Source organism: Arachis hypogaea, chromosome 4, assembly GCF_003086295.3.
Source record: "Arachis hypogaea cultivar Tifrunner chromosome 4, arahy.Tifrunner.gnm2.J5K5, whole genome shotgun sequence".
NCBI lineage: Eukaryota > Viridiplantae > Streptophyta > Magnoliopsida > Fabales > Fabaceae > Arachis > Arachis hypogaea.
In genome coordinates, this window is record NC_092039.1 from 98,046,937 (window position 1) to 98,119,025 (window position 72,089).

General features: G+C 34.6%; 2 protein-coding genes across 2 annotated transcripts; one reads left to right on the forward strand and one right to left on the reverse strand.

The window, feature by feature from the left end:
• Positions 1-14,237: 14,237 nt before the first annotated feature.
• Positions 14,238-34,949, forward strand: LOC112797019 (alcohol dehydrogenase-like 4). Its single transcript, XM_025839746.2, has 10 exons — positions 14,238-14,504; positions 14,592-14,728; positions 14,877-14,926; positions 15,923-16,257; positions 29,260-29,342; positions 32,542-32,617; positions 33,252-33,313; positions 33,580-33,675; positions 34,070-34,231; positions 34,581-34,949. The coding sequence occupies exons 1-10, from the start codon at positions 14,417-14,419 to the stop codon at positions 34,689-34,691; spliced, it is 1,200 nt and encodes a 399-aa protein (XP_025695531.1). The 5' UTR covers positions 14,238-14,416; the 3' UTR covers positions 34,692-34,949.
• Positions 34,950-35,080: 131 nt separating this feature from the next.
• Positions 35,081-39,135, reverse strand: LOC112797020 (probable envelope ADP,ATP carrier protein, chloroplastic). Its single transcript, XM_025839747.3, has 10 exons — positions 38,669-39,135; positions 38,406-38,462; positions 37,158-37,220; positions 36,983-37,039; positions 36,818-36,901; positions 36,578-36,646; positions 36,399-36,511; positions 36,144-36,313; positions 35,827-35,905; positions 35,081-35,683 (listed from the first exon to the last, which is right to left on the reverse strand). Exons 1-10 carry the CDS (start codon positions 39,002-39,004, stop codon positions 35,566-35,568), a joined length of 1,146 nt encoding a protein of 381 aa, XP_025695532.1. The 5' UTR covers positions 39,005-39,135; the 3' UTR covers positions 35,081-35,565.
• Between the last annotated feature and the right edge of the window lie 32,954 nt (positions 39,136-72,089).

Here is a 72,089-nt window from a genome sequence, read left to right on the forward strand (position 1 = left end):
CTAGGTTCATTATGGTCACATGTCCAAAGCTTGATAGCAAAGGTTGGTGTATAACTAGAATACATGGGTCTAGAAGGATGTTTGGTCACCTTGTTGAGAATTCACCTTGCTCACCACCCACATGGATTAATGATAATCAACTTGGAGATGGGTGTGAAGACAAAATATGGGATCCGGGAACACATGAGGATCAACATTGGGAGCCCATGGTTTGTGAAGAACTCCATCAAAGCTTGGAGATATTAATCTTGAATGATGGAGCTTATTGGAAGTCCAAGCATTGGTGGAAGTTCCAAGATGAGTACAAGCACAAGCCACCTTGAGAGAAGCTCCCCATAAGTCCAACTTAAGGACAATAAACAAAAGTGCTAGGTGGGAGACACCCCACCATGGTAAAATCTTTTCATTTTCTCTTTTGTATATATGGGTAGAATTAGTTTAATTTCATGTTTCGGTAGTTTGTTAAGTGTATTTGATAGTTTAGTATGTTAAATAAGGTTTTATGGTGTTTTGGTAGCTATTTGGAGGTTTGGAATGCTTGGATTGGTGTAAAAATATACCAAAAATTTTTGAAAAAACAGAGCACCATCCACGCGTACGCACACTGCACGCGTACGTGTACATTGAGCATTTTCGACCATCCACGCGAGCGCGCCATGCATGCGTATGCGTGGGTTGAGAAGTTCCACCTTCCATGCATTAACCCGAGAGTTAGGCCCGCACTGTGCGCGCGTTGTGCCTTTGGCACAACCCCACTTGCGCGCATGCGCACATGACACGTACGCGCCACTCTCGAAATACACCATCCGCGTGCGCACGCCATGCGTGCGTGCGCGTGGATGCCCTTTCTTCCATCCATTTCTTTTCTTCTCATTTTTCCATTTCTTTCCTTCTCCTTTCTTCTTCCCTCCTCCTACCCCTCATCCAACACTTCCAAACACCATTGATAACCATTTATTTTAGTTAGTTAATTAGTTAGATAGTTAGTTTATTAGATAGCTTTAGTTTGGTTCTCATTTTATTTTCTCCATTTTCTTCATAAGTGTTGGATTATTGACTTTGTTTACTACACATTGCTTCCCCCTTATTGCCTAAATGCTAATTTAGCATTAATGTTTTTAGATAATCTTTGTTGGATCCTATGATTGAGGTTATATTTTGCTACTTGGTCTTGAGTTTTTCATGCTTATCTTTTGAAAAATACCAAGTGATGAGAATGGCCTTCGAACTTGTAACTCTTCTTGAATTACATGATTTGGCCACCATGTGATTTGAGCCTTATTTTGTGATTAGGCAACTTCTTGATAGATGATGTTGTGCATTTACCTTAATGCATTGTGTTTCATGATCATATGCATCCATATGTGTTTGACTTGAATGCTTTCATGCTTCTTTAATGCTTGTTTTACCTTACAAGTTCACTTAAAGCATCTCAAGCACACTAGGATAAGTGAAGTGCATGCTTCTTTTGTGACATAGCATTTTGTGCTAATGTGTGTTCTAAACTGCGCAATTTAGAATTCACACACCTATTTGTCATTAATGTCATACTAATTCACTCACTCAATTCTAGTGATTTACCTCATTCCAACAAAGTATGCTTCCTTGATTTTGTATTGTCTCATCTTATGGTGTTATATTTTTGTTTTTCATGAACAATGCACCACAAGCAAACATGGAAGCAAGACCAAGAACACGTAGCAATCCGGAGAGTCGCCGTACCCCCTTGCTCATCTTTGAGTGTACCGAGGACGGTGCAAACTTTTAAGTGTGGGGAGGTCGTCTGACCGGTCGGTAATTTTAGGTGACAAGTTTCTAATTCCAACACTTTTGCATTTCATTTTAGGATTTTAGGATTTTTACTTGCATTTTCTTATTTTTGCATATATATACACAATAAGCTTAGTCAAAATAATGAATTTTCAAGATTTCTATCTATAGGGCACACCAATTGATTTGAGTGAAAACTTTTCATAGAACTTGCTTGAAATATATATATTGTGGATCATATTTTTGAGCTAAGAACACAAGCTTGTGAGTTTTGAGCCTAATGGTGTGGTTACACCTTATAACCACTTATTTTCCATTCTTGTGTGCATTATTCTCTTTATATGATTGTAATCTTTGATTTGTTTGATTCTTTATGTCCATTATTTTATGTATTCATGCATTTATATGATTGAGGCCATCATTTCATTAGCTCACCTACCCAAATAGCCTACCTTTTATCTTCCATTGTTAGCCAATTTGAGCCTACGCTTAACCCACTTGTTCTTTAATTTAGCACATTACAAGCCTTAAAGCGAAAAACAATAAATGTCCTTAATTTGGATCTTTGATTGGCTTAGACTAGTGTGTGTGAGTATCATTCAAGTGTGGGAATCTTGGGACATTGGGTGAATAAAAGGGTAGTTTTGTATTATTATTGGAAATATTGGGAATTGGGTACATACTCATGTATTGATCAAATGTAAAACCTTATGCATTGAGATTCTTGTATATAGAAAGAAAAAAAAATGAGAAAAACAAAAGAGAAAAAAAGAAAAAAAAAGAGAAAAATAATATGGAAAAGAAAAAGAAAAAAAATAGAAAAAGAAAGAAAATGAAGAAAAAGAAAGAAATAAAAAGGGGACAAAATGCCCCAAAGCAAAGTGTAGCTCAATAAAATCAATGCATGAGTGTTGCGAAATGAAAAGGGATACATGAGTATGTGAAAAAGTGAAAAATGGATAGTTAGGTTAGAACTTAATTGTATAGGATGTCATAGGTTAGGTGGGAAGTTTAAGCTTATCAAAGATTCAAATTTCAAACTCACTTAACCAAATATGCATCCTACCTTGACCCTAGCCTCATTACAACCTAAAGAAAAGACCTCATGATACTTGTATGCATGCATGAAATATATGTCGATTGTTAGAAGAAAAACAAATCTTAGAAAGCATGATTAGGAGAGAATTGAGTGAATCAACCCTAAACACTTGAGTGAATAGAGTGCAAATACATCCGGTGAGGGTTTGATGCTCAATTACATGTTTCCACCAATGATCATCTCCTTTCATGCAAGTTTGTAAAAATATTTAATAGCTCAATTCAATTGTGGTTTGGCATGGTTGTTAATACCTTTTGCCCTTGTGCTTATATATGCTTCTTGGGAATTAATTTATTTTGACTAAGCAAATTGCATTCATTTAGATAGTTGCATATAGGTAGATTGCATTTAGTTAGTTTCCATTGAATAAATGCCATACCTTTGCTTTCATTCTTGGTTTAGCATGAGGACATGCTAAGGTTTAAGTGTGGGGAGGTTGACAAACCCCAATTTGACGGTTTATCTTGTATTGATTTTTGGGAATTTTATCACCTTTTACCCACATTTATCCATTGAAATAGCATGGTTTTATAACTTCTCCTTTAATTGTGCTTAAGAGAGAAAACATGCTTTTTAGGTCTTAAAATAGTTAAATTTAATTCACCTTGATTCCATTAGATGCCTTGATATGTTTGGCAAGTGATTTAAGGTTTAGGAGGCAAAGATTGGATCAAGGGAATGAAGAAAGAAAGCATGAAAAGTTGGAGAACTCATGAAGAAATGAAAGAACCGGAAAGCTGTCAAGCTGACCTCTTCGCACTTAAATGACCATAACTTGAGCTACAGAGGTCCAAATGATGCGGTTCCAATTGGGTTAGAAAGCTAACATCCGGGGCTTCGAAACGATATAAGATTTGTCATAGTTGCTACACGTATGGTGGCGCGCACGCGCATAGTACGCGCACGCGCCGTTGCTGCCACCTAGTCCACTTGAAGTAAAACGTGGCCAGCGATTTTAGAAGCCTTGTGGGCCCAATCCAACTCATTTCTGATGCTATTTAAGCCAAGGATTGAAGGAGAAATGAAGATACTTTCATACTTTACCATAAGTTAGTTACCATTAGTTTAAGTTTAGTTTTAGAAGTAGTTTCTAGAGAGAGAAGCTCTCACTTCTCTCTAGGATTAGGATTAGGATTAGTTTTAGTTCTTAGATCTAGGTTTTAATCTTTGCTTTCTTCTACTTCTATCTTTCAATTCTTTGTTGTTACATTCATCTTCTTCCATTCTTTTATTGTAATTTCCTTCATGTTGTTCTTATACTTTGTTGTAGATCTACTATTGTTCCTTCCATTTTCTTCCAATTCAATAAGAGGTAATTCATAATAATTGTTCTTCTTTGCTTTTCTATTGTTGATCTCTTGCCTCTGTAGTTAGATCTCTTTTTAATTCTTGCAATTTATGTTGTTTACTTTTATTGCCTTTCATGTGTTTGTTGAAATGCCTCTTCTAGATATAGTATAGATTTTGTTCCTCTTGGCCTAGGTAGAGTAATTAGTGACACTTGAGTTATCTAATTCCTTTGTTGATTGGTAATTGGAGAGATTGCTAATTGGTTTGGAGTGCACTAAAGCTAGTCTTTCCTTGGGAGTTGGCTAGGACTTGTGGCTCAAGTCAATTCATCCACTTGACTTTCCTTTCTTTAGTAAGGGTTAACTAAGTGGTAGCAATGAACAATTCTCATCACAATTGAGAAGGATAACTAGGATAGGACTTCTAATTTTCATACCTTGCCAAGAGCCTTTTATAGTTGTTAGTTTATTTTCATTGCCATTTACTTTCATGTCTCTTATCCAAAACCCCAAAACACATTTCTAACCAATAACAAGGCACTTTATTGTAATTCCTAGGGAGAACGACCCGAGGTTTGAATACTTCGGTTTATAAATTTAGGGGTTTGTTACTTGTGACAAACAATCTTTTGTATGAAAGGATTAGTGATTGGTTTAGAGACTATACTTTACAACGAGATTTCATTAGTGAAATTCTAAACCGTCAAAAATCCAATCGTCACTAACCAAGAGTACTTTTCTATTTGTTTTGTTAGTTCATTATTCATTTACTTTTCTTGCCATTTTCTTGCAAAAAAAAAAAAATAAAATCAAACTCCCTTATATCCTCATAGCCAATAATTGAGCATTTCATTGCAATTCCTTGTGAGACGACCCAGAGTTGAAATACTTCGGTTAATTCTTATTTGGGGTTTGTACTTGTGACAACTCAAATTTTTTATGTGAGAATTGTTTGTTGGTTTAGAATTATGCTTACAATGAAGTCCTTATTTCTATGAGAGGAATTATAGACCATCGAGCAAATTCTCATTTATCAAAATGGCGTCGTTGCCGGGGATTGCAATGGTGTTATGTTATTGGCTATTGTGAATATGTGAATATGTTTGTCTTTTTCTTGTTTTTTGGTTTTTGTTAGGTTTAGGACTTTGTTTCTCATTTTTGTTAGTTTTTGTTTCTCTTTACTATTATGAATTCTCACCACTTTGGCTATGAGTTTGACTCAAATTATATTGTAGGAAATGGGAGCTACAATGACAATATGCATCAAGGATGAAACCATCAAAGGTGGGAGGAGCCTCAAAGGATTGATCACCCTTCTTGGCAACAACAACCTCCAGTTTCTTATGGGTATAATTCTAATCCTAATGCATATTAATCTAATAGATGTGGTGACCCTTATTGTGATTGTCAACAACCACTACCACATGCCTATGAAACACCTCCTCAATATGATTTTGAATCACCTTACTCACAAGCCTCATACCACCAAACACCTCATTATGACCCTAATCCTTACCCACCATACCAACCACCTTATGAGCCATATGAACCATATGTAGAACCACCCCAATTCCACCACCAATACCCTCAAGAACCACCACCTCCATACTATTACCAAGATGAATCATCTCCCATTTGTGATAACTTTCAACCAAAAAATGAATTTCCCTTTTCACCACAACCCTCCATGGAAGAACACCCATATCCATCTATCCAAGAGCAATATGATCCTACTTATACTAGCCAAGTGGAACAAGAGCCAATGGATCATCTTAAGGAAGCAATGGATCGGCTTCAAGCAATCATCCGTCAAAAGGAGCAAGAGGAAGCCCAAAAGAGACACGAAGCTATCAAGGCTAACCTTGCCAAAATTAAAGCCACCTTGGACTTATGGGACTCGTGCAACAAGCATAGCACCTCCATGGATGAATATGAGAAATTAACCGAAGAAAGGAGCATGAAGGAGATTTTAGAATCTCAACATGAGGACAAGGAGATGGGATATGTCTTGCAACAAGTGGAGGAGGAAAAGATTGTTAATGAAGAAGAAGTGGTTGAAGAGCTAGGCAAAGTTGAGCAAGAGGTGAATTCCAAGTTTGAGAACACTTCCACACCAAGTGATGTTGTTGATGATTTTGTGAAAGTTGTTGAACTTTCTTCCGTTGAACTTGAAGATGATGTTGAGGAGGGTAATGCGCAACCTCCTAAGCATATAATGAATGATGAAGAATTGGAAGAAGGTGAGCAAACAACAAATCTTCCTCTTAAAGATGATCCCACACCAACACATGATCCTTTGGTATTTAAAGAAACTTCTCCTATTGATATTGAGGTAAATGTTGAGATAAGTTCCACATTACCTCTATGTTGTGACATAAAGAGTGGGGAAGAGCTAGAAGAAATTGTTGAAGAAGTGGCTGAATGTGAAGAAATTTGTCAAGGGGAAGAGGTTGAAGTTAAAGAGGCTTGCCAAGAGGTAGAGGTATTCAAAGAAGAGCACAAAAGAATGGAACTTACAAGACCATTGGAGACGTCCCTTCCTAAGTCACCATCCAACATAACATTCAAGTGGATAAAATTCTTATCTCTAATCTTTACTTTCCCACTTGAATATGGTTTTCTTGAGATGGATGGGCAACTTAGAGCTCTTTCTAGAGTTAAGAATAAAAGAGAATTTATTAGTGGGTGGAATTGCCAATCAAGGTTCTTTATGGTTGGAAATTCAAAGTCTAAGTGCAATGGTTGGTATAGTTCTCAACTAAAGAGGTCTAGGAAGATGCTTTGGTGTTTACTTGAGAATTCGGATCACTTCTCACCCAATTGGAATTGTGATGATCAACTTAAAGATGGGTGTAGAAACAAGATTTGGGATCCAGGAATATATGAAGACTAACTTTGGAAGCCCTTAGCTTGTTTGGAACTTTATCAAAGCTTGGTGCATTTGATCTTGAATCTTGAAGCTTACTTGAAGTCCAAGCATTGGTGGAAGTTTCAAAATGAGTTCAAGCATAAGCCACCATGACAAGGAGCTTCCCAAATGTCCAACTTAAGGACTTAAACTAAAAGTACTAGGTGGGAGACACCCCACCATGGTAAACTCTTTCCATTCTCTTGTAATTATAATCAATGGATGAATTGGGTTGCCATTGTTAGGTAGTTTTCTTCTTTGCATACTCTTGTTTTAATATTTTGGTTATTGATTTGTTTGCTTAGATTTGTGCCTTAAGTTGTAACTTAGTTGTTGTTGAGTAGTGTTTTGCTTGTAGTATAATTTTTGTTTTTAGTGTATTTGAAAATTTTTCAAAAACCAAAAAAAAGATTTGTTGTTAAATTTGATTTTTGATTGTTTTAGAATGCTTGTAGATTAGGAAAGTGCCCTGTTTTTATTCTAAGCATCTTTTAAAAAAAAAGGGCATCTGCGCGCAAGCGTGCTGTACGTGCGCGCGTCGGTGGTGCTCCTGGTACAAAAACCAGAGTGTTGTGCTCAAGTTGTGCCTACTCTGTGCCCGCGACCTGACGCGCAAGCATACGTGACGCGTCTGCGTCAGTCGCCAACTTTATCAAGCACGCGTACATGTACTGTGCACATTCGCCTCGCTTGTCCCTTCTGCCAATCTACGGATCGGCGCATGGGCGTGCATGACGCGTCCGGGTCGCAAAAAAAAAGAGTTTTTTCCCATCTTCCATTTTCTTTGGTCCACTGCATTCGCATACTTTTATTCTTTGTATTTTCATTTTGTTTTTATAGCTTGTTTTTACCTTCTTTTTTTTTACCTTCGCATTTGAATAATGGTGTTGGATAAGTATATTCAATTGTTGAGAATTTCTTGGTTAATCTTGGTGCTTTGTGACTTGTTTGACATTAATTGTAATATTTGCTCTACACACAAGATTAGTGCTTTAGTCCTTCCTAACTCATGATCCTTTGTTTTTATACCTCATCATCATTGAGTTAGGATGGGACCAAATGCTCTCATGCTTATCACTAATATTGGGTGTGCCAATTGTTGATTAAACTTGATGTTCAACATGCTCTTCATGTCTTAACTTGTTCTTGCATCAAGGATTAGTTGATATGCCATTTGCCTATATTGCTTTCTCACTCACATGCATAGCTAATATGTAGTGAGGACCCTACTCTTATTTGGCATTAGCCCCGCCTATGTTCTAGTTGCTTCAATATCTTTGTTATAGGCTTAACTTTCTTTCTTTTTCTCTCCTTTGAGATTGGCCACCAAGAAGGAAAGAAATAGAAAGGCTTCTAAATGGAGCACCACACAAGTTCACTCGCACAACCTTTTGAAGGAGATCATCAATTGTAGTAACCCATCCACATTGCTCTTCTTTGCATGCACCGAGGAGGGTGCAAATTTCTAAGTGTGGGGAGGTCGTCCGACCGACCTCCATGGGTAACAACTTCCTTTTTCAACACCAATTTTTAATTTTTGTCTTTATTAGATTAGTTGTTACATTGCATAATAGGTTGCATGTTAATTATAATTTGTATATATTCTATCATTTCTTTTTATGTTAGGACTACTTGGTTAGGGTGATGATTTCTTTTCCAAGAAACTGTTTTTAGGGCACCCTACCAATTTGAAAAAAAAAATTGTTGAACTTGCTTGAAGAATTTATTTTGGAACATGGTTTTCGAGCTAAGAATACAAGCATGTGAGTTTTGAGCCTAATTGCGTGGTTACATCTTAAAACCACTTATTTCCCATTTTTGTGTGCATTGTTCTCTTTCTATGATTGTGATCTTTGATTTGTTTAATTCTTTATGTCCATTGTCCCATGTATACATGCATTTATATGATTGAGGTCATCATTTCATTTAGCTCACTTACCCAAATAGCCTAACTTTCATCAACCATTGTTAGCCAATTTTGAGCCTATTTAATCCCTTTTGTTCTTAATGTTCACTACCCCTAAGTGAAAAACAATAAATGTCCTTGATTTGGATCTTTGATTAGCTTAGGCTAGTGAGGGTGTGTATCATTTGGGTATGGGAAACTTGGGACATTGGTTAAGGTAAAAGTGTAATTTTTATTTTTGTTGAAAATATTGGAAATTGGGTACATATTCATGCACTATATGTAAAACAATATGCATTGATACGTTTGTATATACTTTAGAAAAAAATGAAAAAAAAACATATATATATATATATATATAAGAAAAAAAAGAGAAAAAAAATGCAATAAAAAGGGGACAAAAATGCCCCAAAGTAAAGTTCAATAAAAATCAATGCATATGGAATGTGAATTAAAGAGAATGCATGAGTATGTGAAAAAGTGGGAATCATGGGTATCTAGGTTGTGCATTAGAATTGTATAGGTTGTTATATGTGTTTGGTGAGAGCTTAGGTTAATCAAAGATTCAAATTCCAAGCTCACTTGACCATATGCATCCTACCTTGACTCTAGCCCCATTACAATCTATGAATAAGTCCTCATGATAAATGTATGCATACATTGAATAATTGTTGATTGTTAGATGAAAAACAAATCTTGGAAAGCATGATTAGAAGAGAATTGAGTGATCAACCCTATATACTAGAGCGGATACACTTCCGGTGAGGGTTCGATGCTCAATTCCTTGTTCCCGGCTTTCATGAGCTTTCTTCTTGCAAGTCTATTTGAACTTCATTTGATATTTGAATTGGTAGAGTTTGTGAGTCGTCATATGACATTTTCCCTACTTGCTTATATATGTTCTTGGAGATTGATTTGCTTTTAACCAAGTAGGTAGAAGCATTTTGCATTTAGTTGCATGCATGTAGATAGGTTTATATAGTTTCTTTACATTGAATAAATGTTCATACCCCTTTTCTTGTCCTTCTTTATTCTTAGCATGAGGACATGCTTGGTTTAAGTGTGGGGAGATTTGATAAACCCCAATTTTGTGGTTTATCTTGTGCTTAATTTGGGGAATTTTATTACCTTTTCCCACATTTATTCAATGAAATAGCATGGTTTTGTAATTCTCCCTTGAATTGTGCTTAAGTGTAAAAACATGTTTTTTGGGCCCTTAAATTGGTGATTTTAATTCACTTTAATTCCATTCGATGCCTTGATGTGTTTGTTGAGTGATTTCAGGTTCATAAGGCAAGTATTGGATGGAAGAAATGAGGAGAAAAGCATGCAAAACGGGAGAACTCATGAAGAAATGAAGGAACCGTAAAGCTGTCAAACCTGACCTCTTCGCACTCAATCGACCATAACTTGAGTTACAGAGTTCCAAATGAGGCGGTTCCAGTTGCGTTGGAAAGCTAACATCCGGTGCTTCAAAATTATATAAAATTTGCCATAGTTACCTGACGTCTAAGGACGCGCACACGCACTGTGCGTGCGCGTTGATGGAGCAGCGTGATTCACTAAAGTGAAATTGTGGCCAGCGATTTGTAGCTCATTTTGGGCACAATCCAACTCATTTTTGATGCTATTGAACCCAAGGATTGAAGGGGGAATGAACCAAGTAGTCATAGTTTAGTTTTTATGATGTTTTAGGAGTAGAATTCTAGAGAGAGAGGCTCTCTCTTCTCTCTAGATTTAGGATAGAAATTAGGGTAAAGTTAGGTTAATCACTCTCAAATTTCTCTTTCAATTCTTGTTTTGATTTCAATTCTCTTTATATTTTAGTGTTCTATTGTCTTAATCTTCATAGTTTCTCTTGTTAATTTCTTGTTTTGCTCTCTTTTATGTTTACGAACAATTTTGGATCTTATTTTTCTTTAATGCAATTTTATGTTTCCATGCTCTTCTATGTTTATCTTCATTGTTATTGTTGATTCCTTGCTTATGATAGTTATGGGTTTCACTAATTCTAGCATTTTGTGATGTTTACTTTTCTTGCACTCTAGATGTTTGTTAAAATGCTTTCACTAGTTTTTGAGTAGTTTTCTTTACTCTTGGCCTAGGCTAAGAGAATTGAGTGACCTTGAGTCATTGGGTCTCAAAGAATTGGTGATTTGAAAACCCTTGGTGATCAATTTGATAGCCATTGACACTAGCCTACTACTAGGTTAATTAGTAGTGAGGTTAGACCTTATAGGTTGATGTGATCAAGCCTATTTGATGTACTTCAAGCCTAGGAGTAGATATTACGTACTTAAGGCTTTTGAAAGTAGACTTAATAGGTTGGCCTCTCATGATTATCAATATTTGGTTTGTAAACAAGGATGGTGATCTCAATTACTCATGTCTAACCAAGAGTACTTTTCTATTTCTTTTGTTAGTTCATTGTTCATTTACTTTTCTTGCCATTTACTTTTTTTGCAAAAAAATATAAAATCAAACCCCATTGCATCCTCATAGCCAATAATTGAGCATTTCATTGCAATTCCTTGTGAGACGACTTGGAGTTAAAATACTTCGGTTAATTCTTATTTGGAGTTTGTACTTGTGACAACTCAAATTTTTTATGTGGGAATTGTTTGTTGGTTTACAACTATACTTACAACGAAGTCCTTATTTCTATGAGAAAAATTCTAGACCATCGAGCAAAATCTCATTTATCAGTAATGTAAATCTTTATCATAATACTTTTAAATTATTATTTTAGTAATATTTTAATTCACAAATTTTTTATCTGAATAATAAGTGTATTTTATATATATTTTGTTATAATATTAAAGATAAGAATAATTTATTATTTATAAAAAAAATCTTTTTTTTGTCATGAATTCTAGTTCGATCTGACTTACCAGTTTTTATTCAGTCTGGTAATTTATGAACAGTTCATAAATATGTGATTTTAACTTATCAATCGAATTGCATAGTCAAATGATTTTTAGTCTGACCAATTTGATTGACCAATTCGGTCCATTTTTTAAAACATTACTTCCAATCATTTTCTCTTACATTAATACCTAAAAAGTAAAAATATTTTTATATTTTTAACATACCAAATAATTTCAATTTCAATAAAATTCATTTAAAAAGAAAATTTGAGTTTAATTATAATATAAAATTATGATATTTAATCAAATAAACTTTTACTTTATATATAGTTCAAGCAAAAAAAAATTATTAAATTTTCAAATCCTCAAATCCAAATTCAAGGGGATTTAAACATTCTCTAATGGGTGTGTCACGATCCCAATTCCTAAATGAGAAATAAGATAAGTACATTTAAAAAAAAATTGCAATAAAGTTATAAATTTAAAAAAAATCAAGTCCCTAACAAAACTTTGTAATAAATAAGAGATATATTTGAAATGATGTCAAATAAGTCTCTAAAGAATAATTTTAACACGATACTTAAAAATTTATAACTTTACATACATTTTATTATTCAGTTGAGCTTTTATTCTATTTTATTAGAGGCTTAAGTTTAATTTGATAAAAATTTTACTTTTTGAACATAGTTTATAAAAATTGTTTTTTTTAAAAAATAACTTTTCAAAGTTGTAACATCTATATTTAATAAAATCAAATTACAAATAAATTTTAATAAATATAAGTATCACGATTATATTTGATAAAATAATTTTTAAAATTAAAAAATCATAATAGACATAAATAATAAAGTCAAATTTAAAAATTAATTAATATATAAAATTATATTAAATATTTTAAGTTTCATAAAGTCAAACTAACTTTAAAAAATTTTACTTTAAATATTTTTAAAAATATTTTTAGTTTAAAAATTATAAATATAAATACATATTTTTTTATTTATCAAATATAAAATAATTTTCTTTTAAAAATGCTTTACCAAATTAAAAACCAAACCTTAGTCCAATGTTACAATTACTCTGTGCTAAGCTTATCTAACACTTTTCTCATTAAAAATCTACGAGCCTATCTCAATGTTTTTTTTTCAAATTTATTTATTAAGTAAATAGTTAAATTATTTTTTAAAAAAATATTTATTTTTTAAATTGATCTTTAAAATTTTTTTAAATTAATTTTTTTTTTATTTTAAATTATTCATATTAGTCTTTTCTTCATTTTATTTGATAATATCATAATGGTATTAAAATTTACTAATATGATATATTAAATAATATTTCAACATATATTTAAAAGTCTTAATTGACTATTAATATAATAAATTATGAATTAGATCAAATAAAAATCAAATTGTAAAAAGAATTTGAAGTATTGAAATTCTTTAATTTAAAATTAATTTTATTTAATTTTATAAATTAATTATAGTAATAGTCAATTAAAATTTTTAGATATGTGTTGAAGTGTTATTTGATATATCATTAGTAAATTTTGACATTATCAACAAATAAAATAAAAAAAAACTAACATGATAAATTTAAAATTTTTAAAAGACGAATTTAATTAAAAAAAATTAAAAATTAATTTAAAAAACGTGATTTTTCAATGACTAATTTCATCATTTACTCCAATATATCCCTACTATAATCCGTGTTACATCGTCATAAGATAAACAAAGGTCGGTATTTCAAAACAGCCGCCTCTATTGGCCATTTAATACTTGACGGATTCAATCAGCCACCTTTGCAAGAAATCAATCATTTTCCTAATATTATTCATTCACCGCACAAAAGTTCAAAACTAAAACCCCATCGTCATCCACTCATCCTACACCTATATACCACCTGGAGGAAAATTTCTTACCATAACATCAGCGCAAATTAATTTTAATAGAAAGTTGTGATGGTGTAATACCTTAATATTATAATAGAATAGTATAATATATTATTATGAGACTAGATTTTATGTCAATCAATAAATATTAATTATATTTGTTGAATTTGTTCTTATCTAAAAAAATCATTAATAATATTTCTGTGGTTTAGAAATGAAGAGAATTTTGTTAATTTCGTTAATTTTTTGTCTTATATAAAATTATTATTTATGTATTTACACCAACAACCTTTTATATTCTATTACACAAAAACATGATAATATTAACATAAATCACAACTAATCTTCAAATATAGAAAAAAAAATCAGCCTAACATATCAGCAGGAAAAAAACTAAATAAACAAAAATCTTGATAATGAAGTAAAAGTAAGCTACTTTAAACAAAAAAATAATGCATGAAAATTGTACCGTCTGCATTAATTCATTTGACTTTCTATACTTTATTACCATATATATAAGAAAGAAATTATAAAAAAAAAGAATCACTGTTTAGCTGTGAAAACTGTCCTTTATATATATGGGCCATGAAGTTGCTAATTGAATCAGTCCATCTGCTTCTATTTCCAAACTATAGAGTAATAAAGAAGGCCACTTGAAGAAAATCATCTCCTTTTAAAAAAGAAAAGTAAAAATGGTAGGTACAGAGGTTGATGCAAATGGGAATGGCTCATTGAAGTTGAAGCCAAGTGAGAGCAGAGGAAAGAACATCCAATGCAGAGGTATTAAGAATGTGCCACTAATTTCCCTTAGCACATGATAATTTATATATATCCTAAATTAAAATCGGTTGCATTAATTTGAAATAGCTGCGGTGGCTTATGGTCCTGGAGAACCCTTTGTGGTGGAACAAGTTATTGTTTATCCTCCTCAGAAAATGGAGGTTCGGATCAAGATCCTCTACACTTCAATATGTCATACCGATCTAGCATGTTGGAAAGCTGAGGTACATATAAATATATGTTATAATCTCTTATTATTAATTAATGAATTAATAAAAGTTATATTGTCTACATTTAATTTTCTCATGTTGGTTTTATTTCTGGTTTTATTTTCTATTTCTCCTTTCTTCTCTGTTCTGTACCAAATTAAAGAATGAAGCTCAGCGCGCTTTTCCTCGGATTTTTGGCCATGAAGCTTCCGGGTAAGAAGGGTTCTTAGCACTAATTACTTCATATATATACATGGTTTTTGAACTTGAACTTGTGAAGGTTGATGAAGGAAAAGGAATAGAATAGTATCATGTTTTAGATGATCATAGCTAGAAGAAAAAGATGGGGGTTATGGAAAAGGATACTAAAAAATAGATATTAGTGTTTTTTTTTAAATAAAATAAAAATTATTGCACACTTTAATAGGAAATTTTATTTTCTTTGTAAATTATTTTGTCTTGATATAACCAAATATATATGCATGCCCTGCTGTATTTTTGTGTTAAGATTCTAACCAAACAAAATCATATATTTCATGTTTAGTTAGTAAATTAGTAAATATTGGGATAAATAGAAACAACAGAAGGACGCATAAATAATATATGTTATCTAGCTCTCAACTATTCTCAATTTTTTTCCTTTTTGGAAAATTTTATTATAAATTAAATATTCATTTAAATAATTATTTATTCTTATAAAACATTTGTTTTTTTGTTTTAAATCTTTATAAAAATATTATTTTTTGTTTTTATCCGATAAAATTTAAAAATGGTCTATTTTAATTATGTATGTTTATTTCGTTAAGTAATGATATAACATGTCAAATATTAACTTTAAAATATTGTCGGTTAATTCCTTTTTAGTCTTTACTAACATGATTCACACTATTAAATATTTTTTTTCTTTATTTGCTCTGGCTATTATCATAATATAAAAATATTATTTATACATTAAAATAATATTAAAATTAGTTAACATGTATTTATATTATTATTATTTTTAATATATATTTATATTAATAATTAATTTTAGTAGTTAATCTGATTGTATAGTTAAGATGGTGAATCATAATATCATATCAAATATCTTATTATTTCTGTGTTGGATCAATAATTATCAAACAGCAAAAAATAGCACGTGACAGTGACAAATTAAATAATGAAAACACAATTTGATCTTATTATATTAATTAATTGATGAATTTGAAGGGTTGTGGAGAGTGTGGGAGAAGGAGTAACAGACATAAGAGAAGGGGACATAGTGGTGCCAATATTCAACGGAGAATGTGGAGAATGCTGTTACTGCAAGAGTTCCGTAACAAACATGTGTGAGAGGTTTGGCGTGAACCCAATGAAGAAGGTTATGGAAAGTGATGGAAAAAGCAGGTTCACAACGGTTCAAGGAAAACCGATTTACCATTTCTTGAACACATCAACTTTTGCTGAGTACACCGTCGTTGACTCTGCTTGTGTGGTCAACATCAACCCTCAACTCGCTCCAAGCCTCAAACAACTTACCCTCATCAGTTGCGGTGTCTCCACCGGTATGTCACTCACTACTATTCTCAAAAACTATGTATCTCTTCCTTGTTGCCAAACTAATTTTTCAAAAATTATTTAAAGTAGTCTTTTTTTCATAACTTTATTTTTAGAATTTAATTTGATGTATAAAATACTGAGTATACATTTAAATAGGTTTCTAATGAATTTTGTGTCTTTTCGTCTTCAAAAAAGTTTTCATTACATGAGATTTTTGAATTTTACAAAAATAAGACATATAAATCTTTTTATCATATTTTTAAAACTCTTTTTATTCAAATAAAAATAACGAGTCAGGTTAGGATAGAAATTTATATCTTATTTTTATAAATTTTAAAAATCTCAATATATGTAATAAAATTTTAATACAAAAACGTCTTAAATAAAAAATTTTATAGACTAATTTAAATATATATTCTAAAATATTTTAAATATTTATTTAATTATATCTATTCTTTTAAATAATTATTTATATTATTAATATAAAAAATATTTATTTTTAATAATATGTTTTTACATAATACTTTACCTCACATGTCATTAGCATTAGCAGTTAAGAGTGATATGTTAATAAAAATTAACGAAAGAATAAATTAACTTGACTTAGGTTCATCTTTTTTAGAAAAACATTAAAATATTGAATTTTTACATGTGTACAAAATAAAATTTAACTGAACAATGATTTTATAGTTTGTATATAACTATATACATTGAACAATTTTATTTAACGTTTTACCTTTAATAAAATGAGAAAATATGCCTAGTTAATTAATTTTTTATTTTTTTCTATATGTTAATTGTATATTGACTATGAAACTATTGTTCACTTGTCATTTAGTTTCATTTGACTAGTATGAATCTATTGGATTAGGGTATTGTGTAGTTGACTAACATAACATACAGTAGGGACATAATAAAATAAAAAAAAGTAATATTTGATTCTTAATATTTGTGTCAAATTTTATTTAATTTCTAATATTTTAATATTTTTTTCATACTCAAAATTTTAAATAAATTTTATATTATTCTATTGTTAAATTTAACTCGAATAATTAACCGAAAAACTTTTAATAGTAATCATGAATTATTTTAAGGAACATTGTTGCTACGTGGTTGCGTGTAGTTCTATGATTTATTTTCATAAATTTCAACCATTCTGTTTCCTGTCATGTGCTTCTCATGTGATTATAGGGACCATTATTAATATTATGATAAAAAATAGGGATCATTATTAATTTTTCACTTTTTCTTTAAATTTAGTTAATATATGTCTTAAAAATATATGCTAAAATTATTAATTAAACACAAATTTATAAAAGATATAAAATTTAAAATTTTAATAGTCTTTGTCCAATTAAATGGAGTCTTCCACTTGAGACATTTCTTTTTTTAAGTACTGTACCGATTTTAACTCTCTAAGAATATAACGACAAAATTGAGAAGCGCAAATTGACCTAGTCATTAATTATGGATTTGATTGACTTGAAAAATCTGTTTCTAGACAAATATATTTAATTACTGATCATTCAAAATTGGCAAAATATCTATTACGTACTCTGAGTGTAGTTATTTAAGAGACGTAGAGTTATTTACGGACAAGTCACTTTCAGAAAGTTATCTGTATTTTTATATATATCATTCACATGCATTAACGTCATGTGATATTTTAACTGTTACATTAAAAATAAATAAATAAATTTGTTACCAATATTTATTTTATTTTTGGTAAATTACTAACTTTAGGTTTTCAGTGAGTTTTGTTTGTTTCCGACTTTTTCTTATTTCTTTTTGGTATATTCCTAGGCAAGGGAAAAAGTAGTTTCAGGTAGCGTTTCAACTTTTAGTTAGACTTTCCTGATACACAGGGTCACGAAAAGGTACGCAAACCCCACAAGCCACGAGGCACACAAACACAACAAACAAAAGGGAAAAAACACAGAAAAAAAAAAGACTAATTCTATAGTATTTAATTGTTGTCTAACTTATTTGTTGTGGTAAATTTTAAATTTTTAAAAATAATTTATTTTTATTTTTTAAATTAAATATTAATTTTTAATTTATTTTAATAAATACTATTTTTTAAATATCATAACATTCACACAAAAAAAAGGGAAATTAAAGCGTGTGAAATAATAGAGGGAATGAATTAGTCACCAAAAAAATTGATTGTGATCTCCCGTGGAAAAAAAATTAGATAGTGTCAATTGTGTGATCTCATTATTTATTGTTCTCTCTTATTAATTTCTGATTTTATTTATAGAATTAAAGGTGAGAGATCACATTTTATTCTTTTCAGTAAAAAAAAATGAAAAAAATCCATTTTCACGTTCAGACAAGTTAAAAAATAAGCCAAATACTAATTCATCACAAATTTAAATTTTATTTAAAAAAATATTATTAATTAGAATTGTTCATACCCTGGCCCAACGATAAAGGCCCAGGTCCAAATAAAAGGCCTAATCTGAAGGATTAAGCCTAGCTAAGTACCGACCTTCACATAAGAAGTCGGTATCAACCACGACTTGGTCTGAAGAAGTCGGATGTGAGATTAGCTGGCAGATAAATACTCATTCGAATGAGTAACCGCCCCTGAAATCTCTCTAACCACTTCATAAAGCCATATCTTAACCTCCCCAAGATAATGGGGGCGGTTAACATCCTAAAGATACGGCACTACTCCAACGGTGGTTATTGGCTCACCACTATAAATACACTGACACCCCTCAGGTATCTCTAAGCCCAATACTCTCTAGACCTGCTCACACTCTTGCTAACTTAGGCATCGGAGTGTCTTTGCAAGTACCACCCCCCATTCACTCACGTGTATAAGTCGGAAGAAGGCTCAAGCGTGCAAACCAACTCAAAGCTCACCATCTTTCGGACGATTGGGCCATCCCACACCATCTATTCTATTAATCTCCGGTTACCCACCGTAACATTGGCGCCGTTGCCGGGGACCCGAGAGATCATCCATCGATGGCGGACAGATCCCACGAAGAAGGCCATGTGGAAACAGATTCCGAACAAGAGAATCTGGACATGAGTAATAACGATGCGGATCTAGCCCTACACCAGGAAGTTAATAATCAACATAGAGAAGGCACCTCCGGAGTGAAGAACCCGAAGGTAAATTCCTCAGATGGGCGCGAATCAGAAAAAGGCGGACCATCCCACGTAGCTGAACTAATGGGATTAGTACATAGCCGCCTGGAACAATTAGAGCAAGAGCGGGAGAAGCAAAAGGAAACTGAAAAGTACCTCAAAGAGGAGATGGAGCGGCGAAAGGAGTTAGAAAGAAAACTCTTACAGCTAGAATCTTCCCTCAAGAATCACAACTCCCGCGACGAACAAGAAGAACAACTCTTAGGCGGAGACAATCCTTTCAGCGAGGACATAATGAGGGAAAAAGTTCCGAGAAACTTCAAAAGCCCTGATATGGACCTCTACGATGGAACCACGGACCCAAAGCATCATCTAAGCAACTTCAAAAGTCGGATGTATCTAGCTGATGCTTCCGACGCTACTCGATGCAAAGCTTTCCCGACCACTTTGTCGAAAGCAGCAATGAAGTGGTTCGATAGCCTTCCCCCGAGGTCGATCACTAGCTTTGAAGACCTCTCAAGGAAGTTTTTGATGAGGTTCTCAATTCAGAAAGACAAGGTAAAACATGCACCGAGCCTCCTGGGAATAAAACAGGAGGTCGGGGAGTCTTTACGAGCCTATATGGAAAGGTTCAACAAAGCATGTTTGGAGATCCAAGACCTGCCCACAGAGGCAGTCATAATGGGGCTAGTCAATGGGCTCAGAGAAGGTCCCTTCTCACAGTCCATATCTAAAAGGCACCCCGTTTCTCTAAGTGATGTACAAGAAAGGGCTGAAAAGTACATCAATATGGAAGAGAATGCCAAATTAAGGGACCTGAGTTGGCGACCTGGACCCCCTCCCTCAACTAAGGAGAGGGAAAGGGAAGCCAAGAAAAAGGAAGAACTCGGTCTCGAGAGGCCCAGAAAATATCACTCTTATACTCCTCTAAAAACTTCTATAGTGGATGTATACATAGAGATTTGCCACACCGAAAGGCTGCCACCCCCTAGACCTATTAAAAATAAAAAAGGGGGGAGTCGCAGCGATTATTGCGAGTACCATAAAATATATGGTCACTTCACTAACGACTGTTACGACCTTAAGAATGTGATAGAAAAGCTGGCTAGAGAAGGTCGGCTTGAAAGACATCTCATGGAAAGGTCGGACAGTCACGGAAAGAGAAAGCGAGATGATATGGATAGAAGAGATCCACCACCACAAACTCCAGAGAGGCATATCCACATGATCTCAGGAGGATTTGCGGGAGGAGGACTCACCAAATCTTCTCGCAAAAGGCATCTCAAAAGAGTCTATCAAGTCGGGGAAGAGTCACCCGACCTCCCCACTATTTCGTTCACAAAAGAAGATGGGCAAGGGATAATCCCCGGGCACGATGATCCCGTGGTGATAACTATGATCCTAGCCAATGCCCATCTCCACCGAACTCTCGTGGACCAAGGAAGCTCGGCGGACATTCTCTTCAAACCTGCTTTCGACAAGCTAGGATTAGATGAGAAAGAATTGAGAGCCTACCCCGACACCCTATATGGATTAGGGAACACGCCAATAAAACCACTAGGATTTTTACCCCTTCACACCACTTTCGGGAAAGGGGAAAAATCAAAGACTCTGAGTATAGACTTCATAGTCATTGATGAAGGGTCAGCCTATAATGCCTTAATTGGCAGGACTACCCTTAATCGGCTCGGAGCAGTGGTATCCACTCCCCACCTCTGCATGAAATTTCCGACCTCAGCGGGAATAGCAACGATGAGAGGAGACCAAAAATTGGCGAGGAAATGCTACAATGAAAGCCTAAATCTGAGAGGAAAGGGCAAAGAAGTCCACACTATAGAGCTCGGTGGCGCAAGGGCCAGAGAAGAGCTACGACCTCAACCGGGAGGAAAAACCGAGGAGATACAAGTCGGTGGGGAGGAAGGAAAAAACACTAACATAGGAGCCAACCTAGGGGAAACCCTAAAACAAGGGTTGGCTGAACTCCTGAGAGCTAATTCCGACCTCTTCGCATGGAAGGCTTCCGACATGCCCGGGATTGATCCCGAGCTCATGTCCCACAGGCTCTCGGTTTACCCAGGATCCCGACCTGTACAACAAAGAAGACGCAAGCTCGGCACGGAACGAGCCCTAATAGTAGAAGAGCAAGTACAGGCGCTCCTGGAAGCCGGCTTTATTAGAGAGGTCAAGTACCCAACATGGCTAGCCAATGTAGTGCTGGTCAAAAAACAGAATGGTAAATGGAGAATGTGCGTCGACTATACCGACTTGAATAAGGCATGTCCTAAGGACCCTTATCCCTTACCAAGTATTGATACCCTGGTGGACTCCAGCTCGGGGTACCAATACTTATCATTCATGGACGCCTACTCGGGATATAATCAAATCCCGATGTACGAACCCGACCAGGAGAAAACATCATTCATCACACCCAGAGCCAACTATTGCTACGTGGTCATGCCATTCGGATTAAAGAATGCAGGAGCCACATATCAAAGGTTGATGAATAAAGTGTTTTCTCCCCACCTAGGGAGCCTAATGGAAGTATACGTCGACGACATGCTAGTAAAAACCAAGGATGAAGTCGACCTCTTATCCGACCTCTCACAAGTCTTTGACACCATAAGGTTGCACGGGATGAGACTAAATCCTGCAAAGTGCGCCTTCGCGGTTGAAGCAGGAAAATTTCTAGGATTTATGCTAACACAAAGAGGGATTGAGGCCAATCTCGATAAATGTAGAGCCATCCTAGAAATGAAAAGTCCGACTTGTTTGAGAGAGGTCCAGCAGCTCAATGGCCGACTTGCAGCCCTCTCCAGATTTTTGGCAGGATCGGCAATAAAATCCCTTCCATTATTTTCCTTATTAAAGAAGGGATGCCCATTCGAATGGACTCCGGAATGCAAGGAGGCGTTCCAAGAGTTCAAAAAGTTTTTAAGCCAACCTCCTATCCTAACCCGACCAGCACCAGGAAAAGACCTCGTTCTATACTTATCCGTGGCAAACGGGCTGTCTCGTCGGACCTGATAAAAGAAGACGAGGTCGGACAACACCCAGTCTATTTCATCAGTAAGGTCCTGCAAGGCCCTGAGCTAAGGTGCCACAAACTAGAAAAGTTTGCCTACTCCTTAGTAATAGCCTCACGAAGGCTACGACCTTACTTTCAAGCGCACACGATCAGAATCCGTACGAACCAACCCATGAAGCAAATCCTCCAAAAGACGGATGTTGCAGGGAGAATGGTTCAATGGGCAATAGAGCTTTCCGAGTTCGATTTGAGATACGAAACTCGGACAGTAATTAAAGCCCAATGTCTCGCCGACTTCGTTGCAGAATATGCGGGGGATCAAGAGGACAAACCGACTACATGGGAACTCTATGTAGACGGATCCTCCAACAAAACAGGAAGCGGTGCAGGCATAATATTAGTAGATGAAAGAGGAACCCAAATAGAGGTTTCCTTAAAATTTGAATTTCCGGCTTCAAATAATCAGGCAGAGTACGAAGCCTTGATAGCCGGACTAAAATTGGCAGAAGAAGTCGGTGCTACAAAAGTGATGATATACAGCGACTCACAAGTAGTGACCTCCCAAATAAGCGGAGAATATCAGGCAAAGGACCCTAATATGAAGAGGTATTTGGAAAAAACTTTGGAACACCTTGGGCGCTTTGCAGAAACCGAGGTCAAACACATAACTCGGGATCTAAACAGCAGAGCGGATGCCCTATCCAAATTAGCAAGTACCAAACCAGGAGGAAACAACAGAAGCCTGATTCAAGAAACCCTCCAAGAACCCTCGGTAGCAAAAACAGAAGATAAGCAAGAAATACTTGAGGTAGTCGGTTTAAACCTCGGATGGATGAATCCCTTAGTCGAATACTTGAAATTCGACATCCTACCTAAGGAAGAGAAAGAAGTTAAAAAGATCCGAAGGGAAGCACAGCATTACACCTTGGTGAGAAATGTCCTCTACAGAAGAGGGATATCAACACCATTGTTAAAATGCGTACCGACCTCAAGAACCACCGAGGTATTGGAGGAAGTACATAGTGGGATCTGTGGAAATCATCTCGGAGCAAGATCACTAGCCAGAAAAGTAATCCGAGCTGGATTCTACTGGCCGACCTTGCAAAAAGATGCCACAGAATTTGTGAAAAAGTGTCAACCGTGCCAGATGCATGCAAATTTCCACATGGCTCCCCAGAAGAGCTCATTAGTATCACTTCTCCGTGGCCTTTTGAAAAATGGGGAATGGATTTGTTAGGTCCTTTTCCCCAAGCGCCAGGACAAGTCAAATACTTGATCGTGGGAATAGACTACTTCACAAAGTGGATAGAAGCAGAACCATTAGCTACTATCACCGCTCAAAGAAGTCGCAGGTTCCTTTACAAAAATATCATCACAAGATATGGGATACCTTATTCCATTACTACGGATAATGGAACCCAATTCACCGACGCCACCTTCCGAAGCCTAGTAGCCAGTATGAAAATTAAACATCAGTTCACCTCGGTAGAACACCCACAAGCCAATGGGCAAGCCGAGGCAGCCAACAAAGTCATACTGGCAGGGCTAAAGAAGAGACTACAGGAAGAAAAGGGAGCTTGGGCTGAAGAGCTCCCTCAGGTGCTATGGGCTTATAGGACAACCCCCCAATCCGCCACAGGAGAAACACCCTTCCGACTAGTCTATGGTATAGAAGCCATGATTCCAATAGAAATCAATGAGCAAAGCCCAAGGGTAATTCTCCACGACGAAGTCAGAAATGTACGGGGACACAAAGAGGAGCTCGACTTGCTCCCCGAAGTCCGAGAAGACGCCCAGATAAGAGAAGCAGCATTGAAACAGAGGATGACTACCAGGTACAATAAGAAAGTCATTCGAAGAACATTTGCCTCGGATGACTTGGTCCTAATCAGAAACGACATTGGAGTCAACAAATCGGGAGAAGGAAAGCTCGCCGCAAATTGGAAGGGACCATACAAAATCAAGGAAGTGCTAGGGAAGGGTTATTATAAAATAACCGACCTGAACGGCACTGAGCTACCAAGGTCGTGGCATGCTTGTAATATGAAAAGGTACTACAGTTAAAAGCGAACTCTACTCCCTGATGTACTCTTTTCCCAACTTCATGATTTTTTCCCAAAAGGGTTTTTCTGGAGAAGGGTTTTTAACGAGGCATCATAGTAGAGGCTAAGGGAAAATAGGCTATCAAGACCCTTAGTAGCAAGAAGGTACCTCCCCAAGTAATAAAGATCTTTTTTATTTTACAATATCTCTTATAATATCCTTCTTTATTTTTCTAAGTCTTTCTACGAAACGCGCCGACTTAAGCTCGACAAAACGTGAAAATCCCATGAACCGACCTAGATGGTCGTCAGGATAAAACGACGAGGTACAAGTCGGCGTAAAGAGGTTGTATGAGTTGATCGTGAAAAACTCGGGAACAATCCGACTCCTAAGTCGAAATAAGAGCCCGAGTAAAACAAACTCGGAAATATTCCGAGTAGATGAAAAACGCATCACAAAAATAACCTAAATCATAGAAACTCACTAAAGCAAAGTTGAGTATAAAAGGATGACAAAAAGAGATTGAAAAACCTAGGATTGAAGGCTGTATAAAAGCCCTCAAGCTAAAAGGCTCGAAAAAGCAAGACAAGCCAAAGAAAAGGTTTTTCAGAAGAAAGATCAAAAGGGTTTTGAAATATCAAAAACAGAAGAGCATACACGCATAAGGTAACTTAAACCCTTAGCCAAAAAAGGGCATTTACTCTTTAATTTAAACCCTTATCCAAAAAAGGGCACTTATCAAAATATTTTGTTTACAACCTTAAAAGGCCAAAAGAGATTGTTAAAACTGCACAAAATGAATAAAAGAGTTCAAAATGGGGGGACCACAAGCCGGACCCCCAAATAGCTAAAAATCATCGGATCATTTTTTCACATCATCACTAGAGTCAGGAGGAGCATCGACGGGACCAGGAAGAGGAGCACCCATAGGAGAAGAAGAGGAAGCCGGAGGAACAACTGAAGTACTCGGGGCATCTTTGGAGTGAGGAGGAGACTCGATGATCCTCTGCCCCCGAGTCTTCAACTCTGATTCAGAAACAATTTTGGGGGCAGGAGGATCTACAATGGCGCCGTCGATGACAACTTTGTCAGGATGTAAAGGAGACAGATCCAAGTCAGGAGCAATAACTCTGACCTGCTCCAGAAAAATCCTCCAAGATTCCTCGGCGCCATCGGCAATGGAGTCCTCTAACTCCTCATATGCTCTCCGAGAATTAAACAGGTCAGTTTTTACGGACACAAGATCCTTGAATAGGCTTTGGTAGCTGGCCTGTGCCGTCTTCCTCAATTCCGTCTCCATGTTACATTGGGCCTGCAAAGCTTTCCCTTTCTCCCGGAGGGTGTCTCTCTCCTCCTTTAACTTGGCGATTTCCTTCTTCAACTCTCCCTCGTGCTCTTGATATACACGGAGCCTCCCTTCCAGCTCCTCGACCCTCGAGGTCGCCCCTAAAGAGCTGAGAGGAGCCCTATCAAAAATATCTAAGAGCTTGCCGCAGACCCCCGCCGCCTTAAGGCTCTCCTCGACCATGGTGGTAAGGTGGCTCCGAACAGACATATCATCCATGCCTATACGGGCATAAGGATAGATATTCTTTCGGACGAAGGCAAGAGCATCCGCCTTAACCTCCACAGAAGAGCCAGACTCTAAGAGCTTGCGCTTCTTGGGATCGGGAGAAGGTCGGACGACTGAGGACGGCTGAGAAGGAGTTGAAGAGGAAATCACCATAGGATTGGAAAGAGTTCCAACATTACGAGGAGGAGGAGGAGGAGAGATAACCCTGGCACCACCAGATCGAGCGCGAGACTTAGTTTAGCCTCCTGGACCCTTTGAAAAGATTCTTGAGCGTTTGTCTTTGCCATTTCTGAAAAGGAAAATAAATAGCTAAAGAATCAAACAAGTCGGAATATTAGGTTAACAAGTCGGGAATTCAGCATACTATAAAAAACTACCTAGCTGAGATTGGACAAAGGTCGGAGACCCTTGGAGAAATTTTTTAGTATCCAAATAGGGGGCCCTCCCCCACACTTCTCGGAGGAACCCCACGACGGCAGCCTCTACCTCATCCAGGTCATCTAAACTATATTTCTCGCAAGGAGAGGCCTCCAGCCAGTATAAAGGAAAGCGAGGAAAAGAGTTATCATCCAAGAAAAAGGGATGGTGACCCTCTACAGCTTGCACTTTGAAAAAGAAATTTTTAAAGTCATGGAAAGATTCATCAAAAAGGGTAAAAATCCTCCGACCTTGTATGGCTCGGAAGGAAACCCATTGTTGTTTATTATTCAGTCCGCTAAAAGGCTTGGTCATATGAAAAAGATGAAAAAAGATTTTCAGAGTAGTCGGGAAATCCAGAGCATGGCTAACAAATTGGTAAATTTTCAAGAAACCCCAGGAGTTGGGATGAAGCTGAGTAGGGGCAACACGACAATGCCGTAGAACAGACATCTCAAAATCCGAAAAAGGCAGAAAGACGCCCAGACGGGTGATCATGCACTCATACATAAAGAAGAAGTGGGGGGCCGTTTCATTGGCTCTCCCATGACAAACCCGATCCTCTAAACCGGGAACAAGCAACTCGTATTTAGGCTCATCTTCCTCCGAAGTACAGAGCCGATGATGGGTGCAAAGGTGAGTAATAAACTCCGCATCCACCAACGGCTCCTCCCCCAGAACTGTAACGTCAACCCAATCTACGGAGGCCATTTTTCTTTCTCTAAAGGTAAATGAAGAAAACCTACAAAAGGAAAAAGAAAAAGAAAAATCAAAAAGGTCTCTAGAGAGAAGAAAAGGAGCCAAGCAAAAATCTACAAAACTATCCCTCTACAAAATCAAGTCATGCAAAGAAGAAGAAAGAAACTAACCTCTTTTTGAAAATAAAGAAGCAGAAGTCTCCGGAAGTATAGTACGTATAAACACAGCACGAACAAAGAAAGAGGAAGTTTGAAAGATTGCAGAAACGGAAAAAGGAAAGAGAGGGAAAGTACTTATAAACATGCTAAGGGGCATAATGGTAAAAGCGGAGCAGTCATTAATGAGATTGCACCGTTACCAAAGCCCTCAATGCTTCCCTAACGGACACGACGCTTGAATTGACGTAACTGTCAGAAACAAAGGGTCGCGAAAATCACGTCGGTTTATAAGACCCATGTTCTCTCCAAATAAGTCGGCTACGAACCCGAGTTAAATACTTGAACCCAAACTCTAAAGAGACTTTGGGCTCAAGTAGGGGCACTGTTCATACCCTGGCCCAACGATAAAGGCCCAGGTCCAAATAAAAGGCCTAATCTGAAGGATTAAGTCTAGCTAAGTACCGACCTTCACATAAGAAGTCGGTATCAACCACGACTTGGTCTGAAGAAGTCGGATGTGAGATTAGCTGGCAGATAAATACTCATTCGAATGAGTAACCGCCCCTGAAATCTCTCTAACCACTTCATAAAGCCATATCTTAACCTCCCCAAGATAATGGGGGCGGTTAACATCCTAAAGATACGGCACTACTCCAACGGTGGTTATTGGCTCACCACTATAAATATACTGACACCCCTCAGGTATCTCTAAGCCCAATACTCTCTAGACCTGCTCACACTCTTGCTAACTTAGGCATTGGAGTGTCTTTGCAGGTACCACCCCCCATTCACTCACGTGTATAAGTCGGAAGAAGGCTCCAGCGTGCAAACCAACTCGGAGCTCACCATCTTTCGGACGATTGGGCCATCCCACACCATCTATTCTATTAATCTCCGGTTACCCACCGTAACAAGAATGTTATATGTATAAAATAAAATTTAAATTTTTAATATTTATTTAATCTCACTAATGAATTAACTATTGAAATAATTCAACTTGGTTAAATTAATTCTTTGTTTGAATAAAACGATGTTAACCATATATTTAATTAATTTTTGTTTTGGATCTTGACTTTTGGTTAAATCTTAAAAAATATATCAGCTAGGATATTATATATCAGCTACTGGATACAATTAGTTCCTATAAAAAAATACGTAATATAGATCGTTTCTGACTTTAATTATAAAAATTGTGCCTATTGTTCCTATGAGGTGAGCATGCATAAACACGATAAATGAAAAAATAATTGCTAATTAATAATTAGGAAAAATGAACTGATGATCATGATAATTTTTTTCTAGCAAGTTTATTCTTGCAAGGCCTATATATATTTATAAATTTTGATGAATTTAATATAATAAATATTTAAATTAGTCTAAAAATTAGAAAATGGTGAATTAATTTTTAATCTTTTAAAACATTACATATATTAATCATTAATAAAATAAAAAGACAAATAAATCTTTATTTTTTAAATATTTAATAAAAATAAATAAAAAATTTTAAAAGATAAAGAAATTTGATTTTTTTTAAAATTTATTGAGAACTAATTTTTTTAATTATTTTATTAGACACTAATTTATTTGAAACAAAAATTTATAAGAACTATTTCGATTATTTATTCTGATTTCCAATATGATAAAGATAGATGAAACACAATTACTCATCTTCTATGAATGTACAATAATTTTTCAAAGAGGTGGACAACATGATGAGAAGAAGGGAAAACTGTCAAACAATTATTTGAACATCAGCTTGGTTTGAATTCAGTTTTGAATATTGGTTAATTATCCTGTTAAGCACACTTGATTTTGTGTTGTGCGGACTTGAATTTATTATATATAAAAAAAAATCTAGTTGAATAGTTCTTTTTAGTGGGTTGAATTCAGTATTTCAGTTATTATGACATGTTGCATACATAGATTTGATGTGATGGTGATTTTGAAATCAAAACAAATATTTAAATTAATTTAAATTAAATTAATGAAGGAGTTGGAGCTGCTTGGAACAGTGCAAATGTGCATGCTGACTCCACTGTTGCAATTTTTGGCTTAGGTGCTGTGGGGCTTGCTGTAAGTTAATAATTTTCTTGCGCCATTATTATTGTTTTGGTCAATTTTATGGTGTTTAATTTATTTTTTATAATAAATTTTAAATTTATTAAGTTTTATATGTTTAAATAAAATATTACTTATTTATTTTTTTTAACACTTAAATAATAAACTTTTAAGTACTATAGTAAATATTTATTTTTTTTGTCCCTACACCGGTGATTATTTTTTTTAAATAAAAAATTATTGGTTTTTATTTTTTTTTGTTTTTAGTTATTTGTTTAATAAAGTTTGGTACGTATTTATATATAAATTAACAATATGTATTTAATTCATGTAAGTATATATTAAAAAAATAGTTTATCTTATAAATTCATTATTATCTTTTTATGTCTTTATAATATCACAATTCATATTATATTTAATTTGTAGCTAGGGGCTAAAAATAAAGAACTAAAGTTAAAACGAGAATTTTAAAGAGACAAATATTTAAAATATCAATATTTTGATTGACTGAAAACACGTATAAGAATGTTTCCCCTCCCACCAAAACCTCTTCATGACAAGGACGGAGTCATGTTCAAGGAAGTGGGGGCACTCATAAATCTGATAGAAAATTTTTTTTAACAATTTTTCAAGAGAAAAATGATACTTTTTTTCGTTCGCGCTACCAGCGGAGTCCAGGTACACTCCGTTTCTTTGATCAAAGAATAATATTTAAAGAATATTTTTGTGAAATTGAAAAAATAAAAAAAAATGTTTTTAAAATTCTTCTAATTTTTATGTCTAGGAAACTGGCTAAGTGTCCAGTGAAGTTTAAAATTTTTTTAATTAATATATAACAATAAAATTTATTTGTTCAAACTATATAATTAAATTTGACTTTATTATAATTGAATTTCATTCATCAATTTTAATTATGTAAAAACAAATGATAATTTAATATTCAAATAAATTTGTTACAATAACTTAAAAAAAAGAGTGAAATAATTATAAATTTATTATTTTATAATTACAACTAATAAAAAAATTTAAAATTTGAAAAACTTTGTTTATATACTTAGTGAATATTATTATTCTGTCGTATATATATATATATATATATTATATATTTGATTATTTGTTCAAAAAAAAACTACTAATTTGATATCTAAAAGATTCAGGCATAGACAAAATAACCGTTGAATAATTTAAAAATTAGGATAAAAGTAACTAATAAATATTATATTTATTAAAAACGACAAAAATAATTCATATTTAACAATTGACATATCCATTTAATCTAATTTTTTTCAACATTTGAATAAATATTTAGAAGATGTCAATAAAAATATTTAGAACAAAATTTGATTTCTAGATTTTTTTTCTTATTTTTCAAAAAAATTTAGTCATTCACAATTAAAAAATTTTAAAACAATTTTGTTGACATAAAATTATAAATTTTTTAGAATGAAAATATCTTATTTTTTAATATTATTTGCAAAAAATTATATTAAAATATGACATCTAAAGTCTTTTTTTAAAATATATATTTAATATTTAATATATATCTAATTTTTCGGGACTTATTTGTTGTTAACACCTTTTAGAGTTATTATTTATTAGCAATGTAAATTTTTTGATACTATTTTAATTATTTACTCGTTTAAAATAATATGTTTCAAACATTATTCTCTCTTCTATAAATTACCGCTAGCTAGGTTAGTATCTTAATTTTAAGATAATAAAAATATTTGATAGTCAATAAAATTCAACCCAATATTTTATTAGATTTGATTATAAATATATAAAATTATTCTGTTAATTAATTTTAAATTAAATATATTATTTTATTAAACTAATTTTAATATTAAATTAAAAATGACTAGTAAAAATATTAATCTTATATTGACTATTAAATAAAAAATAGTTAAATAAATAATAATAATAAAATAAGAAATCAAAATAATACTATTTATTTATTGGTAGTTTTTTTTAAAGTTAATTTATTTTTTTTAGGACAACATCACCTAAAAAAACTTTTTTAAATATAAATATTAAAAAGAATCAATTTTTTAATTATACGACAGATGAATTTTTAAATGATTATTTAACGACATATATAAAAAGATGGACATTTGATTGTATTGACATGAAAAGATTATTTAATCTTTTCAAAATATAAAAGCTAAAAAATGAAATTTTAATTTATATATTATTATTTAAATTATTATTTTAGTATTTTAATTTGTTAGTTAAATAATTTAAAAATTAATTATATTTTATAATAACAAAGTATAATTATAAAAATTATTATTATATTATGTATATTTTATCTCACCTCACAATATTTTTTGGATTCCTCACTGTTTTCATGTGTTTATTTTCTTTTACTTTCTTTGATTTTATCATTTTATGGACACAGTCTTCAGATTTCAATCATACTTGTAATGGTGGAAATTTATTGGCACAAAAGATTAGAAAAGTAGTAAAGTTCTAACTTATGTCTCAACGACAAATTTTAAGAACACCAAAAAAAAATTGATTAGAAGTTAAAAATGTAATTTTTTTTACTTTTTTAATACTTAAAAATTTAAATTTTATTATTATTATATTCTTAACATGCACATTTAAAATATAAATTAGCTAAATCTGAGTACTAAATTGAAAAAGTAACAACGGTCATAAAAAGTAGGTGTCATCTTCATTTTCTTAGTTAGTCGTTTACTTTTTTTGTGGCATGACCAAATACAAAAGTAAATTAAGTAATTGGGATAATAATGAGTTAATTATCACTCTGATACATGAATCAATATAAAAAGAAAATGTTAAGAGACTAATAATTTAAATAGAAAAATAAAAAATTAATAATATTAATTTAAATATATGATAAATACAAAAAATATAATTTTAATTGTTATGTGGCAGCAATGTTGTACAATGTGTATGTCTTTCACTTTGTTTATCATGTTTACCAACGGAATCAAGGTTGTGGCATGTGTGAATTAATTTTATTATTTTTGTTATCATATGTATTTTTACGTAAAACCTATTAACCTAATATATATCAAACACCTCCTTACCGAATTGGAAAAGTCTATTTTTACATCCACCTAAGAAACTATATTTAACACTTCCTTTATAGTTCTTTTTTTTGGTTTTCTTTCTTTTATTTTTAATTTAAAATAAGGATATTTAATTAAAAGCACAAAAAATTAAAAAACTACTTGGGCTGGTGTAGGTTGCAGAAGGGGCACGAGCTAGGGGTGCATCAAAAATAATAGGTGTGGACATTAATCCAGACAAATTCATCAAAGGTACTTTCCCTAATTTAATTTTCATTATTTTAAGTGTTGAAATGTATGTACAGTTCAAATCACGGAAAGATTTTAAGCCAATAGACTTAATAAAAAATCATATCCTAATTAATTCTTAACTTATAGTCTTATACTATTTTTTGGCATATATAAATAGTGAATTTTTAAGTTATCTTTATGATATACACCTACTTAATTAATTATTGATCAATGTAAATTTTTTTTTACCGCCTATACTTGAAATCCTAACAAGAAGTTTTTAAATTTTAGTCACTTTTGAAGGTAGGATTTGATGCAAGAAAAATGAAGAAACACTTCTAAATGTTATTAATTAACTTACTTTATAATACAACCAACTTAGATTGGTTTAATAGTTAGACCACTAGTCCATTTAAACAAGTATTGGAAATTCGAATTCTATCTTGTTCATACAGCAACAACAACTCATTAGTCGGCGACAAACTCTTAATGGAACTCATATCTGCGACAGATTAGTCCTTAATCTATTGGGCTAGAAAATCCGGTGGAAAACTCAAAAAACAAACTTTATAATACTTTATACATTTTCCACTATAATTTGTAATCTGTTATAACAGTAAGTATATTAATATATACATTTTCTATGTGGTTAAAGCCCAAGCTATGGGAGTCACAGATTTCATAAATCCAAGAGATGAAGAGAAACCAGTGAATGAGGTTGGTACTTCCTTGCTCAGTCTTCTATACTTCTATTTAATCATTTCACAAAAGAAAAATTATCACATACACCTGTATTGTTATTATTATTATTATTATTATTATTATTATTATTATTATTATTATTATTATTATTATTATTATTATTATTATTATTATTAACGTGTTGTCCTAGTCAAGTTGTTGTATTTTTATTGGTTAAAATGTTTCGGTTTTCACATTCTATAACTTAAAAATTTGCCATTGCCTAATGAATTCATTTGCAGAGAATCAAGGAAATGACCGGAGGAGGTGTAGATTACAGTTTTGAATGTGCTGGCAACTTGGACGTTCTAAGGGAAGCCTTCTTGTCTGCTCATGAGGTTATATTATTTAATTTCTGCTTCTTTTTTTTTTTTTTTTTTCATAGTAGCTACTTGTTTTATCCTTAATTATTACAGTGCCATAACATAATTAAAATTATAACCAAGTTGGATTAGTTGAGTTATTAGCTCAATTATCTGCTTAAAAAAATTTTTGGGATTCGAATCCTGCCTTGTGAATTAAGCAATTAAGGAATTTATTAGACAGCAACAATTCCTAAAATGGAGTTCAGGTCTGCAGAAAATTAGTCTTTCGTCTATTAGGATGTGAGATATTATGAGGAATAAAAAAATAAAACATAATTTAAATGATGACTAATTACTTATCTCTTTGAGATTGCTGAAGTATCATACACCACCTCTCCAAATTTCACGTGAAGTTTTTGTGATGCAGGGTTGGGGATTGACTGTAGTACTAGGAATTCACTCAAAACCAGAATTGCTTCCAATTCACCCAATGGAGCTGTTCAATGGTCGCAGAATGATAGGATCAGTTTTTGGAGGTTTCAAAGGGAAAACCCAGTTGCCTCATTTTGCCAATGAATGCATGCATGGAGTAATGATCTTCATCCCTCCTTGCAATTTCTTTTTCAAAAATTTAAAGAATGACTTATGATCTATGCTTTATTTACAAATACTATTATTTTCTTTTAATCTTTCAATTTTAGTAGAGTTATCAAGGTTTACAATAAGTTGAAATTTCTGGAATAACTACTCATTTATATTATTATTATTATTATTAAAATGATACCATTACTTTAACTTGTCTAAGGATATTTATGTCAATTTAATACATTTCCAAAATTAATTTATTACTATTTTTTAGAGTTATTTCAAAATGAAAAGAGTATTGTTAATATTAGTAAAGCACATGCATGGTCTAATACTTACTTATAACTTTTTAGGTGGTAAATCTAGACAAGTTCATCACACACGAGCTTCCATTTGATGAGATTAACAAAGCCTTTGATCTTCTGATTGCTGGAAAATCACTGAGATGTATCCTACACCTCTAAAAGAGGTTCCCCTTTTGAATGATTTTGATAATTAAGATGAATCACTGTCCCAGTAGTGTCCCTCATGCTTATTATGATGATCTGAGTCATCGATAAGAGTACAGTATATCTTACCATTCAAAGAGTCTGTAACACCTATAGATAAAATATGAATATGTGAAGAGAGGAGTTGTGCTTCTGAATTTTAAACTGCATTATCTCACTGTATGGATGAAGTGTGCTGCAATCAACAAAGAAACATGTTTTTGTGTGCCAGAATTATTTTTACCTTCCAAGATTTGTCAAGGCTGCGTACATATGTAGTCGGTAGAAAATTTGTTATACAATTAGAAAAAAATAAAACGACACAAATATCATTTAAAATGAATAAAATATGTGCAGAAGTTGAATTTGTGAGTAGCAACCAGTTTTTTCTTTTCTTTCATATTCCACCAGTCAGTTAAGTAGCTATAGCAATTAACATCCCCAAAAAATCATAGCTAATAATTAATTCATCAAAAGAATATTGCATTTACAGCGCACCTAGAGAAACTTATATATTCTACAAAATTCTCGGCCAACATATACAGAAACATTGGCTGGTGTATGATTGTGAATACTGGTGGAAGTTAGGCCAAAGCAAGTCTCAGAAATGTTTTCAGGTAGCAAAAGAAGAATTTAATTTTGATGCACTGTCAGTGTAAAACAGTTTTACATGTGCATTCAATTACGTAATGCCACATGAGTAAAAATAACTACCTTTCACATTGACCGCGTGAATGATCATCCAAAAGAACAGATGTGATCGCACGACTGTGTAAAATGTTTTACACTGCTAGTGCATCAAACTTAAACTCAGCAAAAGAATGGCTGAAAACACTGAAAAATAGTTTCATTATCCTTGACTGTTGATGTTCTGTTGTTTGTTGCGGTTTTCCTCTGTAATTGTTTGAAACTCTTTCTCACTAGCAGCAATTAGGCGCTTAACAAGGTCATATGTGGTAAGCTTGATGCTGCAGATTGAAGCAGGCGAGAAATCAAAACAACTAGACGTTAGGAAGGAAAGTTTGGATGAAGATAAATAATATATGCATTGCTTAATGCCAAATCTTATTTATGTAGGCAATGCAATAGAACTATAGAAGATATTGGGAACCTGCTGTTTGGTAGGGTTTTTAGAGCATTAGGCAGAAATCCCCGATATAAGCCGACAACTCCATCTCGTGCCACAATACCTGCACCAATGCATCCGAAGGTTCCAGTGACTAGTGGATGAATTCAGAACAAACTTGGAACAAGTTTTTTATATCTTTCTTGTTTCTTTCTTTCTTTATCATTTTCCTTTACTCTCCCCCCCCCCCCCCCCCCAAAAAAAATGTTTCCAAAGAAATGTAAAATCTTATAATTAGTGTATGTTTGACTATACATTGTTTATACTTATATGCTGAAAGATAAAACAGAAGTAATTGTCACCTGAAAGGGCCTCTAATACCGTTGTATAAGGCGTACCCTTCAATTGCATTTGTCTTCGCACAGTGTCCAAAGGATAGCATGTAAGTGTGGCAAGCGAGGCCGAAAGCAAGGCAGTGAGTATTGATGTTTCGGTTCTCTTTTGATATTTCTCGGGCAATGACTTCTTCAATCTATAATCCAAATAAGATCAGGATCTATCATTTCAATCCAAGTTCTTTCTCCCTGAATTTTGAGACAGATTATAAATGAACTTACAGGTCAAAAACACAAAAGTTTGCTGCAATATACGGAGCTATTGCAATAAGCGAAGGCCCAAGGCCCCTGTAGAAAGATGCAATTCCTTCCTCCCTTATCATGCCCAGGGCAACCTGCAAAAGCCACAACATGGTTCACCTTCCCTTGCTTAAATATCACAGCAGTTCAGCCAATCATACCTGTGACATAGTTCGATAACCAGGTTCAACAGCTAATCGCAATCTCAGGACATCTAATGGGTAAGTTATCTACAAAAAAGGCATCATCATACACAAATGAACAAGATATAGGGATATTAAAAGATTGGTTTACATAAAATAAAATTGTTGGCATCAAGCTTTTGTTATGAAGTCTGATGTCTACAACAAAATCAGTTAACCTATCAAAGCTAGGCCCTAGCCCTCTGCTTAATTACTTACAAAAGTGGATGTCATGCCAGCAAAAGCACCTGCTGTAAGTCTTGCCACAACAGAGAGCTCACCATTCTGTCCCCTGAATATTTTCTGTAGATCCAAAAAGCAGAACATTATGCATGGACAGGTGATACTTGATCTTAGAACTTCAAAAATATAATTAAGGACAACCTTGTAAATTTCATATGCAAAAAGCTGGACAGCACTATAAGGAACAACCCGAATCACCTGGAACATTAAAGAAGAAACACTAAAAAAGTGAACATTGTAGTTCACTGAAAGGATAAAGGAGACATAAATATGAAAATTCCAAATACTTTCATTCCTAGTTATACTAAAGACTGACCTGGGGGAGGTTTCCCTTCCAGTAACCTTTAATGCCTTCTTCCTTTGCTATAACTGTTATAGCCTGTAATTTGTGATCACGTGAGATCTAGTATAACAATTTATAATACTCTGATCTATTGCATCTAAATGGAGAAAACAGAAGATTATCAAACAAAGGAATTGAAAGATCAATAAATTCTGCTTAATAAAAGCAAGATGTGAAAAAACAAACCATTATTAACAGAAGTGTAAAAGTAACCTTCTATTAGTGAGCAGAAAATATTTACAGAAAGAATATTCCAATTTGCTTTCTAAAAGTTGGATACAACTAGCTTCCAGCACCATTAATCGCAAAGGGACAAAATTGGAAACCAACTTTTTTCAGCCAATAATTAGCCAACATTTTTCTTTCCCTTTCCCTCTCTTAATGTCTGCTCGTCCACCACTTTGTTGGCTAAAGAAAAGTTGATTCTATAGAAAAACCGAATAGCAAAAAGCCTGGCCAACTCCATTAGCTATAAATTACTAACCAGCACCATGCAGACAAATGTTTTAACCATGTACGAACAGAAATTTCATGTCTTATTATTTGACACTAATGAAATTTTCACAAATAAGTGGTACATAAAGTACCCAACCATTTCAAAGCAATGAACTCTAGCAAGGACGTCTAGAACTTCCAGATGCACCTCCTAAAATTCCATCTTTTAGTCCTCTCTTTTTAGTCTCATAATCATTTCAAGTAAGAAATTGATCACTCATAATTCCTAGCAGCAATAGTCCAATTATACAACAATACTTATGGGTGCAATTGGAAACAATTTTAAAATTAGTACTTCTTAAGACTGGATATCAAAATTCAAAGAGTACTTTTATCATAAAACTCATGAATAAACTTTCTAACTGAACAAATAAACTGTTAGACTACTATATTAGGAAGATGATTCAACATGTTTGACTAAACTACTTAACATAATACTAGTCAATATCTTAGCTATCATCCTCATATCATATCTTCACGTGAGTAGCCACCTATTAGTCTATTACGAATTACTCATTGTATAGCAACGGCAGCATGCGTTAACCCCGGATGTTTGTGCACCGGCCTGCCCCTTTTATAGCAATGGCAACATGCATTAGCTTAGTCAACAAGTAGAAATCATTCATTAATCACTATTGAATCTCCAGTCTCCAGAGAGACAAATGCAGAAACAAAACCATTCCGCACCAAAAACCTTAGGATTCATGAAATATACATAGAAATTACCTCAATGAAACTCATTGCCTTCTTAGCACTCTCTTGCCCGACCCGTACACCATGAGTCTGCAAAGCACGCATTTTTTACTAACTAAATACACTAAAAATCTCACTCGCAACACTGTAAATTAATACATTTTGTTTAGCATATTTTCTGAACGCAAAATTGAAGCTCATCCAAACACGCCGTTAACGAAAGTTCAGCATAACAGGCAATTCAAACTCTATTATCAGAAAAATAAAATAAAAGAACTATTTTTCCTTTCTCGCACCTGCATGAGAAGTTTGATGCGGTCGAGGGGAGCTGTGACGGTCTTAGCGGCGGCGCCGGCAATGGCTCCGGCGGAGAAGAGGGAGACATCTCGGGGAAGAAAGGCTATGACGGCGAGCGGGTGCTTAAGGAGCTGAGTTGCCGTGGGAGCGAAATCGTGGTGGAGTTTGGTTTCAGCAACCGAAACGGAGGCGAATTTGCAGCGGGTGGCATCGGCGGTGGCGGAGGAGAAGGTGAGGGTGGAAGAATTATGGAAGGGTTTGGTGGAAACGGCGTCGCATTTGAGGTGTGGGATTTTGCGCCAGTAGACGACGGCTTTCTCCTCTGTGTTGTGCATTTTCAAACGCCGGAGAAGGAGATAAGGCGCTTGGGGAAAAGCTAAACGCTGCCTCTTAGGCTCTTTAGCGAAAGTAAAACTCGCGCTAAATAAATAAAGAAAAAGTACACCTAACCAATGCAAATTAGTTGGAAAACAGGTTCATTGATGAAAAAATATTAAAATAAACACCAATACGAGTAAAAAAAACAACAAAAAGACATTCTAACAGTCAACCTAATTTCATATCGAGTAAAAAAGAAAGGGGCATCTAGTGTACAGATGCATTTGTAAAGATTTTTGTCTTTTATGGTTATTTATTGGTTTTAAAAGCGTGTCACTAAAAGTGTTGTTTAAAGAGAAAGTGTTACTCTTAATCGTTAACTTGGCTCTGATACCAATTTTTAAGATGTATTTTCTTTTTCAAAATTATTAACTCTTTATATTTGAATAAGTTTATGATTTGTATAAATTTAGTTGGTGGTACTTTATAATTTGTAATTTCATAATCAAAAGTATTGAGCACTTATTACTAATTCTGATTTCATTTTTATAGTTTTTTCAATCTTGTTTTAGTTTATAATATTCTTTTTTGCATTGATTATTGTATATAGAATCTTTTATCTGTTTATCTTTTTCTTTAATATAATTTTTCAAGTCCTCCAAAATTTCTTTTATTTCTACTCTTTCTGTTGTTTCTAAATATCTTTTTAATTTTTCAACTTCATTCTCCATTTTTTCTTTCAACAGCTTTAATTCTTTTAAGTCATAATATGGTGTTCCAGGCATTTATAAATTTTTTAAGTTTAGCTCCAACTTGTTTATATTTGTTCTTATTTCTATCCTTTTTATTATAAGGTCATTAATTTCGAACTGAAGACTATTTAATTCCCTTTTATACTCTTTTATTTTACTTTTTAATTTTTTCGCCCTATTTCTTTTTATTTTGTTTTCTGGTCTTTCAATCTTTGTATACTTCATTATTTATCTTAGAATTTCTGCAAATTCTATCATTGATTCATCACTATTTTCTAGAGATTCTATTAATTTTTCTAACTCTTCAACTTCTCCTTTCAATTTGTCATAGATTATTTTTAGAGCTTCAAATGCTCTTTGATTTATTTCAGAAAACTGTAAATAATTCAACCGATTTTCTCTTTCAAAGAGCTCTTGTTTTTTATCTTGATAGGTTACATATATTTTCTCTTTATTTATTGTCATAACTTAGTGTTTAAGGTGTCATTTAATTTTTCGACCTTTTTTGTTAATTCTTTTATTTCAGAATTTTCTTCTTTAATCTTTAACTTAGATAAACTTAAAGGGCTATTAATTTTGGATTCTCTTATTTGAAAATTCGATGAAACTAATTTTCCTGATGGTTCTTTTAGTAAAAGAACTGGGTTTTCAATAGCTTTATATTTTGGTATTTCTGTTTTTATAATTTTCTGAAATAATTCATCGACATAAATTCTTTCTCTGTTTTTAAATATTATACTATGATGGCTATTTGTTAAAGCATAATTTATTGCATATGTAATTGAAAATGGTTCATCGTCTTGTTCCATTAGATTCTTTCTGTGAAATTTATAAGCCAAACTTATAGATCTTCCAAGATTTTCAGTTGATAACGGTATAGCATATCCAAGATGGGCATTGAATTTAACATTTACGTTTGCCAAGTTTCCATGAACAATTCCAATTATTTGATCTATTGGGTCATCAGTAATTCTTTTGTCACAGATTGCTAAGCTTATTGGTGAATTAATTCCTTTCATATATGTAGATTTGATTAAGACTTGTATAGTACTAATATGAATCCATCCAATTTTAGATCTTTTTTGTTGATCCTTAATTTTCTCAATCTGTTTACTCAATTCTTCATCATTTATCAAAGCTATTTCAAGTTCTCCATTAGCAGATTTTATCTTTATAGGGGCTTCAAGTTGAATTTTTCCATAGTATATTATATTTTTTCTATTAAAAACTTCTTTTAAAAGATTTTGTTTATTAAAATTTTCATTTGATTTGAGATTTAATTCTGTTTTTAGAACAGCCTGTTTTTCGTTATCTAATAAGGCAGATAATCTATAATAATCAAATTCTTCCGTTAATTCTAAACTTTCTAAATAATTCGTAACTATGAGATTAAGATAAAGGCGTACCTTTCTGGAGAAAAACTTCCTTTATTTAGAATATTTTACATAAGATGTTTTTATCTCCAGAGGGGAGATTGTAGATACTAACTCCAGAGGGGAGTTTAGAATTGGTTTTTCCTAAGGGAATTCTTCTTCAAACTATAGAATCGCCTCGGCCGCTTCCTCCTTGCTCTCCTAGCATATGAGTACTCCTAGCCTCCTGCTTTCTATTGTTTGATGCCTTTTACAATTGCCTAAGCAACCTATTTATAATGGTTGGGTCTGATGGACAATTCCCATCATTACCCTTCTTATGACGTCATTGCTTACGTCATTGTTTATTATCTTGCACCAGCTACATCGTTGGTGCTCTATGACCTAAGCGCTTACGTCACTATGCAATAATGTTGAGAGATGCTTCAGATGTGCTGTCCTCCTCTTTCATTATGTGACCTTCAGATGCGTTGTCTTCTTCCTTTATCATGTGGGTTGATTCCGTTTCATTATTGCTTTCTGAGACACATAGCTGGCACTTGTGGTCTTCTCTGTCTTTTATCAAATAGCAGAGATTCCTCTTTATCCCTTCGGGGAGCTTTTCTAAGAGTCCAGATAAGTTGTAGAATGCTGATTCAAATTCTACTAAGAGTCTCATCTCTCTTTCTTCAATTTCATTTCTTTTACTGGACACAAGCAAAGTATTTCTACTTTTATAATTGATTCTTGTGTGAGATTCTCTTGTTATCTTTTGAGTTCTTTCGAAGACCCTTGCTAGTGTGCTGGCTAGTCTTCCTTCATGACTGTAGATTGTTAAATCTTGAACTTGATCAATTGGTTGAAAATTTCCTGGGAAGACGGACATGAAGATTACTTGATGTGCTGGAACCAAGCATTCTTCTTCTTCATTAAAAATAGGTTGACTATTCGTAAATTTTAGGGATATATCCCTTGGATTTACGTTGTCAATCATATTTTTAAATCTCTTTACTGCATCAATGAATCCTGCAGGAAACTCACTAATAATTTTCAAATCATTAAAAATTAAAATTGTATCAATTAATCCATACTGGAAAAACTGATAGGTGTCAGATGGGGAAGCCTCTGGAAATATAACCAGCTTTGTTAGCTGTTCTTTCGCAATAGGATAATATCCCAAGATTGCCCCTTTTTTCTTCAGTCCAATTCAGGACTGTGTTAAGGGTTTCTCTGAGATTTGATCTACAGACCCTTTTCTTTTCCTTAATTTCAGCCTTTGTAGGAATGTTTCTTATTATCCCTGTTCTCTGGGTTTGAATTGGAGCTTTATCTGCTCTTTTTAGGGTTTGCTCTGGATGAAGAGTTTCATATTCCCTGAAGGATTCTTTTGCTTCTTCCAGTGTTAAAAACCCTCCTTTATGAATTATCCTTGATTGATGTGTAAATGGTGCTGCTTTTTCCCAGGCATCATATACTCCTTTCATGGGGCCATTATAAATTACATAATATTTTTTATCTTGGGTGGATTTTTTGATAATTTCAGCAATTGTTTTATTTTCTGGAATTTTTTCCTCACCTGATTTGTCCACCACGCTTAGCTGGCTGAACTCTGATGGTTTGGGTTGTTGTGTTGATTTCATTGCTTCGATGGCCTTCTTGAGGGATTGGATCTGTATCTTTATTTGTTGACAATGGTTGCACTTTTCAAGTTCTTGTTCGTATTTTTGAATTTCTTGATCTAATGCGTTGTAGACGAACTCCATTCTCTTGTTAATGTATCTGCAATAACATTTTTGTCACCCTTAATATATTCAATTTTTATTGGATATTGTAACAAAAATAATTGTCATCTTACCAATCGTCCATGATTATAGTCAACTTTTAAATTATATCATATGAAACCTGTTAGGTAACTTGAATCTGTCCTTAATGTAAATTCTTTGGGTAGTAAATCAATTTTCCATTTCTTAAGAGATTTAATTGCTGCCAGAGTTTCCTTTTCATGAGTGGTATATCTCTGTTCTGTTGGAGTAAAAGTTCCTGAAATATACCTGCAAAGTAATTCCTTTGGGGGATATTTAGAATCTAGTGATTCTTTTTCTTGTTCTAAGCTTTTTATAGCTTTCTTAGCTTTTAGACATCCTGACCAGGTTATGTCTGAGGCATCTGTCTCTACTATTAAGTAGTCATTTTCTTCTGGAATATAAAGTTCTGGAAGTTTTTCACATAATTCTTTAATTCTTTGAATTTGCATACTATCTTTTTCATCCCATTTCCATTCTTTTTTAGTACTTATTTTTGGAAATAAGCTTTTAGTATATTCTGTTATATTTTTTAAGAATCCTTGATCAGAAATATAGTTTATACACCCTAAAAATCTTTGTAATTGTTTTCTATCTTCTATTTTATTAGGAAATAAGTTTACTTTTTCTAGAACATTTGGTTGAAGTTTTAGCTTTCCTTGAGCGGATAAAATTAATCCAAGAAACTCTATTTCTTGTTTTGCTATTCTTGCTTTCTTTTTGCTAAGAACTAATCCTTTTTCTTTACATCTTTCTAAAACTATTAATAATTTTTGAAGATGATCTTCTTTATCCTGTTTTGTAAAAATTAGTATATCATCAATGTACACTAAAACAAATTCATTTAATTCCTTTAGATTTTCTTCCATAAATCTTTGATAAATACCTGGGGCTTGTTTTAATCCGAATGGTAATACATTCCATTCATAGAGCAACACACTTGTTGATTCTTTTGTTGGGCAAGTAAAAGCAGTTAATTTCTTTGTTTCTTCGTCTAAACGAAGTTGCCAATATCCTGATTTTGCATCAAGAGATGAAAACCAAGTTGCTCCTTTGATTTTTTCTAAAATAGAGTCTTTTCTTGGAAGTTTATGAGCATCACCAATAGTTGCTTCATTCATCTTCTTATAGTTTATTACCATTCTTCGTTTTCCCCTTTTAATTTCATTATTGTTTTCAACGTAAAAAGCTGGAGCCGCATGAGGACTTTTACTTAATCTTATAATTCCTTTTTCCAAAAGATCTTTACATTCTAGTGAGAACTCTTCTCTATCCCTTACGGAATAAGGAATTTTATTTGGAACATTTATCTCCTTTGTGGGATCTTTTAATTTAATGCTTACTAATTCGTTATTTGTATTTTTAATATCTAAAGGATTTTCAGCACAAATTTCATCCAAAAATTCTTCTATCTTTATTTCAAGATTATTTTTTGGAATGTTTATCTGAAAGTATAGATTTAAATAACATGTTTCTAATATAGAAAATATTTTAAATTTTAAGATCTTATCTATAGTAGTAGTTGGTATTTTTATACGTTTTGATTTTTGATTTATTGAAGAATCGTGTGGAGCTTTTAAAACTATATATGTTAATTCTTGAATGAATGGATGATATAGCTTTAAAAAGTTATTTCCTATGATAAATTCCATTCCAGAATCTAACATATATATAGATGGAACAATGAACCTATAATTTTGAATAAAAATTTCAACCATCTCTGCTTTTTGGTCAATTTTATGTATTGATTTGTCAGCTATTCTAACTCTTAATGGTTTCTTTAATTTTTTCCAATCAAGTTTTATATTTGAACTAGCAAAGCATTGTGTTGCTCCAGAATCTATGAAAGCATTTATAAATTTTTCTGTTATTTTTATAGTAATAAATGTAGCATTATTACTCAGTCTATGAGTCTGTTTCTGAGACATATCAAAAATATAGTCTAAGTTATCATCAGATTCTTCTAATGGTTCCATGAAACAAGATTTAGCAATTTCTATTTGTTTAGTAAGATCCTTTTTATCCTTCTTTTTTGGGCATTCATTTGCGTAGTGTCCTTCTTCTTGGCAATACCAACATTTACAATTTTCTTTTTTATTCGGACAATAGTTATTTCTTTGTCTTTTGTTTTTATTGTTATTTTCTTTCCTAAAATATCTCTTTTTTCTCCAGTTTGGATAGTATTTTCTTCTTCTAAATTAATATTTTCTTTTTCTTTGAAAATTTTTATTAAGACCATATTTTTGAGGTATCTCTTCATTATCCTGACAGCAAATTCTAATTATATTTGCAAATCTTTTTTGAGTTGCTTCTTGCATACAACATTCTTTTATTTCCTCTCTTATTGCAGAGGTTGCTCCACCAAAATTATTTTCAATTGTTCCTCTATTTATTTCTCTTATAAATCTTCCCATTATAAATTCATTAGCAGGATATGAAAGTTTTGTTATATACATACTGAGATAATGATTTTTATCTTCTTCTTTTAATTTGTAATAGTGTATTCTATATTCACATATATAAGACTCCACATTACATAAATCATATATCTGAATATTAGCTAAATGGTTTTTTGCTTCTTGATATTCTTTATTATAGACTTCTTGTCTATGATCTATAATATTTTTTCCAAAAAATTCTTTATATAGAATCATCATTATATATAATATCTTATCATAAGCTGTTGTTTTTGTTTCTAATTCTTCTATTACTTGGTTTTCTATTGATGTCATATAATCTCTTATAGTTCCTTTAGTATGAAATCCTATGTAATTCCAAATGTCTCTTCCAGACAATTCACTAAGTTTTGGATTAGTAAAGGCTTCTAATAAGATGGAATTCAACCAGTTTTCAAAAATTTCTTTTTCGTTCTTTTTGCAGTCTAAATCGAGCATTCTTTCTCCTTCAATTTCCTGGATTTTAGGAACGTATTTTGATGGTATTTTTGTATATTTTGAATCTTTATTTATAAATCCTTTTTTAAAAGCATAATTATCAAAACCTGTTTCCCATTTAAATTTAGATTGATTATCCTTAGATGTTCCAGCTTCATTTTTTACTTGTATTGGAATTGCTGGTTCTTCGTCACTTGAATAATCTAGAATGTGTTCTTCATTTTCTATGTTTTCAGAATTTACTAATTCTTCTTCTATTTGAAAACCATGTTCCATAATATTATTTTCTTGAGCCATTTTTAATTGTTTAAAAAGCATTGTAACTTCTTCTAATTTTTCTTCAATATTCATAATTTCAATGGTGGTTTTACTTTTAAGTCTGTTATGTTGATTATATTTTGAAATTTTTCTTCTTTGGAATTCTCTTTTTTCTTATTTCTTTGAAATTTTATAGATAGTAATATTTCTTCAAGCATATCTACTATAGAATTTAATTGTGGGTTAAAAGTATGATGAAGATGTGGGGAATCATTTCCATGGTAGCATTTTTTAGAAATTTCATGTGAAAAGTAAGTTTTTTCAGGTTTTTGGAGTCCTTCAATAAAACTTATAGTAAAATAAAGATTTTGAGAAAAATCATTTTGTATTGATTTTAAGAATTCAGTGTCATTACAATTAACATTGGTTAAAATCATTAATTTTTTATCTATTAGTTTTGATAATTTAATTATTTCTTCTCTTAAATCTTCTAATTTACTTTTTTCCATTAGGTGACGCTTTTCTTTGTGAAGAGTTACGGTTTTAAGTTAAAAGTGTGGTTTTAGAATGTGTGGTTTAGATTTTGCCACATAAGCACATCTTTAAAATAACATCTTTACCATATATTTCTCCAAAAAGAAAACACAAAACTACCTTAGAGGAACATCCAACGCAGTTAACTCATTCTAACAAAATCAGTCTATAATTTTTTTTGTTGCCTTTCTTCTCTTGCACCCTTTCTCCCTAGCAAAATGTTCTGCTTGCTGAATCATAGTTTTTGTACTTGGAGTTGTGAACAGTATAGGAGTGTCAAAAATCTCCAAGAGGCAGGGATCGTCCCGAATGGAGCTCTGATGGTGGAAAATTTTTTCCGTGAAGATGAGAATTGGGAGTAAAATTCTCTCGAGGATGGGAATGGGGAGCAAAATTCTCTCGAGACAGGCACGGGAATCTGAGCGGGGATCCCGCCCCATTCTCGATAATTTCCCGAATATTTGAAATTTCTTAAATAACCTTACTTTATTTCTAATATAGGGATCTTTTAGTAATTTCACCAATTAAAAAATCCTAATCCTATTATTCAGTATTCCCTACTCACTGTGTTGTTTGTTGCGCCATCTACTATCTATTCCAGTCCCAACTCTCTTCCATCTCCACTTTTGTTCCCAAAACTCCCACAGCACCATATGCTGTTCTCTCCCACAGCCCCAACTCTCTCCAGTTTCCACTTGATGTTAAAGACTATATCTTATTGTTTTTTTTAGAATGAAAATTGTATTTTAAGATTTTATTTTATGAACTATAATTTACTATGTTGTATTTGTGAACTTATAATCTTGGATAAGATATGTTTGTGTGTTTGTAATAGTATTTTCTAGTTTGTTTTTTATTTTTTTGATATTTTTTACTCTAATTTTCATATGAATGTTAAACATAAGGGAATGGAAAATGAGACCCCGCAAAGAATACGGAAAACGCGGAAAATGGGGATGGAGACAATTATCCCCCACGGCGGGAATCGGGACGGGAATGGGGATTAATTTTGGAGGCGGGGACGGAGAGTAGGGAGGCATCCCCAGCCCCCGCCCCCGCCCTGTCCCATTGACATCCCTAGAACAGTGTCTTCACCTCTTTTGTTTATTTTTGGAATTAATACGATGTATAGATTAAGCATCATTATCTAGATATTTTAAAATTACCCTAAGACACGAGTCTGAAGGACTAAGAATAATTTTGTACAGTATTTATCTTCTAAACAACTTCAAGGTCTCCTATAATTTTTCATTGTTCGTTAGAAACATAAAGAAACTACAAAAAATCAAACGTGCGCATAATAGTTGAAGGACTTGGAAGTCTCACACAATCCCATTCATCCAATGTTGAGCCCTCGGTCTAGTTTTTCAGGTATTTGATCACGAAAATGCCACAATCCCATCTGTCAAAAAGAAAAGAAAGAATTGTCACACATGACCTAGTAGAAACTACATATGTGATGTTAAGGAAGAAGTTTTGGCTATTGACTAAATGTACACTACAAAAAATCTTGGTAATTACAATATTTTTTTTATTTACGGTGGTTTAAACCACTATTATTACCAAATATAGAGATTTAAAAAACGACATAATTCTGAGCGCTATTTTGATTATTACAATAGTTTTTTTATAGGTTAAAATAGGGTTTTTAACCGCCGTTATATCCAAATAAAATGACGTTTTTCGATTGGTTAAAACGGCATTTAAAACTACCATTTTTATCAGGTTAAAATGAGGTTTCATTTTGTTTAAAAATGACGGTTTTAACCGGATTTAAAATAGTATTCTAATTGTTTGAAATGCCAGTTATAAACTGCCATTTTTATCAGATAAAAGTGACATTTTTGATAATTTAAAAAGACAATTTTAATTGTCGTTTTTATATTGTTAAATAAATAAGTTTTTGATTAAAATTTCACAATAATAAAAGATCAGTACCCATAAAAAAAATATTATATAATTCATTAACAAAGTATTAAACATAATATATATTTTTTTAGTATTAGAAATCAAAAGTAATAACTCCTATACAAATAAAGTATCAAACATAACATGAATTTTTTAATTATAAATGTCTTAACATGTAGTTCTTAATGCATAAAATCTCTATCATAAAAAGACCATGCTGCCTTGTTACTCGCTTTAGAAGACTTATTTCTTAATTCTTTTGGCGATATAATCTCACTCTGTTGATCCAATTTCTACAACAAAAATATAATTTGAAAACATAATAAAAAACAATAAATAGATAAACCATTTAAAATAGTTAATTGGTTAAGTAACTTTTAGAGTTAGAAAAATGGTATTCCAAGGAACAAACACGCTATAGTTTCAATGGGACTAAGCAAAAAATGTGACAAAAGAGAAGACATAAAAATTGCATTTCATTGATATTCAATGAAAAATATTACATGAAATCAAATATATACCAACCGTCCAATTATACTAAATTGAATTCAACAACACAATGTAAACTACCTCCAAAATAAAAAAGAAAAAGAAAAAAAAAAGCATTAACACCTCAAGGTCTCAACGTGACACAACTCTCTCTACCTTTCCCGGCAAAATTTGGTTTGGAATATTTCATTTTCATTCAAGAATTCTGTATTAATGTATACTTTATTTCCCCAACGAATCATAGTTATCAAATCATACCTCATCACCCAAGTCAGGACTATTTAGCTGGAGCTTTTCAATGCCAGAGTTATCCACCAGTATGTCACATAATCACTATGAACAAGGATATGACATAACATTAATACCTAATGTACGATAATGATCAGGAGGAATATTTGTTTAACATTTTTTTCTATTGTTTTCCTTGGTATAAGAGAGGAAGAATGAGTAATAAATATATCACAAAAATAGCTCTAAAAATAATAACAAGTCTCAGAATATCACCATCATGGTTAGTTAAGAAATCCATAAGATTCTTGATATTTAGATTTAGGATACTTAACTGTAGAAGGAAAGCGGGATATGAAAATATTATAGATTTTTACCAAACACAATACCAATAAAAGCACATGGTGTCATAGATTACTTACATGTCAATTTTCAAAAAATCTAGCACTTGAATAGACCAATAATTCAGCTAACAATAAAAAAAAGGCTAAGACAGTTCGAATAAAAATAGTTACACTATATTAAAATACTAATTGATCTATAAAAGAATCAAACTCTAATATCAAGCACTTAATTTGAAAATAATTGAGATTCCAATATAAAATGCAACTGTTTTAAGTGCTTCTATTTTAAGGACAAGGTTCTTGATGTTCTCCAGAATTAATTAAACAAAGAAATTGTTTAGATGTTATCCTTACGTTCATATCTTCTTTTAAATTATCTGTTTATAAATAGTGTTGTGTGTTGAAAAGTTATTTACAGATGTTTAGTTATCATAGTTTAAAAAAAAAAAAGAAAAAGCAAGCGTTTTTTTTTTTATCAAACAACAGCCTATTTCATAAATAATCCATGTCAAAGAGGTGCACAAGTATCAAGATAATGTAAATAAAACATCAGACTACTGATACTAACCTTAACTCCTTCATCTCCAACAGGATTTCCTGAAAGATCAAGAATCTTCATGCAATATTTGATTGAAGAACACCATCAAATGCTTTCAAACCAGCTGTAGGCCTTAAGTTATTCCATTTGATGCAAAACTCATTTCCTCTACAATCAATATATAAAGTGTGTTTAAGAACATGTACAAAGCAATAGCACAAAAATCTATCTTTGTAAAATACACATGATAAATCAAGATTATGAACCTAAATCTAACTTCCATCTAGAGAACATGATATAAGCAGGGCTGGACTTGCAAAATTATCATGAAAATATACGTTTCAATGAAATATCAAATATTACAAGTGATGTAAACTAAACAAAATCAACAATTTTCATTTGGTGCCTATTCATATCTGCACTTCATAGCTAACAACTGATAATCAAGCATAGCTAACAGCTAATAATCGAGCATTTTCAATTACAATTTACAACTACATAATTATTGCCAATATCTATGTTTCTCCAACATCATCATCAACTACAATAACATTAACATATGCCACCATTATTTAATAAGGAAAAAGCATATTACTTGATCAACCTTTAAGTAGGGGTGACAAACAGGTCTAAACCCGCTGGGCCGGCCAGCGTAAGCTGCCAAAAAAAGCAGGTCGAGATGAAAAATTAAAACCGCCACACTTTGAAAGCCCGCCAAACCCGCATCGCTTAAATAGTGGGCTTTGGCAGGGCGGGCCTAATGCTTTTTTTTACCAGAGACATTTTTTGTAAATTTATGGCCTAAAACCCAACTTCTCCAACCCGACCCAACCCAATAAAAACCTTACCTTAATTGAATCACTCTCAAACTCACACAACATAACACACTCAGTCACTCAGCGTCTCTCCCACAGTCACACTCACACTAGCCTCCCCCAACCTTGCTGCGCCCAGCGTCCAGCGTTCCTATTGGTGCCATTGCCATTGCCGCCCCAACCCTGCTGCGTCCAGCGTCCGTCCCACAGTCACACACGCTCATGCTCATGCTAACGCTCGCAAGTGACGTCGTCTTGCTGCCTTCTCATTGTCAAGCCTGAGCTCGCAGTCTCGCACAGTCGCATTCGGCAGTCCGGCATGACAGTTGCAGCGCTCTGGTGCATGAAATTGTGATCATCAACAATGGCGCCAATAGACTTGGAGCTCTCAAACGTGAATCACACTTTGTCACAACTTCGCACAACTAACCATCAAGTGCATTGGGTCGTCCAAGTAATACCTTACGTGAGTAAGGGTCGATCCCACGGAGATTGTTGGTATGAAGCAAGCTATGGTCATCTTGTAAATCTCAGTTAGGCGGATTCAAATGGTTATAATGGTTTTCGAAAATAAGGATAATTAAGCAGAAAAAAAAGGTAGAGATACTTATGTAATTCATTGGTGGGAATTTCAGATAAGTGTATGGAGATGCTTTGTCCCTTCTGAATCTCTGCTTTCCTACTACCTTCCTCCAATCATTCTTACTCCTTTTCATGGCAAGCTGTATGTTGGGTTTCACCGTTGTCAATGGCTACCTCCCGTCCTCTCAGTGAAAATGGTCCAAATACTTTGTCACAGCGCGGCTAATCATCTATCGATTCTCGATCATGTCGGAATAGAATCCAGTGATTCTTTTGCGTCTGTCACTATGCCAAACACTCGCGAGTTTGAAGCTCGTCACAGTCATTCAATCCTTGAATCCTACTCGGAATACCACAGACAAGGTTGAGACTTTCCGGATTCTCAAGAATGCTGCCAATGGATTCTAGCTTATACCACGAAGATTCTGATTAAGTATTCCAAGAGATACACGCTCGTTCTAAGGTAGAACGGAAGTGGTTGTCAGTCACGCATTCATAGGTGAGAATGATGATTAGTGTCACAGATCATCACATTCATCATGTTTAAGTGCAACAAATATCTTAGAATAAGAATAAGCTGAATTGAATAGAAGAATAATAGTAATTGCATTAATACTCGAGGAACAGTAGAGCTCCACACCTTAATCTATGGTGTGTAGAAACTCCACCGTTGAAAATACATAAGTGATAATGGTGTTCATTGGCTTCGGTCCAGAGAGGGAACCGGAATAACCAAGACGTGGTCAAAAGACTCCCAATACAATAGTAAAAAGTTCTATTTATACTAAACTAGTTACTATCGTTTACAGAAATAAGTCTAAGTACAAAAATCCACTTCCGGGGCCCACTTTGGTGTGTGCTTGGGCTGAGCTTGAGCTTTACACGTGCAGAGGCTTCTCTTGGGGTTAAACGCCAAGTTGTAATGTCTGTTTGGCGTTTAACTCTGGTTTGTGACGTGTTTCTGGCGTTTTGCTCCAGAATGCAGCATAGAACTGGCGTTGAACGCCAGTTTTCGTCATCTAAACTCGAATAAAGTATGGACTATTATATATTGCTGAAAAGCCCTGGATGTCTACTTTCCAACGCAGTTAAGAGCGTGCCATTTGGAGTTCTGTAGCTCCAGAAAATTCATTTAGAGTGTAGGGAGGTCAAAATCCAACAGCATCAGCAGTCCTTTTTCAGCCTGAATAAGATTTTTGCTCAGGTCCCTCAATTTCAGCCAGAAAATATCTGAAATCACAGAAAAATACACAAAATCATAGTAAAGTCTAAAAATATAAATTTTGCATAAAAACTAATAAAAACATCCCTAAAAGTAGCTAGATCTTACTAAAAACTACCTAAAAACAATGCCAAAAAGCGTATAAATTATCCGCTCATCACAACACCAAACTTAAATTGTTGCTTGTCCCCAAGCAACTTAAAATCAAATAGGATAAAAAGAAGATAATATACTATAAATCTCAAAATATCAATGAAGCTTAGTTCTAATTAGATGAGCAGGACTAGTAGTTTTTTGCTTCTAAACAGTTTTGGCATCTCACTTTATCCTTTGAAGTTTAGAATGATTGGCATCTATAGAAACTCAGAGTTCAGATAGTGTTATTAATTCTCCTAGTTAAGTATGTTGATTCTTGAACACAGCTACTTTTATGAGTCTTGGTCGTGGCCCTAAGCACTTTGTTTTTCAATATTACCACCGGATACATAAATGCCACAGACACATGACTGGGTGAACCTTTTCAGATTGTGACTCAGCTTTGCTAAAGTCCCTAGTTAGAGGTGTCCAGAGCTCTTAAGCACACTCTTTTTGCTTTGGATCACGACTTTAACCACTCAGTCTCAAGCTTTTCACTTGGATCTGCATGCCACAAGCACATGGTTAGGGACAGCTTGATTTAGCCGCTTAGGCCTGGATTTTATTTCCTTGGGCCCTCCTATCCATTGATGCTCAAAGCCTTGGATCCTTTTTACCCTTGTCTTTTGGTTTTAAGGGCTATTGGCTTTTTCTGCTTGCTTTTTCTTTTTCTTTTATTTTTTTCGCCATTTTTTTTTCGCAAGCTTTGTTCTTCACTGCTTTTTCTTGCTTCAAGAATCAATTTCATGATTTTTCAAATTATCAACAACATTTCTCTTTGTTCATCATTCTTTCAAGAGCCAACAATTTTAACATTAATAAACAACAAGATAAAAAATATGCACTGTTCAAGCATTCATTCAAAAAACAAAAAGTATTATCACCACATCAATATAATTAAACTAATTTCAAGGATGAATTCAAAACTCATGTACTTCTTGTTCTTTTGTATTAAAAACATGTTTCATTTAAGAAGGGTGAAGGATTCATGGAATTATTCATAGCCTTAAGACATAGTTACTAAATACTAATGATCATGTAGTAAAGACACAAACATAGGCAAACATGAAGTTCAAAAACCGAAAAACAGAGAGATAAGAACAAGGAAGTTAAGGAATGAGTCCACCTTAGTGATGGTGGCGCCTTCTCCTTGAAGGACCAATGGTGTTCTTGAGCTCCTCTATGTCTCTTCCTTGCCTTTGATCTTCTCTAATCTGATTGAGAATGATGGAGTGTTCTTGGTGTTCCACCCTTAATTGGTTCATGTCATGACTCAATCCTTCTAGAGAAGTGTTGAGTTATTCCCAATAGTTGTTTGGAGGAAAATGCATCCCTTGAGGCATCTCAGGGATTTCTTGATGATGAGCTTCCTCATGCGTCTCTTGAGATCCATGAATGGGCTCTCTTGTTTGCTCCATCCTCTTTTTAGTGATGGGCTTGTCCTCTTCAATGAGGATGTCTCCTTCTATGACAACTCCAGCTAAGTAGCATAGATGGCAAATGAGATGAGAAAAAGCTAGCCTTGCCAAGGTGGAGAGCTTTTCGGCTACTTTGTAGAGTTCTAGAGAGAAAACTTCATGAACTTCTACTTCCTCTCCAATTATGATGCTATGAATCATGATGGCCCGATCCATAGTTACTTCGGATCGGTTGCTAGTGGGGATGATGGAGCATTGGATGAACTCCAACCATCCTCTAGCCACAGGCTTAAGGTGCAGTCTTCTCAATTGAACCGGCTTGCCTTTAGAGTCTCTTTTCCATTGAGCTCCTTCCACACATATGTCCATGAGGACTTGGTCCAACCTTTGATCAAAGTTGACCCTTCTAGTGTAGGGGCGTGCGTCTTCTTACATCATAGGCAGGTTGAACGCCAACCTTACATTCTCCGGACTGAAATCTAAGCATTTCCCCTGAACCATTGTAAGCCAATTCTTTGGGTTTGGGTTCATGCTTTGATCATGGTTCCTAGTGATCCATGTGTTTGCATAGAACTCTTGAACCATTAAGATTCTGACTTGTTGAATGGGGTTGGTAAGAACTTCCCAACCTCTTCTTTGGATTTCATGTCGGATCTCCGGATACTCATTTTTCTTGAGCATGAAAGGGACATCAGGGATCACCTTCTTCTTGGCCACAACTTCATAGAAGTGGTCTTGATGGGCTTTTGAGATGAATCTCTCCATCTCCCATGACTCAGAGGTGGAAGCTTTTGTCTTCCCTTTCCTCTTTCTAGAGGTTTTTCCGGCCTTAGGTGCCATCAATGGTTATGGAAAAACAAAAAAAGCTATGCTTTTACCACACCAAATTTAGAATGTTGATCGTCCTCGAGCAAAAGAAGAAAGAATAGATGAAGAAGAAGAAGATATGGAGGAGAGGGAGAGAGATGTGTATTCGGCCAAGGGGAGGAATATTGATGGTTGTGTGTGAAGAATGAAGGAGTGTTGAGGGGTTTATATAGGAGTGGGAGGGGTATAGGTTCGGTCATTTAGGGTGGGTTTGGGAGGGAAATAAATTTTGAATTTGAAGGTATGTGGGGTTTATGGGGAAGAGAGGATGGATGTGAATGGTGAAGAGGTGATGGGGAAGAGTGATTGAGGTGATTAGTGAATGATGTTTGGGGAAGAGTGTTATGAAAAGGTGTGAGAGAGAGGGAGAAGGTAGGTGGGGATCCTGTGGGGTCCACAGATCCTGAGGTGATCCTGTGGGATCCACAGATCCTGAGGTGTCAAGGATTTCTCATCCCTGCACCCTTTAGGCGTGTAAAATGCCCTCTGTATGCAATATTGACATTTAATGCCAGACTGTAGCATGTTTCTGGCGTTAAACACCACTTCCATGCTTGTTTTGGGCGTTCAACGCCAATCTGCAGCATGTTTCTGCCGTTGAACGCCACTTCCATGCTTGTTTCTGGCGTTTAATGCCAGCTCTCCTCAGGGTGTAATCCTGGCATTTAAATGCCAGACTGCTGCTTGTTTCTGGCGTTCAACGCCAGTTTCATGCTCTGTTATAGCGTTAAACGCCAGCCAGATGCTTCTTACTGGTGTTTAAACACCAGTAAGCTCTTCCTCCAGGGTGTGCTTTTTCTTCTGCTGTTTTTGATTTTGTTTTTAATTTTTGCAATTGTTTTGTGACTCCATATGATCATAAACCTAATAAAACATAAAAGAACAATAGAAATATAGATAAATAAAAATTGGTTTGCCTCCCAATAAGCTCTTCTTTAATGTCAATAGCTTGACAGTGAGCTCTCATGGAGCTTCACAGATCATCAGAGCATTGTTGGGACCTCCCAACACCAAACTTAGAGTTTGGTTGTGGCCTCCTAACACTAAACTTAGAGTTTGATTGTAGGGACTTTGTTTGACTCTGTATTGAGAGAAGCTTATCGTGCCTCTTTTCCATGTTTACAGAAGGATAACCTTGAGCTTTAAACACAAGGTAGTCCCTATTCAATTGAAGGACTAACTCTCTTCTGTCAACATCAATCACAGCTTCTGATGTGGCTAGGAAGGGTCTTCCAAGAATGATGGATTCATTCTCATCCTTCCCTATGTCTAAGATTATGAAATCAGCAGGGATGTAAAGGCCTTTAACCTTTACCAACACGTCCTCTACCAATCCATAAGCTTGTTTTATTGACTTGTCTGCCATCTCTAATGAGATTCTTGCAGCTTGTACCTCAAAGATCCCCAACTTCTCCATTACAGAGAGTGGCATAAGATTTATACCTGACTCCAGGTCACACAGAGCCTTCTTAAAGATCATGGTGCCTATGGTGCAGGATATCAAGAATTTACCAGGATCTTGTTTCTTTTGATGCAGAATTTGCTAAACCCATGTATCTAGTTCACTAATGAGTAAGGGAGGTTCACCTTCCCAAGTCTCATTACCAAACAACTTGGCATTCAGCTTCATGATGGCTCCTAGATATTGAGCAACTTGCTCTTCAGTTACATCTTCATCCTCTTCCGAGGAAGAATAGTTCTCAGAGCTCATGAATGGTAAAAGGAGGTTCAATGGAATCTCTATGGTCTCTAGGTGAGCCTCAGATTTCTTAGGTTCCTCAGTTTGGAACTCCTTTTTGTTCAGAGGACATCCTAGGAGGTCTTCCTCACTGGGATTCACGTCCTTCTCTTCCTCTTTGGATTCGGCCATTGCGATTATGTCAATGATCTTGCACTCTCTTTTTGGATTCTCTTCTGTATTGCTTGGGAGAGTACTAGGAGGGGTTTCAGTGATTTTCTTACTCAGCTGACCCACTTGTACCTCCAAGTTCCTAATGGAGGACCTTGTTTCGCTCATGAAACTTAAAGTGGCCTTAGATAGATCAGAGACTATGTTTGCTAAGCTAAAGGAGTTCTGCTCAGAATTCTCTGTCTGTTGCTGAGAAGATGATGGAAAAGACTTGCTATTGCTAAACCTATTTCTTCCACCATTATTAAAGCCTTGCTGAGGCTTTTGTTGATCATTCCATGAGAAATTTGGATGATTTCTACATGAGAAATTATAGGTGTTTTCATAGGGTTCACCCATGTAATTCACCTCTACCATTGTAGGGTTCTCAAGATCATAAGCTTCTTCTTCAGAAGATGCCTCTTTAGTACTGTTAGATGCATTTTGCCATCCATTCAGACTTTGAGAAATCATGTTGACTTGCTGAGTCAACATTTTGTTCTGAGCCAATATGGCATTCAGAGCATCAATTTCAAGAACTCCCCTCTTCTGAGGCGTCCTATTACTCATAGGAATCCTCTCAGAGGTGTACATGAATTGGTTATTTGTAACCATGTCAATGAGTTCCTGAGCTTCTGCAGCCATTTTCTTTAGGTGAATGGATCCACCTGCAGAGTGGTCCAATGACATCTTAGACAATTCAGACAGACCATCATAGAATATATCCAGGATGGTTCATTCTGAAAGCATGTCAGAAGGACACTTTTTGGTCAGTTGCTTGTATCTCTCCCAATCTTCATAGAGGGATTCACCTTCTTTCTGTTTGAAGGTTTGAACATCCACTCTAATCTTACTCAGCTTTTGAGGAGGAAAGAACTTGGCCAAGAAGGCCGTGACCAGCTTATCCCAAGAGTTTAGTCTATCTTTAGGTTGAGAGTCCAACCATACTCTAGTTCTGTCTCTTACAGCAAAAGGGAAAAGTATAAGCCTGTAGACCTCGGGATCAACCCCATTGGTCTTAACAGTATCATAGATCTGCAAGAATTTAGTTAAGAACTGAAAAGGATCTTCTGATGGAAGTCCATGAAACTTGCAGTTCTGTTGCATCAGAGAAACTAACTGAGGCTTTAGCTCAAAGTTGTTTGCTCCAATGGCAGGAATTGAGATGCTTCTTCCATGTAAGTTGGAATTTGGTGAAGTAAAGTCACTAAGCATCTTCCTTGCATTGTTGTTGTTGGGTTCGGCTGCCATATCCTTTTCCTGTTCGAAAATTTCAGTTAGGTTCTCTTCAGAGTACTGTGCTTTAGCTACTCTTAGCTTCCTTTTCAAGGTCCTTTCAGGTTCAAGATCAGCTTCAACAAGAATGCCTTTTTCCTTATTCCTGCTCATATGAAAGAGAAGAAAACAAAAAGAGAAGAGGAATCCTTTATGTCACAGTATAGAGATTCCTTTATGTGAGTAGAAAAAGAGGAGAATAGAGGAAAGAGAAGAAAAATTCGAACACAGAAGAGAGAAGAGGGTTCAAATTTTTGAAATGAAGAGAAATGTTAGTAAATAAATAAATAAATAGAAAGAGATGAGAGGGAGAGACTTTTCGAAAATTGTTTTTGAAAAATGGTTAGTGATTTTTGAAAATTAAGAGAAGAAATGAAATTAAAATTAAAGTTTGAAACAATTAGTTAATTAAAAGAATTTTGAAAAAGTGAGAGGTGATTTTCGAAAATTAGAGAGAGAAAAGTAGTTAGTTGGTTTTGAAAAAAGATAAGAAACAAATAAAAAGTTAATTAGTTAGTTGAAAAAGATTTGAGAATAAAAAAGATTGGAAGTTAAAAAAGATTTTTGAAATTGATTTTGAAAAAGATATGATTAAAGAGATATTTTGAAAAAGATTTGAATAGGAAATTAAAATTTGAATACTTGACTAACAAGAAACTAAAAGATATGATTCTAGGATTTAAAGATTGAACCTTTCTTAACATGAAAGTAACAAACTTCAAATTTTTGAATCAATCACATTAATTGTTAGTAAAGTTTTTTGAAATTTTGAAATAAAGATGAGAAAAAGATTTTGAAAATCAAATAAGAAAAATTTTGAAAAATAATAAGAAAAATGAAAAAGATTTGATTTTTGAAAAAGATTTTGAAAAGATAGGATTTTTAAAAATGAAATCTTGACTTGACTAACAAGAAACAACTTATTTTAAAAATTTTTTACTAAGTCAACCCAAAGATTTCAAAAATTATGAGTAAAATAAGGAAAAGATATTTTTTATTTTTGAATTTTTAATGATGAAAGAGAAAAACACAAATATGACCCAAAACATGAAAATTTTGGATCAAAACCAATGATGCATGCAAGAACACTATGAATGTCAAGATGAACACCAAGAACACTTTGAAGATCAAGATGAACATCAAGACTTATTTTTGAAAAATTTTCAAGAAAAGAAAAATATGCAAGACACCAAACTTAGAAATTTTTAATGCTTAGACACTATGAATGCAAAAATGCATATGAAAAACAACAAAAGACACAAAACAAGAAAATTTAAAGATCAAACAAGAAGACTTATCAAGAACAACTTGAAGATCATGAAGAAAACATGCATGAATTTTCAAAAAATGCAAAAGTTCTTAAAACATGCAATTGACACCAAACTTAAAAATTGACACTAGACTCAAACAAGAAACACAAAAAACATTTTTTTATTTTTTATTTTATTAATTTTTTTTGGATTTTTCGAAAATTACTTTTTGGAAAAAAAAAACGAAAACAAAGAAAAATTTTTGAAAGATTTTTGAAAACTTTTTGAAAAGAGAATTACCTAATCTGAGCAACAAGATAAACCGTCAGTTGTCCAAACTCAAACAATCCCCGGCAACGGTGCCAAAAACTTGGTGCACGAAATTGTGATCATCAACAATGGCGCCAATAGACTTGGAGCTCTCAAAAGTGAATCACACTTTGTCACAACTTCGCACAACTAACCAGCAAGTGCACTGGGTTGTCCAAGTAATACCTTACGTGAGTAAGGGTTGATCTCACGGAGATTGTTGGTATGAAGCAAGCTATGGTCATCTTGTAAATCTCAGTTAGGCAGATTCAAATGGTTATAATGATTTTCGAAGATAATGATAATTAAATAGAAAATAAAGGTAGAGATACTTATGTAATTCATTGGTGGGAATTTCAGATAAGTGTATGGAGATGCTTTGTCCCTTCTGAATCTCTGCTTTCCTACTGCCTTCCTCCAATCATTCTTACTCCTTTCCATGGCAAGCTGTATGTTAGGTTTCACTGTTGTCAATGGCTACCTCCCGTCCTCTCAGTGAAAATGGTCCAAATGCTCTGTCACAGCACGGCTAATCATCTGTCGATTCTCGATCATGTCAGAATAGAATCCAGTGATTCTTTTGCGTCTGTCACTACGCCCAACACTCGCGAGTTTGAAGCTCGTCACAGTTATTCAATCCTTGAATCCTACTCGGAATACCACAGACAAGGTTTAGACTTTCCGGATTCTCAAGAATACTGCCAATGGATTCTAGCTTATACCACGAAGATTCTGATTAAAGAATCCAAGAGATACACGCTCGTTCTAAGGTAAAACAGAAGTGGTTGTCAGTCACGCGTTCATAGGTGAGAATGATGATGAGTGTCATGAATCATCACATTCATCATGTTGAAGTGCAACGAATATCTTAGAATAATAATAAGCTGAATTGAATAGAAGAATAATAGTAATTGCATTAATACTCGAGGAACAACAGAGCTCCACACCTTAATCTATGGTGTGTAGAAACTCCACCGTTGAAAATACATAAGTGATAATGGTGTTCATTGACTTCGGCCCCAGAGAGGGAACCGGAATAACCAAGACGTGGTCAAAAGACTCCCAATACAATAGTAAAAAGTTCTATTTATACTAAACTAGTTACAAGGGTTTACAGAAATAAGTCTAAGCGTAGAAATCCACTTCCGGGGCCCACTTTGGTATGTGCTTAGGCTGAGCTTAGGATTTACACGTGCAGAGACTTCTCTTGGGGTTAAACGCCAAGTTGTAACGTCTGTTTGACGTTTAACTCTGGTTTGTGACGTGTTTCTGGTGTTTTACTCTAGAATGCAGCATGGAACTGGCGTTGACGCCAGTTTGCGTCATCTAAACTCGAATAAAGTATAGACTATCATATATTGCTGGAAAGTCCTAGATGTCTACTTTCCGACGTAGTTGAGAGCGCACCATTTGGAGTTCTATAGCTCCAGAAAATCCATTTCGAGTGCAGGAAGGTCAGAATCCAACAGCATCAGCAGTCCTTTTTCAGCCTGAATCAGATTTTTGCTCAGGTCCCTCAATTTTAGCCAGAAAATACCTGAAATCACAGAAAAATACACAAACTCATAGTAAAGTCCATAAATGTAAATTTTGCATAAAAATTAATAAAAACATCCCTAAAAATAGCTAGATCCTACTAAAAACTACCTAAAAACAATGCCAAAAAGCGTATAAATTATCCGCTCATCACGCTCTTCATCACAAGCTGCTCCCACCGTCTCTTCTCAATCCTCCGGGGTCCTGGCCACTGCCAGTGCACCGTTTAGCCATCGTTACCACTGGTCATCGGTCCTGGGCTCCTGGCCACCGGCGCTGCTCCTATGTCCTCTCTGGGCCTGTCATCTGGCCGTCGTCGCTACTCTTCGCCTCCTCTGTCCTGGTCGTTGCTGCTGTTATTTTGGTATGTTGGTATTTTTGTTAATGTTTTGAATTTTTTTATCTTTTTACAAAATAGTGTGTATGACTAAATTAAACATTAGCATAAGTTTAAGTTTGTATTAGATAAGAGATTTAGATAAGTTTAAGTTTGTTTTCTTTGATTAAATTTTACTATTTTGACAAATCTAAAATCTAATGCATATTTTTTTCTTATTTGCTGTGTTTTGTTTTGTTTGATAATGGTTTTAACTAAATCAGAATGTATAATACTTGTTTTAACATTTGCTTTTATTTCAGAAAATATGAATTCTGAAACTGTGAGTAATCTTGTTTCTGCTGGAGCTGGTTTTGAGGCTGCTTAGGCCGAATTGATGAACCTAGTTTGAAAAGGGCCAGACCAGCAATATTTGATGTATGGAATTTCTTCAAAAAACTTAATCCAGATAAGGATGGAGTAGAACGTTCTAAGTGTAAAGGATGTAAGAAGGTGTTTAAAGCTAGAGGTAAGCGATATGACACATCTACTCTAAAATAACATCTTGACAGTTGTACTCAAATTAATGATGAGCGGATATTTTATACACTTTTTAGTATTATTTTTCTAGTGTTTTTGGTTATCTTTTATTAAGTTTTATCAAGTTTTAGTAAGTTTTAGTGCAAAAATCACTTTTTGGATGCTACTTTGAGTTTTTTTGTTTTTTCCTATGATTTTAGGTGATTTCTGGGTAATTTTGGCAAGTTTTGGAAAAGTCTGATTCAGAGGCTGAGAAAGGACTGCAGATGCTGTCAAATCCTAACCTCCGTGCATTCCAACGAGCATATCTTGAGCTACAGAGATCCACATGACGCGCTCTCAACATCGTTGGAAAGCTAACTTACAGGACTTTCTAGAAATATATAATAGTTTATATGTGTCTTTGAAAATGATGGCCCAAAATGGGCGTTGAACGCCCAACTTACCTCCTGCTTGGCGTTCAACGCCCAAGAAGGATCAAGCCTGGCGTTGAACGGCCAAAAAGGACCAAACTCAGCACCCAACGCCCCAAGAGGAGCACAAGGACGTGAATTCACCCCAAGCTCAGCCCAAATACTCACCAAGTGGGCCTGGAAATGGATTTTCGCACCATTAGCCTAGTTCCATTTCATCTTTGTAATTCTAGGTTTTTAGGCTAGTATTTATAAAACAAGGATCGTCCTTGTTCAGGACTTTTATCTTCTTCCAACATTTTGAATTCACTATTGTTTTTCTGTAAACGATGAGCAACTAAACCTCCTAGGTTAAGGTTAGGAACTCTACTGATTCTCATGGATTAATAATATTATTGTTTTTATTACAATCTATGTTTGATTTCATTCTAAGATGTATTTTCGTTCTTCAATCTAATGAAACTGGGTGGAACGAGAGTATGACCCATTTTCTACATGGTTCTTGCGAGTCCCTAGCGGGATAGCATTGAACTACAAGCTTGAAAGTACATCTCCTGGACGGCTAATCCACGACTCGTTGGGGACATGGAAACATCTGTTCAGCCAAGATCTGGGACGATTAGGGCCTTTGTGGTATAAACTAGAATCGTAAATCTTCATTCTCCGATCCGGAAGATCTGACCTTGTTTGTGGAATTTTGAGTAGGATCATCAGAGATTGAATTGCTAGAGCTTCACCCTTGTTCAGATTTGATGACCATTAGCACCGGCGTTTGGTTTGGATCAGGGGAGATTAATGACCACTAGCCCTGGTGGTGGACGAAATTGTGATCAACAATAATGGCTCTATGGCATGTGCCTAAAAACTAACTCAGCACTTTCTTTTCACAACTCCGTTCAACTTAACCAGCAAGTGTACTGGGTCATCCAAGTAATACCTTACGTGAGTAAGGGTCGATCCCAAAGAGATTGTTGGTATGAAGCAAGCTATGGTCACCTTGTAAATCTCAGTTAGGCAGATTAAATGGTTATGGTTTTCGAAAATTAATAATAAATAGAAAATGAAAAGGGATAGAAATACTTATGTAAATCAATAGTGGGAATTTCAGATAAGCGTATGGAGATGCTGTGCTCCTCTCGAATCTCTACTTTCTTCTTACATTCATCTAATCCTTCTTATTCCTTTCCATGGCAAGCTGTATGTAGGGCATCAGCATCATCAATGGCTACTTTTAATCCTCTCGGGAAAATGGTCCTATGCGCTGTCACTGCACGGCTAATCGTCTGGAGGCATCACCCTTGACAATGGCTACATCCCATCCTCTCAGTGAAAATGGTCCAAATGCTCTATCACAGCACGGCTAATCATCTGTCGGTTCTCAATCAGGTTGGAGTAGAATCCATTGATTCTTTTGCGTTTGTCATCACGCCCAGCCTTCAGGAGTTTGAAGCTCGTCACAGTCATTCAATACCGGAATCTTACTCGGAATACCACAGACAAGGTTAGACTTTCCAGATTCCCAGAATCCTACTCGGAATACCACAGACAAGGTAAGACTTTCTGGATTCCCATGAATGCTGCCATCTATCTAGCTTATACCACGAAGATTCTGTTGAGGAATCTAAGAGATATGCGCCCGGCCTAAGGTAGAACGGAAGTGGTTGTCAGTCACGTGCGTTTTCATAGGTGAGAATGATGATGAGTGTCACGGATCATCACATTCATCAAGTTGAAGTACAACGTATATCTTGGAATAAGAATAAAAGAGAATTGAATAGAAAATAATAGTAATTGTATTGAAACTTGAGGTACAGCAGAGCTCCACACCCTTAATCTGTGGTGTGTAGAAACTCCACCATTGAAAATACATAAGTGAAAGGTTCAGGCATGGCCGAATGGCCAGCCCCCATGGTCTAAGGACTAGGCGTCCAGAGATGTCTAATACACTAGTAAAAAGTCCTATTTATAATAAACTAGCTACTAGGGTTTACATGAGTAAGTAATTGATGCATAAATCCACTTCCGGGGCCCACTTGGTGTATGTTTGGGCTGAGCTTGATCTATCCACGAGCTGAGGCTTTTCTTGGAGTTGAACGCCAAGTTATAACGTGTTTTGGGCGTTCAACTCCGGATCATGACGTGTTTCTGGCGTTTAACTCCAGACAGCAGCATGTACTTGGCGTTCAACGCCAAGTTACGTCATTGATTTCCGAATAAAGTATGAACTATTATATATTGCTGGAAAGCTCTGGATGTCTACGTTCCAACGCCGTTGAGAGCGCGCCATTTAGAGTTCTGTAGCTCCAAAAAATCCATTTCGAGTGCAGGGAGGTCAGATTCCAACAGCATCAGCAGTCCTTTTGTCAGCCTTTTTCAGAGTCTTGCTCAAGTCCCTCAATTTCAGCCAGAAATTACCTGAAATCACAGAAAAACACACAAACTCATAGTAAAGTCCAGAAATGTGAATTTAACATAAAAACTAATGAAAACATCCCTAAAAGTATCTTGAACTTACTAAAAACTACCTAAAAACAATGCCAAAAAGCGTATAAATTATCCGCTCATCACAACACCAAACTTAAATTGTTGCTTGTCCCCAAGCAACTGAAAATCAATTAGGATAAAAAGAAGAGAATATACTATAAATATCAAAATATCAATGAATATTAATTATAATTAGATGAGCGGGACTTGTAGCTTTTTGCTTCTGAACAGTTTTGGCATCTCATTTTTTTCCTTTGAAGTTTAGAATGATTGGCTTCTCTAGGAACTTAGAATTTCGGATAGTGTTATTGACTTTCCTAGTTAAGTATGTTGATTCTTGAACACAGCTACTTTTATGAGTCTTGGCCGTGGCCCTAAGCATTTTGTTTTTCAGTATTACCACCGGATACATAAATGCCACAGACACATGACTGGGTGAACCTTTTCAGATTGTGACTCAGCTTTGCTAGAGTCCCTAGTTAGTGGTGTCCAGGGCTCTTAAGCACACTCTTTTTGCTTTGGATCACGACTTTAACCACTCAATCTCAAGCTTTTCACTTGGACCTTCATGACACAAGCACATGGCTAGGGACAGCTTGATTTAGCCGCTTAGGCCTGGATTTTATTTCCTTGGGCCCTCCTATCCATTGATGCTCAAAGCCTTGGATCCTTTTTACCCTTGCCTTTTGGTTTTAAGGGCTGTTGGCTTTTTCTGCTTTCTTTTTCTTTTTCTTTCTATTTTTTTGCCAGTTTTTTTTTTCGCATGCCTTTGCTTTTTCACTGCTTTTTCTTGCTTCAAGAATCAATTTTATGATTTTTCAGATCATCAATAACATTTCTCTTTGTTCATCATTCTTTCAAGAGCCAACAATTTTAACATTCATAAACAACAAGATAAAAAATATGCACTGTTTAAGCATTCATTCAGAAAACAAAAAGTATTGTCACCACATCAATGTAATTAAATTAAATTCAAGGATAAATTCGAAATTCATGTACTTCTTGTTCTTTTGAATTAAAACATTTTTCATTTAAGAGAGGTGAAGGATTAATGGAATTTATTCATAGCTTTAAGACATAGTTACTAACTACTAATGATCATGAAGTAGAGACACAAAACATAGATAAACATACAACATAAAAACCGAAAAGCAAAAAGAAATAAGAACAAGGAATGAGTCCACCTTAGTGAGGGTGGCGCACTCTTGAAGAACCAATGGTGCTTTTTGAGCTCCTTTATGTCTCTTCCTTGCTTCTGTTGCATGATCCCTAGTGATTTTGGTGTTCCTACCCTTAGTTGCTTCCAATAATTATGTGGAGGAACATGTATCCCCTGAGGTATCTCAGGGATTTCTTGATGAGGAAATTTCTCATGCTCTCTTGATGTGCAGTCAAATGCTCTTCTACTGAGTTATGGACCCTTGGAGATGAATATTTCCATCTCCCATGACTCGGAGGTGGAGGCTTTTTGTCTTTCCTTTTCCTTTTCTAGAGGATTCTCCAGCCTTAGGTGCCATTGATGGTAGTGGAAAACAAAAAAAAAAGATTATGCTTTGACCACACTAAACTTAAAATATTGCTCGCCCTCGAGCAATGGAAGAAAGAGAGAAGAAGAAGAAAAAGAAAATATGGAGGAGAAGGGGGAGTGGGTAGGTTTCGGCCGTGTAGGGTGGGTTTGGGTGGGAAAGAGAATTTGAATTTTAAAGGTAGGTGGGGGTGTGTGGGGAAGAGTGGATAGATGTAGGTGGTGAATGAGAAACAGAAGGGATTGAAGTTGTTGGGAAGTGTGTTTTGGGGAAGAGTGGAATAGGATTAGGAGGTAAGGTGGGAATATGTTAGGTGGGGATCCTGTGGGGTCCACAGATCCTGAGGTGATCCTGTGGGGTCCACAGATCCAGAGGTGTCAAGGAATTCCATCCCTGCACCAAATAGGCATGTAAAATGCCATTGCATACCATTCTGGCGTTTAAACGCCGAGTGGTGCACATTCTGGGCGTTCAACGCCCATGTAAAGCATGTTTCTGTTGAACGCCAGTTTCATGCTTGTTACTGGCGTTCAGCGCTAGCTTTTCCTCTAGGCACATTCCTGGCGTTCAGCGCCATAATGTTGCTTGTTTCTGGCGTTCAGCGCCAGTTTCATGCTCTGTTCTGGCGTTGAATGCCAGCCAGATGCTCCTTACTAGCGTTGAACGCCAGTCTGTGCTTCCTCCAGGGTGTGATTTTTCTTCTGCTGTTTTTGATTCCGTTTTTAATTTTTATATTTTTTCGTGACTCCACATGATCATGTACCTAATAAAACACAAAATAACAATAAAATAAAAATTAGATAAATAAAATTGGGTTGCCTCCCAACAAGCGCTTCTTTAATGTCAATAGCTTGATAGTGGCTCTCATGGAGCCACAAAGGTGATCAGGTCAATGTTGTATAGTCCCAACACCAAACTTAGAGTTTGGATATGGGATCTTAACACCAAACTCTAAGTTTGGTTGTGGCCTCCCAACACCAAACTTAGAGTTTGACTGTGGGGGCTCTTCTTGACTCTGAACTGAGAGAAGCTCTTCATGCTTACTCTCTTTTGTCACAGAGGGATGGCCATGTGCCTTAAACACAAGGTAGTCCCCATTCAATTGAAGGACTATTTCACCTCTGTTGACATCTATCACAGCTCCTGCTGTGGCTAGGAAAGGTCTTCCAAGGATGATGCATTCATCCTCTTCCTTCCTAGTGTCTAAGATTATGAAATCAGCAGGGATGTAAAGGCCTTCAACCTTTACTAACACGTCCTCTACTATTCCATAAGCTTGTCTCAATGACTTGTCTGCCAATTGTAATGAGAACAAGGCAGGTTGTACCTCAATGATCCCCAGCTTCTCCATTACAGAGAGTGGCATAAGATTTATCCCTGACCCTAGATCACATAGAGCTTTTTCAAGGTGATGGTGCCTATGGTACAAGGTATTAAGAACTTGCCAGGATCTTGTTTCTTTTGAGGTGGAGTTTGCTGAATCCAGGTATCTAGTTGATTAATGAGCAAGGGAGGTTCACTTTCCCAAGTCTCATTACCAAACTACTTGGCATTCAGCTTCATGATAGCTCCTAAATATTGAGCAACCTGCTCTCCAGTCACATCTTCATCCTCTTCTGAGGAAGAATAGTCTTCAGAGCTCATGAATGGCAGAAGGAGATTTAATGGAATCTTTATGGTCTCTATATGAGCCTCAGATTCTTTTGGATCCTTAATAGGAAACTCCTTCTTGCTTGAGAGACGTCCCAGGAGGTCTTCCTCACTAGGATTTTCGTCCTCCTCCTCCCTTGTGCATTCGGCCACATTGATCACATCAATGGCCTTGCACTCTCCTTTTGGATTTTCTTCTGTATTGCTTGGGAGAATACTGGGAGGAGTTTCAATGACTTTCTTACTCAGCTGGCCCACTTGTGCCTCTAGATTTCTAATGGAGGACCTTGTTTCACTCATGAAACTGAAAGTGGCCTTTGACAGATCAGAGACTAGATTGGCTAAATTAGAAGTGTTTTGTTCAGAATTCTCTGTCTGTTGCTGAGAAGATGATGGAAAAGGCTTGCTATTGCTCAGCCTATTACGTCCACCATTGTTAAAGCCTTGTTGAGGCTTTTGTTGATCCTTCCATGAGAAATTTGGATGATTTCTCCATGATGAGTTATAGGTGTTTCCATAAGGTTCACCCATGTAATTAACCTCTGCCATGGCAGGGTTCTCAGGATCATAAGCTTCTTCAGAAGCTGCCTCTTTAGTACTATTGGATGCATGTTGCCATCCATTCAGATTTTGAGAGATCATGTTGACCTGTTGAGTCAACACTTTGTTCTAAGCCAATATGGCATTCAGAGCATCAATTTCAAGAACTCCTTTCTTATGAGGTATCCCATTATTCACGGAATTCCTCTCAGAAGTGTACATGAATTGGTTGTTTGCAACCATGTCAATGAGTTCTTGAGCTTCTGCAGGTGTTTTCTTTAGGTGAATTGATCCACCTGCAGAATGGTCCAATGACATTTTCGAAAATTCAGATAGACCATAATAGAATATATCTAATATGGTCCATTCTGAAAACATGTCAGATGGACACCTTTTGGTCAGCTGCTTGTATCTTTCCCAAGCTTCATAGAGGGATTCACCATCTTTTTGTTTGAAGGTTTGAACATCCACTCTCAGCTTGCTCAGCTTTTGAGGAGGAAAGAATTTATCCAAGAAGGCAGTAACCAGCTTATCCCAGGAGTCCAGGCTATCCTTGGGTTGTGAATCCAACTATATTCTAGCTCTGTCTCTTACAGCAAAAGGGAAAAGTATGAGTCTGTAGACTTCAAGATCAACTCCATTCGTCTTTACAGTCTCACAGATCTGCAAGAACTCAGTTAAAAACTGATAAGGAACTTCAGATGGAAGTCCATAAAACTTGCAGTTTTATTGCATTAAGGCAACTAGCTGAGGTTTCAGCTCAAAGTTGTTGGCTCCAATGGCAGGAATGGAGATGCTTCTTCCATCAAATTTGGATGTTGGCTTTGTGAAGTCACCAAGCATTCTCCTTGCATTATTATTATTTTCGGCTGCCATCTCCTTCTCTTGTTCTAATGCTTCTGAAAGGTTACCTTTAGATTGTTGTAACTTAGCTTCTCTTAATTTTCTTTTCAGAGTCCTTTCAGGTTCTGGATCAATTTCAACAAGAGTGCCTTTTTTCTTGTTCCTGCTCATATGAAAGAAAAGAAAACAAGAAAAGAAGAGGAATCCTCTATGTCACAGTATAGAGATTCCTTTATGTTAGTAGAAAAAGAAAGGGGAGAAGAATGAAGAAGAGTGGGTTCGGATATTTAGGTGAAGAAAGGTGAAGAGAAGTGTTAGTAATTAAATAATTAAATAGAATAAGAGAGAAGAGATAGAAAATTCGAAAATAATTTAAAAAAAAGGTTAGTAATTTTCGAAAATTAGAAATAAGATAAGATTAAAATTAAAATTTGAAACAAAAAGAATTTTTTGAAAAAGAGATGAGATATTTTCGAAAATTAGAGAGGGAAAAGTAGTTAGGTGGTTTTGAAAAAGATAAGAAACAAACAAAAAGTCAAAGAGTTAATTGAAAAAGATATTAAAATCAAATTTGAAAAGATAAGAAGATAAGATGTTAGATAAGATATTTTGAAATCAAATTTTGAAAAAGATAAAATTTTTGAAAAAGATAAGATAAAAGATAAAAAGATTTAATTCAAAAATTATAAAATTACTTACTTCACTAACAAGAAACTACAAGATAAGATTCTAGAACTTAAAGATTGAACCTTTCTTAACAAGAAAGTAACAAACTTCAAATTTTTGAATCAATTACATTAATTGTTAGTGTAATTTTGAAAATATGATATAAAGATGAGAAAAAGATTTTGAAAATAATTTGAAAAAGATTTTTGAAATTTTCGAAAAATAGAAAAAAATGAAAAGGATATAATTTTTGAAAAAGATTTTGAAAAGATAAGAATTTTTAAAATTGAAAATTTGACTTGACTTGTAAGAAACAACTAATTTTTAAAATTTTTGACTAAGTCAACTCAAATTTTCGAAAATTTGGAGAAAAATATGGAAAATATTTTTTTTATTTTTGAATATTTTAATTATGAGAGAGAAAAACATAAAAATGACCCAAAATATGAAAATTTTGGATCAAGCACATAATGCATGCAAGAACACCATGAATGTCAAGATGAACACGAAGAACACTTTGAAGATCATGATGAACATCAAGAACATAATTTTGAAAAAATTTTTGATGCAAAGAAAACATGCAAGACACCAAACTTAGAAATCTTTAATGCATGGACTCTAACAAATGAAAAATGCATATGAAAAACAACAAACAACACCAAACAAGAAATCATCAAGATCAAACAAGAAGACTTATCAAGAAAAACTTGAAGATCATGAAGAACACTATGAATGCATGAGATTTTTCGAAAAATGCAAGTAAAAATTTTTAAAACATGCAATTGACACCAAACTTGAAAATTGACTCAATACTCAAACAAGAAACACAAAAATTTTTTATTTTTATGATTTTATTAATTTTTTTGGATTTTTATTATATTTTTCGAAAATAAAGTTGGGAAAAACGAAAAATAAAAGAAAAATTTTGAAAAAAGATTTTTGAAAAGAAAATCACCTAATCTGAGCAACAAGATGAACCGTCAGTTGTTCAAACTCGAACAATCCCCGGCAACGGCGCCAAAATCTTGGTGGACGAAATTGTGATCAACAATAATGGCTCTTTGGCATGTGCCTAAAAACTAACTCAGCACTTTCTTTTCACAACTCCGTTCAACTTAACCAGCAAGTGTACTAGGTCATCCAAGTAATACCTTACATGAGTAAGGGTCGATCCCACAGAGATTGTTGGTATGAAGCAAGCTATGGTCACCTTGTAAATCTCAGTTAGGCAGATTAAATGGTTATGGTTTTCGAAAATTAATAATAAATAGAAAATAAAAAGGGATAGAAATACTTATGTAAATCAATAGTGGGAATTTCAGATAAGCGTATGGAGATGCTGTGCTCCTCTCGAATCTCTACTTTCTTCTTACATTTATCCAATCCTTCTTATTCCTTTCCATGGCAAGCTGTATGTAGGGCATCACCATCATCAATGACTACTTTTAATCCTCTCGGGAAAATGGTCCTATGCGCTGTCACTGCACGGCTAATCGTCTGGAGGCATCACCCTTGACAATGGCTACATCCCATCCTCTCAGTGAAAATGGTCCAAATGCTCTATCATAGCACGACTAATCATCTGTCGGTTCACAATCAGGTTGGAGTAGAATCCATTGATTCTTTTGCGTTTGTCATCACGCCCAGCCTTCAGGAGTTTGAAGCTCGTCACAGTCATTCAATACCGGAATCTTACTCGGAATACCACAGACAAGGTTAGACTTTCCA

Coding starts and splice junctions, on each gene's coding strand:
- LOC112797019 (XM_025839746.2), top strand. CDS start 14,417: ATGGTAGGTACAGAGGTTGATGCAAATGGGAATGGCTCATTGAAGTTG. Junction 14,505..14,591: donor AAAGAACATCCAATGCAGAG/GTATTAAGAATG, acceptor AATTTGAAATAG/CTGCGGTGGCTTATGGTCCT. Junction 16,258..29,259: donor CAGTTGCGGTGTCTCCACCG/GTATGTCACTCA, acceptor AAATTAATGAAG/GAGTTGGAGCTGCTTGGAAC.
- LOC112797020 (XM_025839747.3), bottom strand. CDS start 39,004: ATGCACAACACAGAGGAGAAAGCCGTCGTCTACTGGCGCAAAATCCCA. Junction 36,647..36,817: donor CTGGCATGACATCCACTTTT/GTAAGTAATTAA, acceptor CCTTTTTTGTAG/ATAACTTACCCATTAGATGT. Junction 36,314..36,398: donor AACTTTTGTGTTTTTGACCT/GTAAGTTCATTT, acceptor TTTGGATTATAG/ATTGAAGAAGTCATTGCCCG.